Raw genomic sequence first — 72089 nt, 5'->3', positions numbered from 1 at the left:
ATTTTAACTTTTCATTAGTTTGTTCAGTATCACTGGAAGGAAAATGTTGAAATTCTCCCTGAGCATGAATATCTTTGATATGCCTAAGTTTCCTTTCATATCCCGTATTCCTGCTCCTGATCTAGACAGCTTTGTTTGCTGACTCCTTGATAGCAGTCAGCACTGTATATGTCACTGATCAAAAGTGGTGAGAAGAGAAGAATGCAAAACCATACAAAAGCAAAATACCTCTCAGTTTGGTTTGGCAAAGGATTAAAAGTCTTGTATCTGATCAGTCATAACCTCCTCTTTGTCACTAACACGGTTCACTACAATTTACATTTAAATGGTGTTAAATGACAACTTTTATCTTGGCTGCCCACTCCTCTTCCCCTCTTCCCCCCAAGAACATCCTTTCCTGCCACTTTCACCTCATGCTACTTGTACAGAAACACAAGGAGGAATCAAACCTCCCACGCTTGATGGCTCTTTTTAACTCCATGTATAAACCCCCTTCTTTGTAGGCACCATTGTTAATTGATGGGCTGTGCAGGCAAAGCCATGACAGGAACAATAAGAGGAGAAATATCACTACAAGGAATAACACAGATCACTGCAAAGGATTATGCTTTATGGCCAAGAGGCTGAAGCTGTGAAACATTTGTTATACTTGATGGAGAAGAGGCTGAAGTTGAGACATATTTATTAATGTGGAGTTACAAAAAACTAATGCTAACGATAATTCAGAGGTTGCATGATGTTGGATGTAGGATGTGAGATTGCTCAGGAAAGAGATTCCTAGGGCCCAGCCCTGTGTACTGAGCATGTTGTTATCTCTCCCCAGAACATCTCAATTCAAGAGAGATGTTGAGGTGCTGAAACGTGTCCAGAGAAGGGCAACAAAGCTGGTGAAAGGCCTGGAACACAAACCCTATGAGGAGAGGCTGAGGGAGCTGGGGTTGTTTAGCCTGGAGAAGAGGAGGCTCAGGGGTGACCTCATTGCTGTCTACAACTACCTGAAGGGAGGCTGTAGCCAGGTGGGGATTGGTCTCTTCTCCCAGGCAGCTACCAATAGAACAAGGGGGGACAGTCTCAAGTTGTGCTGTGGGAAGTACAGGCTGGATGTTAGGAGGAAGTTCTTCCCAGAGAGAGTGATTTCCCATTGGAATGGGCTGCCCAGGAAGGTGGTGGAGGCACCGTCCCTGGAGGTGTTCAGGAAAAGAGTGGATGAGGCACTTAGTGCCATGGTCTAGTTGACTGGCTAGGGCTGGGTGCTAGGTTAGATTGGATGATCTTGGAGGTCTCTTTCAACCTGGTTGATTCTATGATTCTGTGATTCTATGATCAGCCTGTTTCCATGGATAACTGTGAAGCAAGGTGACAGCTGAATCCCAATGGTATCTGGCCTGGATTCTCTCCATATTCAGAAACTCCACATTTGACCAAAGTCCATCAGCCCATGGTAATGAATGATTTCTACAAATTATGTATACGAACTAGAAGGGGTGAGTATCTCTTGGAGGGGGGGGGGGATTTTGGTGTGAAAATTAAGTCCTAACTATTAAATTATTTTTCCCTTGCCTAAATATGCACCCATACCCAGGAAAAACTGAACTTATATATCTGTTTAAGTTAAATGACTCTCCAGGAAACTGGAGATATGAAAATTAGTGAGGTTCACCCTTTGTGATAGAGATTTTTGTCCCCTTTGAGATATTCAGTAATTTCTCAGACTTAGGGGATGTGATCCTTGTGCAGAGTGCTCAGATACACCTTGCATTTTGCTTTTGTGGGGTTTGTCAACTAGGTATGTTACAGAATACTTAGGTATTTCAACAAAAACTACCTTTGGTGATACAGCTCCTTGTTATCATGATATCAAATTACCCTTAACTTGTGAAGATTTAGATTACTGTACTCATTGGAAGATAGGAGAAAGCACTATCCACCCTGCATGGATGGCAAACTGAAGCATGTGCCAGATGAAATGATTCAGCCAAAGGAAGAAAAACTCTGACTGCTCTCCAAGCAACTGAATGCAGGTTTTCCTAGTCCCAGTGTGGGATCCCTCTTCCCAGACAATCTTTCTCTTGTCAATTGTTCCAACACTAGATCTGTCATTAGACAGCAAGACTCACTGTGCTAATGATGCCTTATTAACACAGACATGAGTATCACACAGTGCAGCACTTCTGAATAAAAGCCTGATCTGCAAAACCTTGAGTAAAGGAGCAAGGCAAAAGTAAAATCAAGGCTGGACTTAGCACACTTTGATTTCAGCTTGAGTCAGGATGTAGCTGTAGAAAATATCACACAATATTATTTTGAGCAGAGGTTGTTAATGAGACAACATGTAAACTGGGAAAGACAGAGCACAGATATAATTACCCAGAGAATTACTATTCTCTTCACCATAAATGGAACCCTGAAATACAAAATTAACCCCATTTTGTGTCCAATCAGAGCCTGATTCACAAGAATTTTGGTGTAGGTGGGTAGCTGTGAAATATATCTAGGTACTAGTGCCTAGAAGAGTTTGAAATCTCGCAAGAAACCAACAACTGCAGTAAGGGTAAACAAAATAAAAGAGAATAAAAAAAAAAACCCAAATGAAAACTCCTGACAATCAAACACCAATAACTCAGGTAAGAAAACAGGCAGAGCTTTTTTGTCCAGGAATATTGTAAAGATTCTCAGGAGTTTTGAATGTGCTTGTCAGGTTGATTGGTTAGATGAGATTGGAAATATGAGACGGTGAGGTAAATGAAAATACCGATTAAGAGTGCTGAAACAATGCTAAAGGCTTGCAAAAGCCAGGTGCAGCAACCAGCATGCTGCTTTCTGAGGACACAGAGAACACAAGACTTGTTGACAACTTTCACTTGCACATCTACTGCATCACCTGAGCCTGAGAGTCAGGCAGGAAAAACAAGATTAAATGAGTTATAAATGCGAAACAGTAAATCAAAATGTTCTTGGCTTGAATTCAACAAGAGCTGCTCTGGCTAGAAAAAGCTACGGATAGTGTGTGAGCAGCAAATGTAACTGTTCTCTGAACTCTTGTGGTACTGTGGGGTGCTGTTATTGCATGCACCCCACGTGTGGAGGCAGTGTTTCAAGGGCTGTAGTGGCTGTTCTAACATGAAGTGTCAGTTTTGCAACACACTTGTTTTTTCTACAATATCCATTTAAATCTTAGCAGAGGCTGTTCAGTTTCCTCAGCAGTATCAGCGCATGAATGAACTCTTTACAAAATTGTGCTAGTTTGAAGCTAGCTAGAATGTTTTGGTGAGAAGAACTAGAGTACAGGCTGTGAAAGGGATACTATGGTGATGTCTACTTCACTCATAGGCCTGCTGAGAGGTGTAAGACCCTCTAATCCATGAGGAAGCAGTAAGGGACCTGCTGCGTCATTTGGATCCTCACAAGTCCATGGGACCGGATGGGATTCACCCTAGGGTGCTGAGAGAGCTGGCAGCTGAGCTGGCCAAGCCACTCTCCATCATTTATCAGCAGTCCTGGCTCACTGGAGAGGTCCCTGAAGACTGGAAGCTGGCCAATGTGATACCCATTCACAAGAAGGGTCGTAAGGAGGAACCAGAAAACTACAGACCTGTGAGCCTGACCTCAGTGCCAGGCAAGGTCATGGAACAGGTAATCTTGGGTGCCATCACAAAGCACCTACAAGATGGCCAAGGGATCAGGCCCAGCCAGCATGGGTTTAGGAAGGGCAGGTCCTGTCTCACCAACCTGATCTCCTTTTATGATCAGGTTGCCTGCCTGGTGAATGTGGGGCAGGCTGTAGATGTAGTCTACCTGGACTTCAGCAAAGCCTTTGACACTGTCTGCCACAAGAAGCTCCTAGCCAAGCTGGCAGCTCATGGCTTGGACAGATTCACTCTGTGCTGGATCAAGAACTGGCTGGATGGCAGAGCCCAGAGAGTGGTGGTGAATGGTGCCACATCCAGCTGGCAGCCAGTCACAAGTGGTGTTCCCCAAGGATCAGTGCTGGGCCCAGTCCTGTTCAATGTCTTTATTGATGACCTGGATGAGGGGATTGAGTCCAGCATCAGTAAGTTTGCAGATGACACCACACTAGGAGCAGGTGTTGATCTGTTGGAAGGTAGGAGAGCCCTGCAGAGGGACCTGGACAGGCTGAATGGGTGGGCAGACGCCAATGGGATGAGATTTAACAAGGCCAAGGGCAGGGTTCTGCACTTTGGCCACAACAACCCCAAGCAGCGCTATAGGCTGGGGACAGAGTGGCTGGAGAGCAGCCCGGAGGAAAGGGACCTGGGGGTACTGATAGATAGTAGGCTGAAGATGAGCCAGCAGTGTGCCCAGGTGGCCAAGAGAGCCAATGGCATCCTGGCCTGCATCAGGAACAGTGTGGCCAGTAGGACAAGGGAGGTTATTCTGCCCCTGTACTCAGCATTGGTCAGACCACACCTTGAGTACTGTGTCCAGTTCTGGGACCCTCAATTCAAGAAAGATGTTGAGGTGCTGGAACATGTCCAGAGAAGGGCAACAAGGCTGGTGAGGGGCCTGGAGCACAAATCCTATGAGGAGAGGTTGAGGGAGCTGGGCCTGTTTAGCCTGGAGAAGAGGAGGTTCAGGGGTGACCTCATTGCTGTCTACAACTACCTGAAGGGAGGTTGTAGCCAGGTGGGGGGTGGCCTCTTCTCCCAGGCAACCAGCAAGAGAACAAGGGGACACAGTCTCAAGTTGTGCCAGGGTAGGTATAGGCTGGATGTTAGGAAGAAGTTCTTCACAGAGAGAGTGATTTGACATTGGAATGGGCTGCCCAGGGAGGTGGTGGAGGCACCGTCCCTGGAGGTGTTCAAGAAAAGACTGCATGAGGCACTTGGTGCCATGGTCTAGTTGATTGGATAGGGCTGTGTGCTAGGTTGGACAGGATGACCTTGGAGGTCTCTTCCAACCTGGTTGATTCTATGATTCTATGATTTCCATATCCGAACATAGATAAGGGAGCCACTCTCTGTCTGGTCTGTGGGCTGCATTTCTCTCTCTCTAACCTAACCTGTCATCTCTCTGATTAATCCACCTGCTTCCTACCCCCCTGGCCGACCCTCCAATCTTCCTTGGGCACAAGGCAACATCTGGGATAAGGTAGAGAGGGGTGGGAGAAGGTGGAAGGGAGGTTGGGAGCCCCTTCTGGGGACTCAGGTTGTTGTGCTTTTGTATTACCTTTCAACTTGCGTATTTCTATATATAACTGTATATACTGTAAATATCTGCTTGTATATTGTGCTAAGCTGTAAATAATAAGCTCCATTCAATTTCCAGGGCCAGCTGAGTCTAGTCTGGGTGATTTCCAAAGTGTGTGTGTGTGGGGGGGGGGGGGGGGAGGTAATACCCAAACCATCACAGAAATACTTGCAGATTTTAGCCCATTACTGCAGAGGTCTTTGCTTGTTTCTGTGTGAGGAAAAGCATAAATAATCTGTAGTATGAATCAAAGCACAAATAACCTTTAGTACCAAAATAATATCTCCAAACCATTGTCACAGAATTGGTCACTTCTATGAAATCACAAGAAAGCTGGTGATTTTTGGCACTTTCAAAACAAAAAAGTAATTTGAATGGGTGGAAAAGCCTAACTTTGTTTAAAAATAACTGCCAATATGCTTTAACCCACATTGTACATTTGTCATTCAAAACTGTGACACCATTTCATTAAATAAAGGTGAGGCCAAAACTGTCTATGCACTACAACCAGGACATGTAAAGCATGCAAACTTCTAAAACCTCAAAGGAGAAACCTCAAACGAGCAACCCATAACACCCTCCCACATCACCGTTCCTCCCACAGCTGCCAAAAGATTGTGCTACCCTGCAACGATAACAACCGCGCCGAGGTCTACAGGCAGAATTTCTCATCAGGTCATCTCTGCTCTTTGGCTGCTTGCCACCTGGCAGCACAGGCCTGCACTTCTCTTGATGATTTTTCTTTTTTTGACATGTTTGTCCCAGTCTGAGGCCACCAGCTACCCAAGGCTGGAGCACTCCTTTTGAAGAGTAAGAATGAAGATACCGCACGCTGTTCGGAAGTTTAAAGACAGATTCTATTTACTAGTGCAGTCATGCAAAAGGCAGTCAGGCACAATGGATACATCTACAAGCTAAGCCAAGACTTTTGGACTAAAACCGTCTAGAATCCTCCACCCCTTCCACTCCCAGCAGGCCTGAGAGTAGGCCAAAATTCCCTGCCAGCTAGAAGTCATCTCCCCCATGCGAACTGTGAGATAAGAAGGGATGCACACTCTTCCTGGAGAGAGATGTGAAGGGAGGAGAGGAGAAAGGAAGAGAAGAGAGTGGTATCAGCCAGGCACTGGTTTAGAAACTGTGACACCAGAAAGCAGAATAGAATAACAATATGGCAACATTCTGGGACAACCAGGTCTATCTCCTGGGGTGGGTCGTGGTCTGTGTAGCTTTCTTAAGGGAACCTGAGACTCCCTCAAACTACCACAATGTTGAGCAGGACAAGCCAGTGAGTACCACCTTTGGACCTGAACGTATGTTGGGTATATCAGGAAACTGTATTTCTGGCCCTCCTTTCACTGAAGGAAAAAGAGCTTTCTTTAGTGGTTCTAAACCTATGACTCACATGGTGACACTGAGCCCCGTGAAAACAGCTGTTACTTGCAGTCCTGGGGGATGCAGGAGTTGTCTTCTATACCATATATGTTCTTGTTGAGATTTTGACACCTGTGTATTAGATAACTGACTTAGACTTTGTCATTTAAAGAAAGCTCCTACTTGGAACAAAAGATTTAGTGCCCCCAGAAGAATTGTCAGGCAGCTCAGTGCACCAATGTGTTCCGCTGGCTTTATTTCTCCTTTCCTGTTCTTTGTATGCATTTGCTTGCCTTTCTGTGCAGCAATGCACATCAGTGCAGGAGAAATGGGAGGTGGTGGAGAGGGAGGAGCAAGAAGTGGGAATGATCTCTGGGGATACAGGCAGCTTCGCTGTCTCTGCAGCAGAGCCACATGGAATGATCTAATACAGCTTCAACATGTGCAATACACATTGTCTGTATTTTTAAGCATGCTTTATTTAGGTCTAGGCAGCTAGAAAAGGGAAATGAGTTTTGACAAACAATAGGAAAACACAGACATCTGAATGCAGATTACTTCCTGCTCCTGGGTTGTACTGTGTCACTCCATGTTCCAGCAAAAGCTGAATATATTCATAGGAAGACAAAATCGTGGATGCAGCATTGCTAGTGCTTGTGACCCACCTGTCTTCCCTTTGACACCACCACATTTCGATGACTCTTCAGAAATGAGCACAAGCACTCATGTTTGCTCATGTTTGGATGTGCAGCTTCCCTGATGAGGCTGGGAGCCCACACTACCTTGCACTCTAAGGGACGTGGTCCACCCATGCATCTGAGCCCATGATGGAGAGGAATGCCATGAGGCTCCATGACAGCTTTTCAGGTCAGCAATGGTCTGACTTTTGGCCAATTATTTCACTCTTTTGGCATAAATGAAAAATTTCCTGTGAAGTGTTCATTGATTGAGGTTTTTTTTGCATGTGTGTGTGTGTGCTTTTTCTACAAAAGAAACCCAATAAAAATAGTGCTCCAAGCAGCACTTCCACCATTAAAAAGTTTAGGTCCCTCCTTAAATACAAGCCCTGGTGCAAGACAAACAACTGAGTCCATCTCATGGTTTTAGCAAAGACTACCTTTTCTTTTTTCTTTTTTTTTCCCCAGCCTTTAAAGCAAAGATGCTCTGCTCAGAATCTAGCTAGAAGCCAGCAAGGATGGGCTTGGCAAGGGGAAAGGAGGGGTTGTGGGAGAAGGAAGCACTATGCTATGATAGGTATTTGACCATGTAGCTTTGTATCTGGAAGAGTCAGTTGGCTTAAGTGAGACCTTTAACCTCAGTTTCTAAGTCTTTCTCTATGTGAAGGGAGATCTAGTCCTGGAATGTTGCACTTAAATGGCTACTGCTATCTTCTCCAGTCAATCCCTTAAGAACTTTCAGCAAGAAGATTTAGGAAACTTGAGGCTTTATATGAAAACAACAACAACAATTAAAAAAAAAAAAGAAGCAGGGCAGTTCTAGAGTTCTCTCTATTTTGGATACCTCACCTCTTGAATTTGTATTACAAAGAATAGGAAAGGCCTCTGAGAATAGAACCTTGTCATAATAAATCTTTCTTTAGGAAGTGCTTTGGCTACTCTGCACCATCTTGATCTGAGGGAAGTCCAGTAATGGCATCGAGTCTGCTTTTCTCTGTGGGTAATGAAGCTGCCTGCCCATTTCCTCTGCTTGAAAGAGGCCTAAAGGATTACATGAGCATTCGTGTTGCAAAACAGTTCTGTCTTATTACTAATCCCACCAAAAAGGCACAGAGAGATTTACAGAGAAATGGTTTTTTGGCTCATGCAGGTCTGCTTGTGCCTGCTTCTCATTTCTGAGTAAGTGAATGGAGGGATCATTTGCCTTTTACTCATGCTAGAGCCTACTGCAGCGGTTCTGCATCCCATAGAAAGAAGGGGCCCAGTGTGCAAGCCTGAGTGGCTGATAAATTAAAATCTATGCAGAACACCACACCAGTGATCCAGGGAAAGGGCCACTGTTGAGAGAGATTTCAGGTCTTGCTGGTTTGCTCTCATCTGGGCCCCTCAATTCAAGAAGGATGTTGAGGTGCTGGAACATGTTCAGAGAAGGGCAACAAAGCTGGTGAGGGGCCTGGAACACAAATCCTATGAGGAGAGGTTGAGGGAGCTGGGCCTGTTTAGCCTGGAGAAGAGGAGGTTCAGGGGTGATCTTATTACTGTCTACAACTACCTGAAGGGAGGTTGTAGCCAGGTGGGGGGTGGCCTCTTCTCCCAGACAACCAGCAATAGAACAAGGGGACACGGTCTCAAGTTGTGCCAGGGTAGGTATAGGCTGGATGTTAGGAGGAAGTTCTTCCCAGAGAGAGTGATTTGCCATTGGAATGGGCTGCCCAGGGAGGTGGTGGAGGCACCGTCCCTGGGGGTCTTCAGGAAAAGACTGGATGAGGCACTTAGTGCCATGGTCTAGTTGATTGGATAGGGCTGGGTGCTAGGTTGGACTGGATGATCGTGGAGGTCTCTTCCAACCTGGTTGATTCTATGATTCTATGATCTTGCTGTTTGCCAGTGAGACGACAGGAGCTGCCAGGTTTCTGCTCAGTAGCTCTGATAATAATTTTCTGTAAGTTCAGTGGGGCTGATGTTAGAGCTATCACATGTGCCCAACAGACCTGTATGAGCATTGAAAGCTCTTGGAGAACCCTGGGGTTTTTAATTCAAGAAAACGGCAAACTTAGAACATCCGTATTTTGAATTGCTATGTGGGAGTTAGAATAGCTCCCTGTCCTCTGCAAAGCAAGCTGCTTGTGGCTTTGTACCTTCACTAGACACAGAAAACTCATTGTCAGAAGTGTCATCTCCCTGTCCTCTGCAAAGCAAGCTGCTTGTGGCTTTATACCTTCACTAGACACAGAAAACTCATTGTCAGAAGTGTCATCTCCCTGTCCTCTGCAAAGCAAGCTGCTTGTGTCTTTATACCTTCACTAGACACAGAAAACTCATTGTCAGAAGTGTCATCTCCCTGTCCTCTGCAAAGCAAGCTGCTTGTGGCTTTATACCTTCACTAGACACAGAAAACTCATTGTCAGAAGTGTCATCTGTGAACTTGAAAAGATAAGTGATGGACCATGGTAGAGGGCACCTGCATTTTAGACTTTCATACTGGGTACTGAATCAATGGATTTTGGGCAGTGCTACCACAAGAAGCTCCTTGGTTTCTTTTCCTATAAGCCCTGGATGCTTCTGACCCTTCATTCCCTATCAAAGCTCAGTGCTTGTTAATAGGCAAGTGTTAAAGGCACCCAGAGTAGCTATGTAAAGAGCGTAGCATGCTCCAGCAGGGGCCCCTCACTGGTGATTATTAGCTTGAGGAGAGGCCATACCCTCTCTGCCTCTTCTCTTCAATCCCAGTCCTTGCTGCCAACTACTCCTTTCATATAATAAGAGCTTTGTGGTTGCCAAGGAGAGCCCACCCCCACAGAGAGGAGGAGAACGTGTGAAGAAGTAGCAAAGACCATTATCATCATATATACAGCAATGGGAGACTGGCAGCCAAGTAGTGCTGGCAGTAAAGCTTTCAGCTGCTCTGGGAAGATTGAGAGTGTTCTCATAATGATTCCCAGACATCTGCTTCACAGCAGTTTCTCAGACTCATTCCTTCTTTGGGTTGCTTCTATGCTCTTCTCAAGGGAAGAGACTAGCAAAGTGTGAAGAAGGTGGACATCCAAAAGCAGAGGTCTAAGTGGGCCATGATGCCCCAGGCACATAGTCTCTGGTGGAAATAGGAAAGGCACTGACCCCCTGGCCTATCTCTAGCCCTCATGTTGGGAACTTGGGTCATACATTCACCCTTCCCTTGGCTTTTCTGTCTGTCTGCCAGGGATGACTCCTGGTCTCTTCATGTCCCAGGCAGTGCAAGCAGGAGAGGCATCAGAGTGGCTGCACTGCACTGTAGGAGAGCTGATGCCTTTTGTGAAGAAACTTTCACACTCTGTTTACTCATTGTAGTGTTGACAACATAGGCACCCCCAGCCCCCACCACCCCTCCCCACCCCAGGAAGGATGCAGCAGCCTATTGCACTGGAGAGCAGTGATGGGGACCAATTCACAGCCACAGCTAGATAGCTTCCCTCACTAGAGTTTTTTGTTTGTTTGTTTCAGAGAACTGGGGTAAAGTTGAGAAGGCTCCTTCCCCCCACTACCATAAATCTACAACTGGAAAACAAACAGGCATCTCCATCCAAAAATGTGCAGCTCAGACTCATCTCTAGCTGAGACAGGGGGGATGTGAGATTCCCCAAGCTGCAGCAGGCTGGAGAGAGCAGATGGAGTCCAATTTTAATGAAGGCAAAGAGAAGGAGGTGGGGGTGGGGTGTGTGTAGAGCCCTTAGTGTACAATGTAAAGGGCTTTGGAGGAAACTTTATGGCTAAGGACTCTAAGCAGACTATTTTTTTATTTAACTTTTTTTCCCCTGATGCATAATAGCTTAGATGCAATTTGGCTGAAAGCTAAGATATTCTAAGGGTTTTTACTTTCTGTCAGCCACCTGGAAAGTGACATTAATTCCTTTGTCTCTTGTATTCCTGGATGGGAATGCAAAGCCTGAAGCTTCTCTGTGGTATGAACACAAGTCCAGGAGTTCAAATGCAAATTCCCAGTTATGCAGGAACAGACTCCTGTACTTGAGTCCAGTTGCTCTGGCTTTTCGCCAGCACCACCAGCAGCAGAGTTTGACCCAGTGTCACCTTTCCACTACAAGACATTAAATGGCTGCCAGTGCTTTGGCCAGGGTGAGATCCCCAGGGATAACTCAGCTGCTGCACAGGGTAGCCTGCAGCACGAGTGGCAGGCTGCAGCTCCAACCAACATGCAGGGAGGGGATACAGGAGCATCCTGTAAGGGATGCTGCCTCATGGGTGGCTTTGTGCCCCTCTGAGGCCCTGACCTTGCAAGGAGGGCTGTCAGCCTGAGGCTAGTCAGCACCAGGTGGAAGGATGGTCATGGGAACCAGCCTAGGGGCACTGGCTGCTTCAGTGTACAATGCCAGTCCATCTTCAGGGGTAGGGACAGGGCAGCCAGGATCAGGGGTCAATGAGCGCTCTACCTCTGTCTGATCTGACAGCCAGATGTTCTTGACTGGAGATGGCAGTGGGGTGACTGCCAAAAGCTCCACGGAGGAGGGAATGTCATTTGGGAAATAGTCTTCCTTCCAGCTGACACATTTGGGCTGGCAGTCAAGAATGTCAGTTGTCCCTAGGGCTCTTTTTAGCAGCTACTGTAGCCAACAGAGGTGTGAAGACAGAGATGTGTAGTCCCAATACATCAGTTAGACCCAGTCAGCTCCAATTAGACCAGTCAGATGACATTAGAGATAAAGTAAAATAGTAAAAGGCCTACCAATGTATCAGCTCTGTGACAGGGGACACACAGTGCTGGCACAGAGAAGAGGCTAGAACATCCTGTGGGGCACTTTAATGGGGTCAAAGCCCATGGAGAGGAATTAGTCTCTAAGTCATCTGATGTTTTGAGATATGTCATGCAAAAAAAAGAAAAGAAATTACACTTCAGCCAGCCAAAACCTAATATTGAATTGTTTGTACTGCAATTACTCTGCCTTTTTACTGGAGGCATAGATTGCCACAGGGCTCTGCAGGTATATAGACCATCTGTGAGTCTTCTAGGAAGTATTTTGCTTTATACAAATGTAGTTATATGAAGATATTGAATTATCTAGTGCAAAATCACAGCCCTGTAAGAGAGGTCTTGACTTCTCCTTCAATGAGATTCAGGATATTTTTATCTGAAGATGTTTCTGCAGCTCTTTCTAAATTACTGCCAAATAGTTTATAGAATCATAGAATCATAGAATCAACCAGGTTGGAAGAGACCTCCAAGATCATCCAGTCCAACCTAGCACCCAGCCCTATCCAGTCAACTAGACCATGGCACTAAGTGCCTCATCCAGTCTTTTCTTGAACACCTCCAGGGACGGTGACTCCACCACCTCCCTGGGCAGCCCATTCCAATGCCAATCACTCTCTCTGTGAAGAACTTCCTCCTAACATCCAGCCTATACCTACCCTGGCACAACTTGAGACTGTGTCCCCTTGTTCTGTTGCTGGTTGCCTGGGAGAAGAGGCCTCCCCCCACCTGGCTACAACCTCCCTTCAGGTAGTTGTAGACAGCAGTGAGGTCACTCCTGAGCCTCCTCTTCTCCAGGCTAAACAACCCCAGCTCCCTCAGCCTCTCCTCATGTACTCAGTTTTAGAGAGTATGGACAAGACAGTGCTGTAGAGAAAAGTTCATGCGGTACAGCTCCTCATTTTTTTTACAACAGTTAGCAGCCCCCAGTGCTTTTGGGAAACATATTCTCCAAAGCAGGAGATAATGAAAGTATCTACTCTCAAGAAAGTCTTTTGCACATCCTATTAAAGATTAGCCTCTCTCAACCATGAAATCAGAGGTTTTAATAACTCTTTAAACCAAATTTATCATTTATTATTTACAACTTTGGATGTGTTGGTTATCTATAGAGAAATTCATTTTTTTTAAGGATCTTGCCTTTTTTTTCCTTCTTTTATTTTTGTCTAACAATATTATAGGGAATTAGCTTTGCAGCTTGAAAAATGTTCCCTCTGATTAATTTTAAATTTCCCCCTTTTTCCTTTCTTTACTTTTATCTTGTGGATTACCCTTTTATTCAAAAGCCTTTCAAAATTATTTCATAAACAACATCTGCTCTCCCCCAGGGATCTGCAGGACAAGATGACAGGCCTTAGTAAAACCCATCTTCTTCACAAAGTGTACTGTGAAACTTTACAACTGAAGGACCAGATAGGACCTGAGTTTTACAGGGTGAAGAGTGTCTGGGCACTCTCCAGGCAGGAAAACAAGCTGTTCTATCCTCACTGCCCTAGAAGACTGGATGTTTAAGTTAACTTAAAAGAAATTAAACCCAGTGACTGAAAGAACATTGGGGAAAAATAACATCCTGAGAGAGCAGGTAGCTGAGTTTATTTTCTGTAAAACATTGTGCAGCTTAAATAATACCAACATAACCTAAAGCACTAATATGAAACTAATCTAGAATTGTAATATAATAAAAAAGCTGATATGAATCAGAACAAGAGCTAAAAAGAAACTCTGACACTACTGAAAACAAGTTTCTGTTTAAACTGACATGTTTTCACAACCCCTCCATCACTCATTCTTTTCCTTCCATCCTTCCTTTCTTCGAACCAACTAGAAACCCTAAAGGTTTCCAGCCAGCTCAAAATACTCTCTAGAGAACCAAAACCTTAGAGTGATGGCCAGCTTCACTTACTAACAAGAGCCAGGTAGCCTGTCTTCATGTACATCTGCTGGCCCTAGGTCCTGCAATGAGTCAATATTCCCTGATCTAGGTAGAGTTCCTGGGCCATTTCTGACCTGGCAAAAAGCAGAGTATGGAAGTGATTACTGTGGTATGAAATAACACGGGGATAACATGGCATATAGTCATTTAGGCAGCTGAAACTATGCTCTGAATAGGTTTGGCAGCCTCTCTGTCCCCATTAACATGAGACAAAGGTTTTCCCCTTTCTCAAAATCCTTGTGCTTATTTAATTTAAACCATGTGCATTCCCATTCATAACCAGTTGTCACCCCAGACTGCACCATCTCTTGGAGGTGTTATTTCTAGTTGAAGAAAATTACTTAAGGCCTGGTCTCTATTATCTTTTTCTGGTGGTGTTGAAAACTGTTATCAAAACCTGTATTATGATCCTCTCCTCCCTCCTCCTGTCATTGCCACCTCAGATAAAGTGCTGCTCTAGGACCCATTCCTGAAAGCCTGCCAGCAATTCTTCAAGAGTGAGGGTATCATGGTCCACAAAGAAATCTTCTTCTTCCTCTGTCTGAGAAAGGGCTTGTTTGCTACATCACCCAGAACTAGAGATGCCTCACTTAGGTGGCAGCCATAGCAAGACCAACAAAATGCTTTTGTTAGGCTACACATGGCTGCTTTTCTCAGTATTTTTTTCCCCTGCAAGGTAGCCAGGGGGAAAGCAAGCAGCCTCAAGTTCACAGAACACTGAAGTCAGCCCTTTGGTCCCCATGCCAGATTGGCAGAGCAGGACTGCAGAGCTGAGTCTGGCCCATAAGAAGTGGCAGGCAAATGACAGTCCTGAAATGAAAATGGCCTCCTGCAGAAGGAGGTTACATTTGCTTGATTTGGTCCATCTCCCTGCCTCCAGGCAGTGTGAGGTATTTTTAGGTAAAGTATCTTTTGACAAATGTTCCTCTAATCTCTTGAGGCTCGTTGGCTAAGGAGATCTCTTCATTGCACACTAAAGCACATTACAAACCTATAACTTCCAGCTGCCAATAGGGTCTCGCTGACCCATGAAGTGCTGACAGAGGGGCACAAAGAGGCCAGGCTGGGGACCCTAATCAGAAATGCTCATTACCGACGCCACTGCAAAAGGGTTTTCTTATTGTTTCTGGCACAGAGTGGCAGGGCAGGCTGGGGCCATGCAAAGCCCTTGGGCACTGGGAGATTTCTTACCAATACCAGTGGCAAAGGTATGGGAATCAGGAGTCAGACACAAGCCTTTGTCTCTTACCTGCCCCAGAGGGTCAAGTTTCCTTCCACTTTATAAGTATTTATTGTTTCAGATGAAGGATGGTAGGGGGTCACAGGGGAGGGGAAACAGTGAGATAATAAAGGATAATATTGCTTCCAAAAGTGTGTCTGGTTTTTCCAACAGTATTAGCTACTTTAATAAAAGATGTTATCTCTCCCTACAAACCTTGACTGGCCCATATCCTTTCTTCACAGCCCCAGCAATGTTACTGATGCAGTAAAAATACTTCTAGGCAAACAAGCCTCTCGTTCTTTAGTGATGGGTTATATCAGCAACTGGAAGGGAAACCTCCACAGGGAAATGTTCTTCCACATCCTTTTCAGGGAGCCCTAGTCCCAAAGGAAACACAGCCAATCTGCCATGTACTGTATTAAGAAAGCAATACCGACCTGGTAGGTCATTGCACTTCTTGTGTTGGCATAAGAATGAAGATGAAGCTGAGGGGCAGAGGAGAACTGGGTTGTTGCTTTCAGCACTAGCCCCAACTTCTGCCAACAGGGGGCCACTACCTATGCAAGTATCTAACTACGTGGGCTCTCAGAGGAGGAATAAATGAGGTTCCCAAGGAATTTGACTCCCCTTTGGGAAGGGGAGATACTCAGTGCTTTCCTGCTGAGCACCCTGCAAGATTGCCCTTCCCTCACTCAGAAGTGGCTGTTGAAGATGTGTTGTTTCCTGCAAACTTGTAGCAGTGCAAACTTGGAGCTCAAAAGACCTCTAATCATTCTTGGCATATTTACCATGGTGGAGATTGTGTGGCATGAGCTAAAGGGCAAATAGAAAATGTACATCTGAAATTAAAGCTATCCAGTTACTTCTGGAATTTTCTTTCTATTGGCACCAGACCTCTTTATTTTCTAGTTTAAAGTTTGAGAGGGGCTCAGGCTAGAATTCTCCCCTGTCTGTGAGGCAGGTTTGTGTTCATCTCTCCTCTGGAAAAGGAAGCAATGAGAAAATACGAACAGCATAAATAAACTCAACATCAAGTGGACTCTGAGTGGCTCAAAGGCTCAGTTTAACCATAGCTTCCTCAAAAATGTGCTGGAGAAAGCACTGCCAGTGGCAGAACTGTAGTGGGTTTTGGCTTAAAATAATGAACAGAGAAGATTTCAAATATTTGTCTTTCATTTTTCACAGGAGTATGTTTTCATACTAAGGCAAACCTGGGACTGCAGAGACTGTTGTCTCGTTCTTTTAAAGAAAGAAAAGTACAATAAATCCTTGCTTCTGGACAGAAAATGTGTAGTATGACTGGGGGGTGGCACATTTCTGAAAAGAAGGCCTATTTTTCATTTTGGGATGACCCCAGATCTTTCTTTTAGCAGCTGTGACAGAAAGTCAGATGCTCACCCATCTTCTCTTCCTTCTTTGCCTTCAATTCCAAGTACTGCTCCAGTGGTAAGAGCAAATGTCACTCCAATAAAAGACAAGAAACATTTAATGTGTGCTCACCATCCTGGGTGCTTGAAGGCAAAGTGCCAGTCAGACACACCAGGTCTGAACAGGGAGTCAGAGATCAATACACCAACTTTGGAGGACAAAATCCTTTCCCACAAGAGTACAGTGACAAGAATTAAAGTCATAACACAGCTGCTACCATTCCAACTTAATAGATGTCCTTACACAGACCACTTGAATTAAGATTTGTGTCCCAGTAGAGATGTTTCACCCCTTGGATATAAGGCCATTGACCAACCTTTCCCAGTCAGGAAGCTCCAGTCATCTGTTTGCAGATATCTAATGATAGAGAGGAAGGGCACATCTTAATTAGAGCATTTGAACTTGATTTGAACTACACAAAGACTGGTGAGGATCAAGATGCCGGCTCAGGTGCTATTCAGTTTACAGAGTAAATGCCAAAAGGAAGTGAGAGAGAAAAGGAGAGGGAGAGAAAGATCCTAATAAGGGCTGTGTAGACATACGTTTGACTCCATTTAAGGCACCCTGGTGGGCGATCATAGCTTTGGGTGACTTATCTCTTCCTGACACATGCTGGAAGCTGCTCACATTCTAGATTTATTTTTAAAATTGAATCATCCTTAAAAATTAAATAGATCTTAGTGCTTGGTGGGGGCCTGGAAAGGGACTGGAAGATGAAAACAGTTTATGAATGGGTTTGTGTTCCAAGTTTCTCCAAACTTCACAATGAATGTTCCTGCACATTTCCCCCCCCCCAGAAAAAAAATGAAAGAATCAGCCTCAAATTTAGGGGTTGCTAGAGTCAGCAAGGCAGTAGCCTTCTAAACCATTTTGTTGCTGTTAGGCTTGGAAGTGGAGAAATTGACCATGGCAGATCAGAATATGTCAATGTAAAAGTACTTCATGTTTTGCTGATGGGACTTCTCTTACAACACAATGCTGATTTACACCCAGAAAACAGTTATGTGGGTCCTTCCTAATAGCAGTCAGGAGACTTGACAGGAATGCTCAGCCCTAAACCCTTAAAATCTCAGTGGAAATGAATGGAGCAATGGTAGGGGAAAACCAGTGTCAGTGCAAGAAAATTCAGGCCTGGAGTTATGCAACAGTCCTCATTTTGCAAAGTACCACTGGGACTGAGTCGGTGTCCTCCCCACTTACCACAGCTTGAATCTGCAGGTCTGTCTGTAACAGATTATTAAGCTATTTCATTTGGACCCAGAGGGGAAACCTTTTTCACTTGCTTGACAGTGGATTAGACAAGGAATTTATTACTTCAGACATGCAATTAGTCAAGTAAAGGACTTCCTAATGAAATGTCCATTCTCTGTACCATATTGCATTGGACTCCTGATGCAATATTTAAAAGGGAATTTAAGCAGGGATATCCCTCCTCCTCCTCCTCTATTCTACAGAAACACCTTATAGGTTCACAGAAGCACTCCAAATTTATGCTATTTGAAGTGAGTAGAGAATCAGGATCACAGAATTAATTTGAAATGTTGGGGTTTTTTTTTGCCACTATCAATGTGTAGGATACCTTGTGCACAGCTCCATGACACTTTCACACCAGCTTAGAACCTGCCATCACTCCCCTGGTGGCAATGGAAATTCATTCAGTTTAATCAGTTGTGCTAGTTTGAAGCAGGCTAGAATGTTTTGGTGAGAAGAACTAGATTACAGGCTGTGGAAAGAAAACAATGGTGATGTCTACTTCACTCACAGGCTTGCTGAGATGTACAGGAACAAGAAATAAAAACATAGATAACCACTCTCACTGGGGCTGCTGGCTGAGCTGCATCTCTCTAACCTCACCCTTCATTTTGGACTAATCCACTTTGCTTCCTAACCCCCCTGGCTGAACCTCCATTCTTCCTTGGGACTGGGGCAAGGTTGAGAGGAGTAGAAGGAAGGTGAAGGGGGGTAGAGAGCCCTTCCTGGGGACTCAGGTCTCTGGGAGGGGAGTTGTGTTTCTGTATTACCTTTTTACCTTGTATATTCTGTATATAACTGTATATACTGTAAATATCTGCTTGTATATTGTGCCAGCTGCAAATATAAGCTTCATTCATATTTCCAGAGCCATCTGAGTCTAGTCTAAAGTGGGGGGGGGAGGGGGAGGGGCGGGGAGGGGGGGGAACATCCAAACCATTACATCAGTAGAAACCCTGCAAAAACCATCACTGTGCCCAGAACACTGCCTGGCTATTTTCATTCTGTGAATGAAACAAGGCTTAGCAGGGAAACCAGCCTAAGGTGTTCATATATGTCCAAGGTGCTGACTGTCAAAGCTGTATTATTTTACTGAACTGCATCTGCTGTGCATGAGGTCTACCTGGATTTTCTCTGGGGTGTTCACTTAGGGCCACTCCATAACTTTTATCAGTCAAATAACCCATGCTGCCAAATGAAATCGACTTATCTAAGCTGCCACCAAAAACTGCCCTCTTGCAATGGCAGGTCGGTTAGGGCAGATCTGCCAGAGGAAGGAGCTTCTCATATCTGTTTTGCCACTAGGTATAGTATAAACACCTCACTCTCAACGAGCACAACGTGGGAAGTCTCTGCAGTCATCCTCAGAAGAGACTCCAACCTGCTACTGGTTATCCCCTGGACGACAGTGGTGGTATGCTATCTTGTTGGGTGATATAGTGCAATCCAGTTACACAGTGGAGGCTTACCGATGTTAAAATGGCTTGTCATCAAATGGCCAAGTCAAGCTGGTTAGGATTGCATTCTGTTTTGCCTGTCGTTGTGTTTCTGGTCTTAGGGATAGATCATATCCCTCATCTCGGAGGTGTAATTTAGAACTACTGAACTGAAGGTGGAGATAACTATAAATTTAGCTGTAGAAGAGCTGGATTTACAGCAGTGTAAATGAACTCCAAACCTGTCCCACTGCAATGTCTGAGAGACATTGTTGGGTCCATAGTTGGGTCTGCATGTGCAGGAACATCCTGAGATTATTTCACCTAAAAGACAGCAAACTGCTATGATCTACTGCCTGAAGTCTAGAAAGTGTCAGTGACAGCTTTTATGCATGGTGACAATCTCTTGCAGTCATATCTGCCCTCCTTCTGTGACCAGCCTTACGAGCTCCTCTCCAGCTCTGAGCTTCAGATTGATATTGACAGAATATTACCTCCTGCCTAAACTTCATGAGCTATATAGAGCAGACAATAGCCTTTGGTCATGTAGGATTTTTTGGTTTGTTTATTAAAGAAGTTTATCAAGAGAAGTACCAGTACAAAATCTGGATCGTGCTGAAGTCAGTGATTAAACAGCAGATGACTTAACAGGGCCAAGCTGCAGTTTGCAGGCCTCCTCAGCTGTACCAGTAATGGATACCAGACACTGACTCTGAAGTCACTCTGCACAACGGTGATATAAAATCCCAGAAACCACTGTCATTAGCAAGTAAAAGACTTCAAATACCTGAGGAAGGTTTTGTGGTCATTAATCAAAGGCTTTCTTACGTCCACATCAGAATGGAGATATATTGAACCCATGAGCTAATCTGGTATTGAAGTTAATTAATTACACATCCCTATAAATTTTGGTGGATACAGGCCCATTGCCAACATCCTGGGGAAAGCAGGAATACAGTTGCATTACTTTTCCCCCTCTTTTGTTGAAAGAAAACAACAGATCTTAAAATTAGATGTCAGATATTTGTTAGATATATTGTATAGTTTCCTTTTCTCCCTCTACCTCCTCTTACCTAATGCTTCCAGAAGTTTAGAATTTCATCCAAGACACATATATCCTGAAAGCAATAAAAAAAATGTAATGACTAAATCAAATACCTGAGAGCTGTGGGACACGTTACACTTTTGTTATGCTGGGGCAATCCCAATAAGCCAGGGGGCAGAACTTGGCCATGTATCTGAAATCAAGTAGTTCAATCTGCAGTATTAGAAGCTGGCTCAGTGTGAACATGTTTTTTAAAGCAATTATAGATATGCCAAAGGAAATGTGCAAGGCTAGCCAAGATAATCAGCAAAGTTCCTTGAGTCAACATCCCATATTCTCCTGAGATAAACTTAAACAACATTTCTATTTATTGTTTCCCGAGTCTCTTGATAGTCTCTATCAAAAGACAAGAAGAATTAGAGGAAAGGACTAGAAAACAACTGTATGACAGTTACAGGGGCAGCATTTTGAAACTGGATTCTTCAGTACAGTCTGTACTGGTCTGAAGTGGAGATTTTTTGAAATAAATCAGAGAAAAATTCACCAAGAAGCATCAAATGGGCTTTAGAAGCATCAAGTAGGCTTTAGGCATCAGGGCAGAACTTTCTAAAGACTCTACATGTGCAATTGCAAAGACCTAATGAAGAGTGGAAACTGTCACTTTTCCTATGCAGCCATGCACAGAAAGTTTAGCAGAACAGATGTTTCTGCTGAATGGAAGCCAGTGCTTCCAGTTCCATCCGAGCTGAATAATAGGTACAGGAGAAGTGCAGAGAAGGACTTGTTCCTGTTCTGCAGGGATACACAGTTTGCTTTTTCTCTGTGTCCACCTTGGTCCTCTGCTGTAGATGAAGAATACTGCAAAATGCATACAAAGTACATGTGTAATCAAGCAGCACAGAAGCACAGACCTGCCAACATGTGTGAACATGCTGGTATATGATGGAACACAAAATGTCTTCCCCTTGCTATCTAAAAGAAAGCTGCCTCTCTAGAATACTGTAGACAATGATGTGAGTGGCACACCCCCAGTTGTGCCAAAGCTGCTGTCTTCCAGATGGGCTGTTCAATCACTTGCAGTTATTAAAATACCATGGCAACTTCTGCAAGTGCAGAAATGCTTGGCATAGCACCATGGCCAGCTTCCAAGGTAGCGATGCTTTGCCCTGCCTGCTCCTCTGCTCTCCTGTGCTTAACAGCACTGCTCCTCTTCAGCTGTATTCCTGAGGGCGCAGCTTGTGCACCAGCAGCACCTTGGAGTCTGCAGACCTCACAAGGTCAGGCCTTCCCAGAGCGTGGATAGTCACTGCAGCCCACTGGAAGGCTTAATACATTCCCTTTCCCTTTGCAGGTGCACAAGTGCAGTGAGCCCAAGTGCCCGTTATAAATAAGGCATTTCAAGAGAAGCAGATGCATTTCGACATGGAAGCATCCAATGCCAGATGGGTCTTCCTTAAGGTGTTTCTCAGCCCTGAGAGCATGGAAGGAAAGAAGCATGCTCTTGCTGGCCAGAGCCAGATGTAACATGTGAAACAGTAGAATAGAAACAGCAGAGTTATGCATGTAAAGACTGAGAGCAGAGCTGTTCCAGGTGGGTCCACTGTTCGCTCCCTGGCTGGCCATCACTGTGCTGATGTGCTGCTCCCCTCCCAGTATGCTGTGTCCCCAGTGTAAACCAAACAATTTCACCATATGTTAGGTTTGCTTAGCCTATTCCACTGCAAAGGCAAGAATGATTTTGTGCACATTGTGTGAACTTTTCTCTTGGGTGGTATCTGAACTAACACTGAGATGCCATGTGCTATACAAGTGTCTATAGCGCTTGTACAGAGTGTCTATAAATGTTTATATTTCCTCTTGTTTCTGAGTCAAACAGACATAGTTATTCAGCAGCAACCCTGCTTACTTATAAGTGTAGAATTCCCACTCCAGCCTTACTGCCAGCTGTGGCTTAATGCCTTTGGCTTCAGCTGCCTATGGCAGACCCAAGGGACAGGATTGGCTGCCTGACAGAAAATAGCTGCACTGCCTCTAGCTCTTCTGGGGATGCTGTAATCCTCCCTGTAGTCTTTCAGGAGCTCCAAGAACTCATCTGATTGTCTCTCTCATTCTTTTTTTCCTGGTTCTTTCTGTCCCCATGCTGTATTTACACTGAGGCTATGGTGCCATAAGGAAGCATTACCACAGAACCTCCAAGAGCAACTTTGGAAGTGAAGTATCTGTATAGGAATTTGATGTCTTAGCACCAGAAGCAAAATATTGATTCACTGAAAACCTAGTTCATAGCCAAGTAACAACAAAACCAGGACTGATGCCCTCTGCACATTGTCTCCAGCCAAGGGAAATGTTATGATTGTTACACTCAATACTCTGATCATTCCTGAAACCTGATTTCATTCTTGTATCTGCTGAAACTGCTAAGCTGGAGATGAAAAATTCATTTCTCCTGGTGTTTTGACTAGAGGCAGATGTTGGGCACCACAGAAGGTGTGTATTCTGCACAGACCCACAGGACTGCAGAAATTCAGTGGAAGTGGATTTGTCCCCAAAAGATGTCAACACTATCAATCCTCTGCATGCCTAAATCAGCATACTCTGACGAGTATGTACTTTGATAATGAAAACCAAGACCTTACAGGTCTGCTGGGGTGGTCAGTGCCAGCCATAGCTCAGGTGTTCCTCCCTGATGAGAACTTCTCCTCATTGTTAGAGTTGAAATTATTTACTTCCATGCCTTACATGTTGCAGTCTCCAAGTGATGCTGTTACACATTAAATTGGGCCCCAAAGGCATTTTGAGCCTTTACTGACTAGTAAATTATAAAATACAGTAAGCTGGCCCAGGGTATGTTTATCCCCTCTCCAAATTAAATAACTCAGAAAACAGCACTCCTCAAGCACACCACACACACAAACCTGTTGGCTTTCCTGTTGCTGTTGTTGTTGTTGATGGCTTTATTTTCTGCCTATTAAGTGGTTTTGACCAATATAAATACCTGGACTCCTGCCAGCAGTTATGTTGGTCAGACTGCAGCAGGCTTTTAACAGGTATAGGTCAGTAAAACCCACAGCTTGTTCTTCTTAAAGAATTAGTACAGCTTTCTATGGTAACATTAGTCTGTTTCCTGACTTTGATCAAGAATGCTTTTCCTTAGAGGAATAATAGGAATAATGAAACAGAACACTCTCACACATGCACATTTCTAGGCGACAGTGGGATGGCTCAGCACCACAGGACTAAGAGTGAATGTGAAGCACTGTGCCATGAACAGAAATATGTATTAGAAAACACGTAACACAGTATCACAGTATCATCAGGGTTGGAAGAGACCTCACAGATCATCAAGTCCAACCCTTTACCACAGAGCTCAAGGCTAGACCATGGCACCAAGTGCCACATCCAATCTTGCCTTGAACAGCCCCAGGGACGACGACTCCACCACCTCCCCAGGCAGCCCATTCCAGTGTCCAATGACTCTCTCAGTGAAGAACTTTCTCCTCACCTCGAACCTAAATTTCCCCTGGAGCTTGAGGCTGTGTCCTCTTGTTCTGGTGCTGGCCACCTGAGAGAAGAGAGCAACCTCCTCCTGGCCACAACCACCCTTCAGGTAGTTGTAGACAGCAATAAGGTCACCCCTGAGCCTCCTCTTCTCCAGGCTAAACAATCCCAGCTCCCTCAGCCTCTCCTCATAGGGCTGTGCTTAAGGCCTCTCACCAGCCTCGTTGTCCTTCTCTGGACACGCTCAAGCATCTCAATGTCCCTCCTAAACTGGGGGGCCCAGAACTCAACACGGTACTCGAGGTGAGGTCTAACCAGTGCAGAGTACAGGGGCAGAATGACCTCCCTGCTCCTGCTGACCACACCATTCCTGATGCAGGCCAGGATGCCACTGGCTCTCTTGGCCACCTGGGCACACTGCTGGCTCATGTTCAGGCAGGTATCAATCAGCACCCCCAGATCACTCTCTGTTTGGCTGCTCTCCAGCCACTCCGACCCCAGCTTGTATCTCTGCATGGGGTTGTTGTGGCCAAAGTGCAGCACCCTGAGCCTTAACAGAACCAAGGCAAGTGGCACTGTGTTCTGGTATCCTACTTCTGCCAAAAAAACAACCAAATAATGAAAACAAACCAAAACAAACAAAAAAAACCCAACAAAACTTTGCCTTACAATGAGATGGAAACTAGAAAGTGCTGAATGTCTTTATGTAAGTTGTCCAAGGCAGAGTGGCAGAGTAGGGTATGTGTAATGCTGAGTCTGATCAAATGTGAGGAACTGAAAAAATGTCCAAATGGAATATGCAGTTTTATCAAAACTAGAAGCTTTCTGAAGTGATCAAATGTTAGGAAAGTTTAAATTTTCAGATGAAAACTGAGAAGAGAGTCTACAAGCTGGAAAACCAGTTTAGTGATCATTTTTTACTGAGACATACACCTTTCTGGCCCCGTGTACAGGATTTGAGCTTTATATGGAGCTAAGATTTAGAGCATGCAGGGTTTCACTTTCCCTCCTCAACTCCTCACTATCACTTTCTTCCCTCCTTCTCCATCCCTCACTTTCACTCTCTTTCCTTTCTTCTCCACCACCAAAGGAGGTTGAAGAGTACAAAGAGGTGAAGAGGGAAAGAAACATCCTGTGTAAATACATCAAATGTTTCCTAATAAGGAAGGCTCAGAAAATGGGGAGACATCTGGCAAAAGAATATTAATAGACAGAGAACATGGAGACCTAAGCAAACAGAAATGATACTGAAAGACTGGAAGGCCCCTAAAACTACAGAAGAGAGAATTTAATGACTGCTCTGGTCCCAAAACTGCCTAAATAAATTAATGCAGCAGACTTTTTGATTAAATAGACCTACACTACATTTACTTTCAGACTATATTCTAAAGTGAAAAGCAAGTTTGCCTTTGTGCAAGAAAATCAAGTTTGAAGGATGAAGTATTTGTAGAGGGGATTTTTACTCAGGATGTTAATAGAGTAGCAGTAATGGAATAAAGACAGAGGCTTTCAGCCTGGTTCTGGTCCTCTCATTTGGGAAGCAAGGTTTGGGGGTGGCCCTGGATTGGAGGCACACATCCTCTCTGCAGTGCTGTGGGAAGTTTCCAGCTGGGGCAAGGTATCAGCCCCTCCTTGGTAAAAGCATCTGAGCCAGCTTTGCTAATCCACTGCTTCCCTTAACTTGCCACCCAGAGCAGAGGCTCTGGCACACTACCAGCTGGGGCTGGCACATGCACGAGGTGCAGTATTTACAGATTTCACTAAAAGAATGGTTTAGGTTGGAAGGGACCTCAAGGATCATCCAGTTCCAACCTCCTACCATAGGCAGGGACAACACCTCCCACTAGAAGAGGTCACTCAAGGCCTCATCCCACCTGGCCTTGAACAGCTCCAGGAAGGGAGCATCCACAACCTCCTTGGGCAACCTATTCCAGTGTCTCACCACCCTCACTGTAAAGAACTCTTTCCTGACATCGAGTTTGAATCTCCCCTCTGCCATTTTAACCCCATTTCCTTCATTCTAAACATGACACCAAGGATACTCAAAAAAGCAATGTTTGTGTCTGGAACGCACTGTGTAAATGTGGAGGGAATCTAGGAGTGTTTCTGTGTCTGGAAACAGATGGCACAGCATGTTAGAGAACAGATTAGACAATAAAATCCTAAACAGAAGAACTCATTTTCCACCAAATCTGACTGAACCTTGGAAGAGATGTCTCAGTGAACACAGTCCCCTTTTGGGCCCTCACAGTACCATGAGGTCAGAGCTGCAGGGATGGATCATTTCACATCATTTGCTCAGTCAGTCACTGGGTGACTATAAACAACTCCCATACTGTGTGTCCTGACATGATTAGGAATAGTAGATTTGGTCTTTCAGGAGGAGTTGATATGCCACTGCTGCAGCTGTGCCCACTCTGATTAGCCATGTCTTTCTCCTAGGATGTGCATCAGCTTGCCTTGAAGGAAGTATGTGTAGAAAAGTAAAATTTCCTGAATTATCCAAGAGATTTAAGAATCTTGTTTCCAGCTGTGACTTAGGATCTTTTGTTCCAGAGAAGGTGAAGTCTCATTAAATCTGGTAAGCTCTGTTTCCTTAAGGACATTACAAACTGCATTAAATCGTAATCATTAGAGCTGCATTATCATGGTTTGGCCCCAAAAAATACTTATAGATTTTTTCAGAGAAGCAAGACATGCTGAAAGAATTAATGTGGATCAACCTGAAACATTTCGATCACCTTGAAGCATTTAAAAAGAGATGCTGAGTCTTTCCAATGCAGGTCATGTTATTAACTAAAACCACACCGTTTCGAAACAAAACAATGAAAAATTAATGCTGTCCAGCAGTATAGCTCATTGTTTTCAAAGTTATGATTGCTTGTTAGTTTTGGATGAAAAATAGAAGCAAGCTGAGTTTTATTTCTGATTCATTAGTGGCTTTAGTTCCTTGGAAATCTATCCAGCAACAAATAAAGTAAATCTGTTGTTTTTAAGCTATTAGATGAGTAGCTCCTCTGTTAAGTAGAATTACCCAAAATATTTTGAGCAGTGTATCCTTCCACCCCCACACTTTCTCTTATCAAAAAAGGGGTCTGTTTCAACATTACAAACATTTTCCATTGAACTGGATCACTTCCAGTGGAATTTTCTGCAGAAGACACAGAATGAAGTGCAGAACGACCGCAGCATTTTGTTCAGAGCTGACACGCTGCCGATGCCTGCAGCGTGCTGTGGGACTCTTGCAAGGATGCGCCTTGCAGTCCTGCCCAGCACCCTCTGACACAGCCCAGCCTGTGCTCCAGGATGAGGGGTGGCAAGGCACAGGCATGAGACCTCACAGGCCTTGGGGCTCTGCAGGGCCTTGTGGGAAAAGGATATGCCAAGACTAAGGTCAAACCCCAAACCAAAGGCAGCTTTTCAACATTTCTAAACCCATGATTTTTTCTTTTAAACAAACTTGATTGAGTTTTATTTCAACTGCTTGTCCCAAATGTTTTTTTGTCCTCGGTGCTGGAATGACATTTTTCCCATGGGAAGGACTTTATATTTTTCTGTGCCCTTTAATGTCAGTCACTCCACTGCCCTAAATTTCATTAAAACACCATAAGCATAACCTTAAATGCCTTTCAAAGCCTCTATTCATAATACTTTTTGTCTCTTTCCTAGCATCTTTACGTTTTCTATGCATCCACTGAATTCCTATCTGCAACACAGCAGTGCAAATCAAAACAAGGTGATCCAGTTTGACAAAAACAAACTGCAGTCACCACAAAAAAAAAAAAAGAAGTGCAGGAAGCAAGAGGAAGTTTAGACATCAAATAATGATAATTTCCTGAGTTTTAAGCCTACTTTTCAGAGCTTTGTGAGCAGTTCTGTTCACTTTGACAATAACAGCTGTTACAATTCAGATTCACATGGCCCTTATTCCATATTATTCCTTGGGGTTTAGGGGTTTTTTCCTTCCATCTTTCCCTGGGCCCTCTAAAGTTCTTTGCCTGGGCTAAGAAGTTCAGGTGGGATTTTGGAGGAAAGCTTTGATTAACTAAATAATTCTTTAGAATGTCTACTTTGCCTGGTGAATTTGTTTCTTTCTGATTCCTCTTGGTAGACTAGAAAGCTGAAACAGCCTATTATTGCTTGTAAAACACTTGCAGTTGTCTTTTCTGGTAAATAGTTATTTCTCACTGAAACTCCAAGTTACTTAATGAAAGATGATCATAAAAACTCTACTAGTTTCTATGTACACCTTTTCTGGAATCAAGAAGATGAACTGAAAGGAGCAGCAGTTATCAGTGCTTCAGAAATTGTGGGGCCTAGAGAATAAATGTTATGAGGAATGACTGAAGGAGGTGGAGGTGTTTGAAAAACAGGCAGCCAAGAGGAGACCTCATCACTGTCTACAGCTACCTGAAAAGGCTTTGTGGAGAGGTTGATGCTGGTCTCTTCTCATAGTAATGAAACAAGAGAGAATGGCCTCAAGCTGTGACTGGGTAGGTTTACACTAGATATATGGGGAAATGTTTTCCCAGCGAGAGTGGTCAGGCATTGGAATGAGCTGTCCAGGGAGGTGGTTGAGTCGCCAACTCTGTATGTGTTTAAAGGTTATCTGGATGTGGTGCTTGGGGATATGATTTAGGGTGAACCTTGCAGAGTGGGGTCATTGATTTGACTTGGTGATCCTGAGTGTCTTTTCCAATCTGAACATTTCTGTAATTCTGTGATTCTGTTTACCACTTGATGTGGGGAGGTAGCAGCCAGTGGCCTGTGCCAGGAAGAGGAGCTAAAGAAGGACTGAGGTCTATGTGGATGTGATGGTTTGGGTGTTCCTCGCCCCCTCACACTTTAGAAATCACCCAGACCAATCTCAGCCAGCTCTGGGAATATAAATGAAGCTATTTATTTACAGCTAGCACAATATGCAAGCAGATATTTACAATATGTACAGTTATACACAGAAATATACAAGGTAAAAGGTAATACAGAAACACAACAGCCCTCCCAGAAACCTGAGTCCCCAGGAGGGGCTCTCAACCACCCCTGCACCTCCCCCCTGCCCCTCTCAACCTTACCCCAGTCCTAAAGAAGAATAGAGGTTCAGCCAAGAGGTTAAGAAGCAAAGGTGAGTGGAAGGTGAGGTTAGGGAGCTGCAGCTCAGCCAGAAGCCCAAAGCAGAGTGCGACAAAAAAACAGCGAGAATGTTATCTAGTGTTTTCCTTTCTTCTTCAGCAAGACTCTGAGGGGAGTAGACATCACCATTGTTTTCCTTTCACAGCCTGTGATCTAGTTCTTCTCACCAAAACATTCTACCCTGCTTCAAACTAGCACAGTGGAGCGGGTTATATGTATACATTGTTCATGGAATCACCCTTTGCCATGATGAAGCATGGTAGACTACCTCAACACTATGTGTCATTCACCTTCACTGACATCCTTGTATGGAGTCAAAGGTGGGAAGATACAGAGGTTGGGCAGTGCCCTCAATTTAACATCCTGAATGGAAAGGGAAAGGCTGGGGAATAAGGATTTCCAAAGACAAACATATTGTTGTTATTTTCAGCCTTCTCAGAAATTTCCACAAAGTGAACAACTTTCAGCTGAGTAAGCATCAGCAGCTCAAGTAGGAGGCCCAGCTCTGCATCAGACTTCTCAAAACGTTCACTTCTTAGGTTATTAAGTTTGGTCTTTGCCCTCTTGAGACCCGTGAAATGAATCAATGTCTCGTGCCAACTACCAAGGGATTTGCTGTCTTCATGCCTCATTGAGACATCAAAAACTAATCAGTGAGGTGAGAGTTTCTCGGTCACGAATTGACAGTACTCCAAACAGTAATGTCCTACGCAGAGAAATAATATCCTGGAGGTAGATCTCTTCACACCGCTGTTGAAACATGTTCTAACCACTATGGCTCTTTAGAATGCCAGTTTACTCTTAAAGGCTAACATATGTAAATGATGTTTTGTCTACAAAATGACATATGCAGGCAGGCAGCTGCATTTTGTCACAAACCATGTGAAAATGCCAACATTCTTAGCTGGTACAGATACTGAACGTAGATTACTGCCATAAGTGTAAGTGTGGGTCCATGGTTAAAAAGGAAACCCCAGGTCTTCTCCTGGGCATTCTTCAAAATCTTTTTCTTTGGAAAATGTTAGTTAGCCCCCACAGGATGAGAACAGTGCAGGAAGAATCAAGTTAATGTCGATATATCTCTTGAAACCTAGTGATGGTGAAGTTCTGCCAGCAATTTCTCTTTTCTGCAATCTGTGAATCTGAATTTCTGTCATGTCTTAAAAAATACACACAGGGCACAAAGCCAGTGTCACCTTTCAAAATCTGTAGCATCTTGCTAGGAGGTGTTCTGAAGAAGTCATTAGATCAGCAAATTAATGATAGAATTGTGATGAATGGAAGATGTAAACAGACCAGAGGTTAGCTGGACATTTCGTCTCCCACATTAAGAGCTGAAAGTTTTGGAGCATATGCTTTAATCCTTTTCATGAGCTTAACAGAGCCAGGCAACCTTTTATGATGAGAGATAGCCTACACACAATTAAACCACTGGACCCTTTCCATTAACTTTAAAAGCTATTGGAAGGCACTCCTTATGGATCTGGTTTTTGTGGCAAGTACGCAGGGATCCCTCATCAGCGCGTGCAGGTCAGATATGTTTTCCTCAGGAAAATTGTTGGCATGAACATCTGGCCTATGAAAATGCCAGAAACTAAATCTAGAAGTCCCTGGGGATTATTAGTAGTCCATAATTTCAGTCTCATATCTCACCCCTATCACTTATTACTTCCTTCAGAACAGAGACTTAATTTTGAACCTGGACTTGCTTCAGGCCAGTTCTGTTTCCTCAGCATAGGAAATGATCCCCAGCACCACCAGAATCTCAGATATTCTTGAGCCTCTAGCCTAATTTACAGCTTCCTACCATGCTGATCAGTGGCTCTACCATGAGATTATGCAGATATCTATCATCATGCTCCTGCAGGTATAGAAATTGCTCCATCTACTCTATGAAGGTGCTTGTCATACAGTTCACAGTGGATTCAGGTAGAGAAGCTCCATTTCTTGTCTGGCTGTTTTCAGGTAGACTTGCCTGCCCACTTGAAATGAGGCAGAAAAACACACGTGTCAGTATCACAGATTAGTATCTAGAGTATCAGCATGGGGACACTAAAAATGAAGACAACAACTTCACAGCACTTTATCTTTCATTGTTTGCAGCTCCCTTCTACAAAAACAGCTGTGGAAAGCCAGGAAGTGGTTAATCTCCTTTTTATTTACCCTGTCATGGCAAAACTACATTTTCCTGTTAATTTTCAGAAAAGCATTTACAATTTCCTGGTTATTGCTTCTTCTCTACTACAGTGTCTGATAAAATCAAGCACTGGATCAGACTCATGAAGCTGCAGCGTATCAGCACATACACAGTGTATCATACACATCCCACAGTGGCATCCAACATCTCAGCAGGCTGTGTGGAAACAGATAGTGGACAATTTGTGATAGTTCCTAAATCTATAGGCAGAAGGCAGCAGGAGAGACTCCTAAGCACAGCCATGGCTGAAAAGTCTCATTCATCTGCCAATGACTTGAGATTGATTCCTAAAGCACCAAGCCCTCCTGTGCTGTGAACAGGCATTGACCTGGGGCTGGCAGCTCCATTAGATGCCTGCAAATACCATCATGCTATTACGATATGAAGCTTTTTGTGGCTGGGTGCCAAAATCTACTGGCTTACCCTCCACTATGGTAAGGATAAGAAAAGCTAACATTTCACTCAACCATCACAAGCATTAATTGACCTTGATAAGTAGGTGAGTGGAATTTTTCCAATCTGGGGTAATTATAGTCACCAACTCCATGATCACTGGTGGTATTGGGAGGTTTAAATAATCAGTCATCATAAAATTCCTAATCTTTGCCTGACAGAAGCTATATACAGTGTGCACAGAGCATTAATATTGCATTCAGTTCTGGACAGCTCAGTAACAGTAGTGAGAACAGATTGGAAGGAATTCAGAGGAGCACAGCATAGTGATGGAGTGGCTAGAGAGACTGATTTATGTGGGGTTATAGCAAAGGAATTGTGTGTGTTCTATTTCAGCCAAAACATAAGAGAGAAAGGATGATTTGCAGAGTGCTAAGGCAGGCATGGATGGGAGACTCTGCAAGAAGAAAGGAAGTTATTTGGAGCTCTCTCACAATGTCCAATTAGAATAACTTGGAGGAATTAAGTAACTGAAAATAGAATATCAAGAAAGTGTAATTTGGCTGTAATCTCCCACATCAGCTGGAAAAAAATTACATCTTCCAAGTGATGATAAGTGATGTGTAAAACATTAAAGGTCAATGATGAGAAATTAGGAGAAATAAAAGGAAATTAGCAATACATCATATCCCAGGGACTTCTGAAACTCCTGTGGAGGACTCAATACATCCTTCTCTGTAGGAAGGGAAGAGAATATCAAGAACCAATAAGGAGGTGCTGAAAACCTATGATTGAGTCAGAAGAGACCCACAAGTTATTTACCAGACACTGACATGGAAAAAGATAGCAAAATTTGTCTAGGACTGGGTTGTATACTCCTTGGGTGTCTTGACTCCAGGTCAAACCTTGCTATTAGACAAGCCTCAACAAAAGATCTGGACTCTAGAGGATAGCCAAAGCGGCATCTTAGGCATCTGCTTATGTCTAGTTTAAGGTGACTGCTCTGCATATTTTGAAGAGAAGAGAAGTGATATATACAAGATAGGGAGTTCTGTGCTCTGTCGATCTCTCTTTCCTGCCAGTGACAGGAGCTTGCAATGCAGCTGTGAAAATCCCCAGTGTCACTCACAGGAGTATCAAGAAGGGATTATGCACTTCTCTTGGGTGAACTTGCTATTTAGAAACATGTATGCAAAGGAACACCCACCAAGGGTCTGTGTTGTGTCCCAGGAGGGAGGGCTGTCTTTGACAGGACAGCAAATTCATCTGGAATGGGATAAATGGAAATCATGTACAAACAAGAGATCAAACAGACCTCTTGCATACTGCCCAGAAGGCAAAGGTCTAGTCACTCCTCTCTTGGAGGAAGATAGGGATAGCCATGACCCCTGCACAGCCACTCTTTCTGATGAAAATGCATACTTGAAGGAGGTCTGTTTGAGCCAGAACTTTGCTTCTCAGGCAGAGGCTGTGATGCACCCCTCTGTATGGAGCTCTCCTCATTGGGGAAGTGAGGTACCCAGTGAAGCTGTGCTGCAGGGGTGGTATCTCATCTTTTTAAGTGTCCTTATTTCTTTTCAAACATAGAAGATTTTAAACTACAGAAACAAAAGGCCTTTTAATAACAAATACTTTGCAAATATAATCTCTATTTTTGTTTCATATTTGGAAGTTCTCAAGGCTCACCATGGATTCAGTTCTACGTATTTAATAAAGGATGTTACCCCTTAACCATCACTGGAGAAAGAGATTGAATTTAACCTCTGAAATAATTTATCCTGAGCACTGACATATTAAGATCTCACTGTACAGGATGATCTTTGGCATAAAGAGCTCAGCATAGCTGTCCCCAGGACAACAATTACTTTTCTTAGGAAAATCAGCTTTTTCTTTCACTAAAAGGGGCTGAGAGTAACTCAGCTTCCTCCCCTTCTCTTTCACACACCAGAACATGCTGTTCTGGACAGTTACTTCTCAAGGGCTCCTTGATATATCCCCAAAAGCAGCAGCACTGTGATCTCCTGCCACTGTAAGCACCAGAGTGATCAGCAAATATTGCTGATGAAAGCAGTCCATGGCCCACACACATTCCTTGTCAGTGACACTCAGGCCAGCTAAACCAGGCACATACTGTACTGAGGAGACCTAAGATGGATCATGACACAATCAGGCACTTTTCTTGCTTCCACTACAAAACTGTAGAGAAAGAAGCACTCTGAACCCTGGGAAAAAATTAAAAAAAGCTATTGTATGGATAGTTCTTCCAGAGTTTGCCCACAAAACCATCTCTGTTGGCTGAGATACACAAATTATCCCCAGCCATAGATCACTCGGTACTTTCATTGGATTTGAGAGTGGGATTGAGACTGTTTTTTTCTCTAAGATTTAAAGTTTGATTTTTACCTGAAGTTAAAAGTCCATTTCCACAAATGATGAAAACAGAAAACCACAGCAGTGCTCCAGTCCCCAAAGGAAATGAACTGGCAGACTCTCTGTTTCTATCCAGGGACATGCTTACCTAGGGCTGGTGGTTGCTGATATTAATGCCAGAACTATGACCTCTTTATTTCGTAACAGTGGCAACTCTACAGCAAGGGTTGCTTACTCTGACGCTCTGCAGTGTCAAGAGATCTATTTTGTGTGTTACACTGACCAGTTTGTTAGTTGGTGCATCTTAGCCAAAACAGTCTTGTCTTCCATCTATATTAAGATGTATGTTAATTATATAAATGCTGTATCTACCAAACTTTTCTTCTTTCAAGACTGATCAGAAGCATTATCATGTGAACAAATGACATAGACCTTGGGGAAAGTCTGGTCAAGCTCAGAATGATTTCATAGAATCATAGAATCAACCAGGTTGGAAGAGACCTCCAAGATCATTCAGTCCAACCCAGCCCTATCCATAAACTAGACCATGGCACTAAGTGCCTCATCCAGTCTTTTCTTGAACATCTCCAGGGATGGCAACTCCGCCATCTCCCTGGGCAGCCCATTCCAATGGCAAATCACTCATTACTCTTTTTATTAGCGGCCTTATTCATTAGAAATCAGCAGAATACCTATGCTGCAATTACACCTCAGCCTCATCTGCTCACCACAGACACAGTAAGGCAGTATGGAGCTCATAATCCACTGATGTGTGTAACGTTACTTCTGGCCTCCCATTTTAAAACCTTTAAAACTCTGCAGCAAGCTTTAAAACAATCACATTTCCTCAGGGCTGCCAGAAGCAAATGTAAATACAGGAGTTCAAAAGAAGAATCCAGTTTTCACAGCTGCATCTTAGTTAAATTAAAAAAAAAAAAAAGAAAGAAAGAAAAAAAAAAAGAAAGAGAGGAAAAAAAGCAAGGAAGAAAAAAAAAAAGAAAGAAGGAAAAGAAGAAAGAAAAACTGACCTGAAAGCTTTGAAAAATACAGGGCAGTGCAGACAAAAGTAATTGTTTTAAAGCAGTTCTGGATGTTTTAGGAACTCTATCATTTCCAGATTTGAAAACTATATTTTTTTTTTCCAATGGAGCATCATTTTAAAATCATATAGAACTCAAAAAGCATCTTGGTTAGAATTAGTATCAGGGCTTCAAGAAGCAATAAAATATGTCACAGTTGGAAAAACATGCCGTTTTGGTCATAGTGTATGACTAATTGGGTTTTTAGCATTGCCTAATTGTGTGACACTGGTTAACCAAACAACAATGCATTTTTTCACAGGCTCTGATATTAGCACAGACCATTCCGTGACCTCCCCTGTTGAGAGACACGTCGTATTTTTGATCATAAATCTAGCAGGGTAAAGGCTGGAAAAGGGATTCCTGCTTTGTTTGTGCATTTTAACTGAGGTTAAAAAATTCTAGCTGTTGTCGTTTATATAGGGAGTAATATATTTTAGTGAGGACTGCTCAGAGAGATGTGGATACCAAAACTGTGCTGCTGAGCTTTCTGTTTATTTAGACACAGCAATGTGTTGGTTTTGAGAGCAGAGTCATGCTTAAGTCACGTCTAAATTAATCTTTGGTGGCTTCACTGAAATGATTCCTCAAATTCATTTGAAAAATGAAAGAAAAAAAAAAAGAGAGAAAAAAAAAGAAACCACTCTGTAAAAGGCATTTTGAATGTCAACACTTTTAAGTGCTCAAAATACTCTCTGTTTCCTGCATATCGTGGATGCTGAGCAAATCACATCATCTCAGGCAAACCAAATTCTGCTCAAAATCATATATTTGTGGTGATGAAATCTGTACATACTTTATTGGGAAAACTAAAAATAATCCAGAGCAGCTTGGTACAATTTACATTGCTTCTGTTTGGCCAGTCAGCTGTGGAACTGATATTCCTAGTTTGATGAGTGAGATGCCGAGTGAGGATTTAAAGCAGTCCTCGCTGGGGATTGTGCACCAAGGAACTAAAGCGCCACTTTGCAAAGCAGTTTTACATTCCACTGTGCAGCTTTGTGCTGATGTTCCACTGAGGAGACCTTGACAAGTTACTGTCTATGGCTAGACTATGAAGGAGGTTTTGGTTTATTCTTGGGTGCTATCTTCTAACAAAATTAATGTCTTATTGTTAATTTGTTAATCTCAATTTGAAATATGTTCTTTGATTTACTCGAGCACATGTAAGCTACCTGGGCACTAGAGCACTACTACAGATATGAGAACTGCTTTACTGAAAGGAAAAGGTATTCTGTTCAGAGAAACATCACTGTTACTGCCTTGTACACAGTTGCCTGAATGAAAACGGTGCTTACACATTCAGTGTCTCCCTCAGAGTCTCTCTCACTGTGCTTAACTCCTCTGATTTGTTTTCGTTTGCTGATAAGGTGACTGCAGAAGTGACCCAAGCAATTAATGAGGTGTGAGCAAATTCCCATCTTACAAGCTGGTGAGTAAATAAAAACCCATCCTCATGACTAGTGGAAAAAAAAATAGAAAAAGAAAAAAAAAAACACCAAAAATGAACAACAACAAAACCAAACCAAACAAACCAGAAAGAAGACCAATGCATTCATCACTGACTCAGTTTGTAACACAATGGCTGTATGCATGTACCAAATGAATTCTCTAAAGGCAGGAGTCCAAACATTTCATAGGTGATTTCTTTGCCATGTGTTCTTCTGCTTTGTTCTATGTTTAGGGATATGTGCATGTGCCTGTGTATGGATCCTCACTATTTGTGATGTCATTAGAATGTGAAGATTAAGGGTGTGTTCTTCAAATGGTTTGTGGGGAAACTGGTTCCTTGTAATGAAAGCTACCTGACTACATCCCATGTAGCCCTGGAAACGTGCCTTAAGGTGTCTTCCTGGCTTTTTCCCAGTTATATCTGCCAGTGATAACAAAGAAGTAAAAGGAAGAGTGATGTGCTGAATGTAAGGTGCATTCATTGCACATCAGCACTGGCTGCAGCATGCATGGCATGAACTTTGCCAGAATGCTATTCAATAGTCTGATCCACCTGGAGAAAGACCATAGAACTCTGTGATTCAAACACTCATAAATATACAACTCTTTCTGATGAAATTGAAACCATATCTTGATTTGCTTCCAGAAAAACAAATCTGAATAGACAGTATGTATTGAAATTATAAAAGTGGTGTTTACACATCAGGTTTATAACTTTGGAAGTAATCTGGGAGTGCTGTGATTTCTAGGGTATAGCTAGAGAAACAAAAACATGCTACCAGAGTTTTGTACTTGACAATTGTATTAACCATTTAAATCATGTATATTGTGGTGAAGCAGCTTGACAGATGAGGCAGCTCAGCAGAATGTTTGGGGTATTTCCTAAGTCTCATCTGAAATTGCTCATACAATTTTAACTGAATTACCATAGAATTGTAGAATGGTCTGGGTTGGAAAAGACCTCCAAAAGATCAGCTAGTCCAACATGCTCTGCAGTCAGCAGGGACATCCTCAACTGAATCAGGTTGCCCAGAGCCTTATCAAGCCTCACCTTGAATATCTCTAGGGATGGAGCCCCAACCACCTCCCAGTGTTCAACTACCCTCATGGTAAAGTTGTTCATAACATCTAAATCTGCTCTTCTCCAGTTTGAAGCCATTATCCCTTGTCCTGTCACTGCAGGCCTTTGTAAACAGTCTCTCTCCAGCATTCTTGTAGACTCCCTTCAGTTACTGGAAGGCAGCTATTAGCCTCTGCTCCAGGCTGAACAGCCCCCGCTCCCTTTGCCTGTCTTCATGGCAGAGGTGTTACAACTCCCTAATCATTTTTGTGGCACTGTTCTGGACCATGAAACTATCAGATGAGTTTTTAGTATTTCCCACAGAGTTAATGTAAGAACAAGCATTGCTCATTTGCTTCCTAGTGTCCATGATAGAACAACCTTGAAGAGCATCTTTTGGTTTTGTTTTAATTAATGAGGCAAAGCCATGAATATGTTTCTTAATTTGTCTGTTGTATTCTTCAGGAGAATAAAACCAGGCACATTCACTTTCACAAGGAGTTAAATTTAAGGAAGATCTAGCAACTGTTTGTGTGTGTATAAAAAAAGTTAAGTTGTCCTCCCCTGCACTGCAAGGAGGGAATGCATTTATATCCATAGACCACATGAAGACCCCATGAGTTTGTGACCTTGAACTGTGTATTTCATTGCCACTGAGTTCCATCTGTTCTGAGAAATGATTATGAGAATGGAACATCTTTCTTGTGAGGAGAGACTGAGGGAAGCTGGTGCTAAGTAGCTTGAAAAAAGGAGTCTGAGTGGTGACTTCATTCATGTTTATAAATATGTAAAGAGTAAGTGCCAAGAGGATGGAACCAGGCTCTGCTTGGTGATGCCCAGTGCCAGGACAAGGGGCAATAGGTGGAAGCTGAGGCATAGGAAGTTCTATGTAAACATGAGGAGGATTTTTTTTTCACTCTGAGGGTAACAAACACTGGAACAGACTGCCCCAGAGGGTTTGTGGCGTCTCTCTCTCTGGAGATACTGAAAACCCACCTGGATGTATTCATGTGTGATCTGGTATACGTGATCCTATTCTACAGGAGGGTTGGAACAGATGGTCCCTTCCAGTCCCTGACATTTTGTGATTCTCTGAAAAAAAACTTGCTATCTTATAAGCTCTCTTATCTTACAGGATCTCTCTATATCTGTCTTACCTCTTTCTATCTTAACGGGATTCTCTGTTGGATCCTGCACAGCTCTGCAATGAGCATTCAACTGCTGCCTGCTTCCTGTTGTCCTACCTATAAAGATGAGCACTAGTGTCTGAAATGGACCCTCTAGTACATATGTGATGCCAGGAGGAGGAGCTAGGATCCAAAATGTTGGAGAATTGCCCAGTTTCACTGATGTACATCTCTCGATGTGGTGTGTTCCATGTATTTCACAGTATAGTATTTTCACAGTATCACCAAGGTTGGAAGAGACTTCATAGATGATCAAGTCCAACCCTTTACCACAGAGCTCAAGGCTAGACCATGGCACCAAGTGCCACGTCCAACCTTGCCTTGAAGTGCCCCAGGGACGGCGACTCCACCACCTCCCCAGGCAGCCCATTCCAGTGTCCAATGACTCTCTCAGTGAAGAACTTTCTCCTCACCTCGAGCCTAAATTTCCCCTGGCGTAGCTTGAGGTTGTGTCCTCTCGTTCTGGTGCTGGCCACCTGAGAGAAGAGAGCAACCTCCTCCTGGCCACAACCACCCCTCAGGTAGTTGTAGACAGCAATAAGGTCACCCCTGAGCCTCCTCTTCTTCAGGCTAACCAATCCCAGCTCCCTCAGTCTCTCCTCGTAGGGCTGTGCTCAAGGCCTCTCACCAGCCTCGTCGCCCTCCTCTGGACACATTCAAGCATCTCAATGTCCCTCCTAAACTGGGGGGCCCAGAACTGAACACAGTACTCAAGGTGTGGTCTAAGCAGTGCAGAGTAGAGGGGCAGAATGACCTCCCTGCTCCTGCTGACCACACCATTCCTGATGTGCCGGCTTGACTGCTCCAGCACAGTCTAGATAAATAGAGGATAGCAAAATAAGAGGAAGACAACTGCACTCTTTTACAAGCTTGCTGAGGTGTCCCATAAAGAATGTGCACAGCTGAAAAATGTTTGCTTTGTCTTGGTTTGATGGCCATAAGTGGAGAAGAATTCTTAAAGCTCTTAAACAAAGCAAGAACTTCTTTGCTTCAAAAAGCAGCGTAGAAGAATGAATGCTGTCCAGTTCACACACACTTGCATTTTGGCTTTTTGTTATTCTTAGTACCAGCCTGCATGGCATTGTTAAGTAATAGGCTCAGTTTCCTAGGGACAGAAAAGAATGATCAGAATATTTGATAGGAAATTTCAAGATTTTGGGTGATGGGATTAAGATAACTGAGAACGTGGTTTCGGAAGAGAAGCATCAGTGGAGAAAAACTAAGGTAGTAAATGGGATAACAGGATACCTTCTGTTATGTGATAAGCATAAAAAGTTCTTTGCATGTAGGAAACTAGCTGCATATGTGGAAGGACTAATAAGATTGTGAGGAACAAGGCTATCTCATCACCTTAAGATAAGTCAAGAACATAATCTTGGATTCATGTATCTGAGTCTTTAACTACAGAAAGAATTTAATTCCTTTAACTGAAAGATGTACAGAAAAGAAGTTGTGGCTCCATCCAGAGACCAATTTAAATGCAAAATACCAGGACAGAAGGTTTGCTTATCTTCTTGGTTCTGCAGTAGCTTTTTGGTACTTTATGGTTAGTAGTGACTAATTATCCGGTCAGAATTCTTCAGCTCATGGTAAAGCTAAGGAGGTTAGTTAAGAACTTCTTTCAGCACTTCTTTCTAGTTATGGATCTAGTATGCTTCAGGTGCTATAGCTCTGTACTAGTCTAATAACAACAGCACCTCTCTGTCTCGATTCCAGAAGTCCCTTATATGTATGCTGCCAAGCAATGATCAGTATTAAACACAGTGTCTCTTTTTAGTAGCACTTTGTTCAGTGAAATAATTACTTAGCACTTTGCTGTTGTACTGTTAGCAGAGTGTCATACACAGTTGGCACCCTGGGTTGGGTGTATTCCAGATGTGCAAGAGGAAGATATTGCTCTAGTTAAATTACTTAGTGCTGTTGCTATTAACTGATGGCAGATGTTAACTAAATTAGTGGTAGTATTTGTCTTTTGGAAAAAAACATTAAGGAGCAATAGGTGCAAAGCTGAAGCTTAGGAGGTTCCACATAAACATGGGACATGGTTTTTTTCACTGTGAGGGTGACAAAGCACTGGAATAGGCTGTCCAGATAGGTTGTGGAGTCTCCTTTTCTGGAGATGCTCAACATCTTCCTGGATATGTTTCTATGTGACCTATTTTGAGTGATCCTGCTTTAGCAGGGCAGTTGGACTAGATGATATTTTGAGGTCCCTTCCAACTCCTAACATTCTGTGATTCTGAGTTATATCCTGAATAACCTTATAGCTTTTCAGAGACAGGAAATCAGCTGCTAGCTTGAAGAGTCAGATGGGAATGTCAAACACAGTGACCCATTCACTGCTTTGTGGTTCAGCAGTGTATTTGTGTTTTCTTGGCATTAACGTCTCCATCACAGCCATTAAGGCCTTCTTGGCACCAGCAGGTGTAAAACATTCTCTTACCTCAAAAGCACATTTTTTTTCTAAACAAAAGAAGAGTTCCCAGGAGTCACTGAAAATATAGGACAAAGCCCTCTAGTAGTACTGGGAGACTTATGGTGGGACAGTGTCAGCAGACAAGCCTGTGCCCTGTAGCATAGACATTTTAAACAAATCAGGGCATGCTTCAGTGCTGTCATAGAAGTGCTTCTGCCTAGGGATGTCAGTTTTTTCTACAGTTTAGTGGTTGGAAAAATCTAATCTTGAGCACTATGCAAAGGATGTGTATGAGAGAGATGATCTGCTGGAACATCTGACTCTCACCAGAACGTGGTTGGTTTTACCACTTGTGTCTATAGACATTTCCTTCAAGAAGCTTTCTCTATTCAAGAAGAAGTTAGGAAACACAAAAGGTACCTTCTAAGTGTCACAGAAACTTCTGGAAAACCGGGCACCAGGTCACAACTGCATCTGCTGTGATTTGTACCTGCATCTGTCAGAGCAGGCACCTTTGTCCAGAGTCATAAAGTATGTGTACAGTATATTAGCATCTCTTTAAATACATAGACTGGGGCTCTTAAACACCTTGCTCTAAGAAAGCACACAAGGTGTGTCACATTATCCAAACCTTATCCACTCTGCTATGATGAGGTGTGACTGCCTACAAATGGAGCAAGAACAAGATCTCCAAGGAGAGATTAGGCATTGTCGTATTTCTGTATTTCAGTAGCACATAAAGGCCCTGAATGAGATCCAGGTCCCTTCCCAGAAAAACTTATCATCTTAGGGAAGACAAAGGGAAACTGAAAAATGAGTAAATGAAGTGACTTACCACAGGTTATAGAGCACTCAGTTCTAGAGGCAGAAAGAGAATTCAGCCTTCAGGATTCCTGTCCCATGCCTTGGTGAGTAGCTGAATTAAACAGGTTGCTAACATTTAAAGCCTACTGCTCTTTTGTGTTTGCTTATTGCTGCTGTATCCTTATTGCAGTCAGATATTTACTTTCAGAACAGTTTATTGTGAGGTAACTTCAAGACCCTTCACAGAATTACAGAATCATGAAATCACAGAATTAACCAGATTGGAAAAGACTTCTAAGATCACAAAGTCCAACCTGTCACCTAACCCTTCTAATTAACTAAAGCATGACACTAAGTGCCTCATCCAGCCTCCTTTTAATCATCTCCAGAGATAGTGACTCCACCACCTCTTTACAGCATCCTTTGTCATTGTATCTTTGCTGCCTAGGATTTTGGATGGTTTCTTCATTTTCTTCAGGTTATTTCCATCAAGAGTCAAAACTTTTAGACAAGTCAAGTCCTCTTGAAGATACTGCTGGCATGGCATATGGCTTACTGCCACACTTGTCCATTCCTTTCACTGAGGAAATGCTGGGAGGAGGTTTTTTTCATAATAATAGGTCTTGCAAGTGTGGCCATTGTGTAAATTTAAGGATGATCACAGCTAAGACCAACCCTTCACGTTCGTTTCACAGAGATTTGTTTGTGTGCCACAACACAGCAGGTGAGCATTCAGAGGCAAAAGCTGTAGGTGAAATGGCAGATCTCTTGTGACCTGTTTACTGATAATTTAAATCGACTTACCTGTGTACTGAGTTTGGCCCAGAATTTAAAGCTTAACAAAAGGCAAAGGCAGGAGGCTTGTAGGTCCTGGTGTACGGTCTTGCACCTGTATGGAGCTACCACATGCAGTGTCAAATTGGATGATCCCATGATGGAAGGAAGGAACATGAGGTATGTTCTTTCTTCCTCCCATGTAGGAAGAAACAGGCTATAACACAGGTCTGCATGTTCTCTCTCCTGTCTGCTTTGCAGCACCATTTTCGTTCTCCCACTCTTGGTCTCTGCAGCAGCAGCGAGTGATTGGATAGTATCAGGGAATTGAGAGAAGAGAGCTAAGGCAGAAGAGGTTGAAGTTGTCTTCATGCCACCATCTTTTTATGTAAATCTGTTCCTGGCTAAAATGGATACAACAAAAGATGCCACAACTGCTAACCACAGGCGTGGAATGCCAATGTGGACAGTCAAGTGTGGGAGTGTCACATTGCCAAACCACTCCTTCAGAGTAGACAAGCGCCTTATCTCTACCTTTGCAAAATGCGTCACAGGGCACTGCTAGAGGCTTCTTTTGCTGTAGACATTCAAAGAGATATATCTTCTGCAGGTCTGACAGTCCTGTTGTAACACAATCTTTTGGCAGCCATCCATTCAAACAGTAGAAAATCTAGTTAATTAGCACTAGGGCATAAAGCTGGTGGTCCATATTCTTAGGCTGTCTGTGCTATACTTTCAGCAGTATCCCCAGTTCATCTGTATATTGGATTCACTGACTGTGTTGCAGTCAAAACTGGAACCGTGGCTCCAGATGTTCATTAAAACCTACATTTCATGCCCTCTAAGCATGAATGGTAGCTCCCCATGTCTGCCTCTCTCAAACAAAGGTAAGAATGGTAACAGCCATACAAAATGGCAATATACTTGAACAGAGGCAACTTTGCCATTAGTCCACCTTGTGCCTGGATGCTGAGATAGCTCTGTGTGTTGATGAGAAGCATGAGTTAGCTAGAACACATCATAAACAATGGATTCAGGTTCTTAAAATGTTTGGCAAACATCTCAGCTCTGATACAGCAATTACTAGCACCAACATCTCTCTTTTAAGCATAATATCTGAATGATCAGCTTTGTACAAGGCAGGCTACATCACTTAGCAACTGATTCAGCAGTCTGGCAATGACACCCTGTAGAAGCTCTATATCCTGTACTGACCATGCATATGTGCAAGGCCAGTCTGCATCCATATGCTTCTATGGCTTACTCCTGAGAACTTCCAACTCATAGGATCAGAGGACATGGTAAGTAACACTAGGATGCCAATGCACTTCTTGCAGCTCTCCTGTGTATTACCATTTCCCCATAAGTGTCCAGCAGTGGGCTGAAACTTAAGCAAAATGCATCATGGACTGAACGGATCATTGCACAGCAAGCTCAGGATACCAGGTCTGCACCACTGGCCTCTCTGCAGCATTCTAGAGCAAGCTCTGGAGATCACCATGGGCCATCAGTGGAAGGATTATCTCCTTTCATGAATTTCCCTTCCTTAAGTGCTCCTGTGGGATCCTTCCAGATATCAATCAAACAGGTTTTAAGGCCTCCACGATGCTGGAAAATGCTTCTATGCTTTGAGCTGACAGGGTCTAAAAATGATGACTTCCAAGGCATGCTACAAAAAAATATTTGGCCAGAAGTTTTTGGAACACAATGGTGCTGTGAATGATCAAAAGATGAGCATTCATGGCTTTCTGGTTAATTTCTTCTTTGGTTCATTTTTTAAATTAAAAAAAGAGGGGGATATTTTTATATTCCAAGGTGCTGACAAATTCTTTTCATGGCTCTGTTTTTTATTAAAAATGTCAGTGGATCAAAATTCCCTGCCCAATTCCAAGATTTGATCCTCAAAGCTTCAACTCTCTTAAACCACAGCAAGCTACCAGAGTCCAAACCTGACTGCTTCCAGTACCACAGCAGTCAATCCCTCCTGCATTTGACCATGGTTATTTTGTAACACACCATGACGTGAACACATTCTTTCCTTATAAAATGATGTACTTCTCTGTACCTCTGATGAGTTTTCATCTTCCCAGCCTGACCCAGTCTGACAAATGCACTGGATCTACTTAAAGCAGCAGGCCCAGGGTAGCTAAAGTAAAACATTACAATTAAGTGGGAGCAGCCTGATTAAAATGTTGTCCTTAATTATGTGTGATGACAAGGAAAACCCACTTTTATGTATTCTCTTTGTGACAGGGCCCAGACTACCTTGCCAAAGCCCTAATGCTAGACAGCAGGAAACTTGGCCCAGAACCAAAACCTCAGCAGACACTTCCTTTAGACAGCGCTTGGTGCAGAGAGCAATCTGTCCTTCCCCCGTGTATATTTTAAGCAGACAGGCTGAAAGTCAACACAAGTTTGAATAAATCCATGGACTGTTGTAGAGACTCATGTTATCTTCAGACAAGCCTAACCCCCAGGTCAGCAGAAGTCTAGAGTATGGGTTCAGAGTGGGACTAATGCTTCTATGTATGGGCCCCATTAAACTTACAGAATTGTTTACATCAATCTGATTCATTCATGAAATGATGATGCTGCCAAAATTCCCTTTCTCTTTAGTGCAAGATGGGCAAGGCAACTTGGGCAATTGTCCAAAGGCCCCTGAAGAACAAATTACTTTTGATAGATTAGAAACAAGATGAATCTCCATGGGACAGTATTAAAGCATCCCTTGCTGTGTGCAAAGCAGCCTTTTAACTTCCCGGGAGACATCCCTGTCTCTCCGTGGTAGTCCAAGCAAAAAGCTTTCAGCATTAATAACACCTGGAGAAGCTTGCTGGTCTGACAGCTCAAGAGCAGCTTGGCAAGGGCTGTCTGGCTTCCTAAAATAACTCATTTGGGTCAAATGCTGTTGTGCTCTGGGCAAAATACCTCCTTCCAAAACTCACAGAAGCTTTGAACACTGAACACTTCACAGGTTTAGAGCCTTCTTTCTGTAACTCGTGATGCATTTGTCTACAGATCAGTCACTTTGTTATGTCTGCCACACTAAGTCTCTCACTATAAATTAATAGCATTTAATTGCTGCAAGGTCATCTCTCGCAATACCAAGGTATAGTCCTAAGCATGCTTCAGCAGAGGAATAATTGTCTTCACGTGCTGGAAATAAACCCATTTTCCTTACTGAGGTGACACTCTCCTCAGAAATATTTAGAGTAGATGGAAAGGCAGGAATGTGACACTATGTTCAAAATGCAAACAATACAAACTGTGGGCAGGGTGGAAAAAAATAACAACAAAAAATATAGCCAGGATAATTACATAAAATCAATTGTACTGCCTTACATGGATACTGTAATGTAGGCAGATGACAGAGAAGTGAACTGCAAATGGAATGTTTTTCCCATCCTGAAATGGAGAAGTGATTTGAGTGCTTATCTTTTATCCTGAAAGGATAGTCTAGAAAAGCCTTCCTTTAGATTTCCCAAAACTACTTTACAGTTATCTGGAAATGCTTCATTTTGATTGCAAACATAAATACGATGTATTTACTATTCAAATAAGCAACTAAAAAAACCAACTTTTTGGAAACAAAGTTTTCCTCATTCTGGTGAAAACACAGCAAATTTCCAATCAGTTCTACTGTACATTCCTGATTATTTGTCTCAAAAACTGTTCTTTATATACAGAGCTTGTAGAATGGTGATGAAAATAATGAAGGAAGCAAAAGAGAAATTGCTAAGAAAAGCTTAGAGTTAAATGTCATTTTTTTCAGGAAGGAGAAAAGATAAATGATGAGCAATAAAAGTGTCATGAAGAAGAGACAGGGAGATTTGCCTCTGCTTGGCTCATAATATGGAAAAAAAACCCAAAACACCCCAATAAAGAAGTAAATAGCAATTCAGTTAAACAAATTCAAGGACAGCAAAAGGGCATGCTTTTAGCTTTGATTTTACTTTTGCATAATGCAATTGGTTGCCTTGCAATGTCACAGAGGTAGAGAGGTCAGGAACAGAATGAACATTCATAGAGGCAGTAGCAATACCTGAATTATAAATAGCTATTCATAACATGCATTTTGAAAGGAACGTTCAGCTTTAAAGAAAGTCAAAAATCAACCACCAAAGAGAGAAGTAGATACTGGCCATTACAAACCTGGAGTGTTAGAGGTCTGAATCAGTTTGGGCTGCAGCCCTCACTTAGATATATAAACAGTATAACAGTTATCAGGCAACAACAAAACACTGCTCTTCTAAATGAATGTGACAGTTCTATACATGGGTACAGACACTGGGATTTTCCACCAGTACTACATCTGAAAATCTCCCAATCTCAGAGAGGGAAGGGAAGCACTGAATATTTTCTTCTGTGATCTATACACTCAGGGAAAAAAACAGTCTTTCTGGGAAAAAAAATAAAATAGAAGATTCTCATATATATTTATTCTTATGTTACTTTTATTACCTTCACATCATTTCTTGAGATACAGCCAGTGCAGTCTTCATGGAGAATCATGTCAAAATATTTTAAACAATGGCTGTTCAGCCAATTTATGAGTTATTTTTTTTTGTTCCAAATGCTAGGTTGTACTAACACTAGTAGGAGACAAAATCCAGAAAAGAGAGGATGTTCCAATCATTGCTGAGCAGCAGCTGCTGTTGTTTATTTTAAAATAAAAGAATCAACTGTAAGAAAAATGGTTCTTATAGCAGGTATTGTGTCTCAGTTCCAGTTTAAATTTTCAGAGACTCAAATAAATGTGATAGAACCAATAACAATTTTTATAGAGTACCCTTCCCTCTTCCCCCTTCTTTCCCAAAAGAAAGGGATTAGATGGAGAGAGAGAAAAGGTAAAAACACCCAAATAAATGAATCTCACTCAATTTGGAAGTAAAAAAGGAAAGTTTAACAATAACTTTAAAAGGTATCTGAGGTAGGGAAGTTACAAAGGGTGTAGGGAAGGGAAAGCAAATACAAAATGTATAAATACAACCCGATTTTGATGGAGATGGCTTTGTCCACCTCGTGGGTGATGGCCACGTGGTAAAACAAAGGAGAAAACAGGAACAGGATGGTGATGGTGCTAGGACCGAGGCAGGGAGTGCAGAGAGAGAAACAGGCAGTCCCCCTGCTTTTGTGGATCTCTAGACAGGAAGGGGGAGTGGGCGAACCATCACCTGGTAGTGTTCAGACCCACCCCCGGGGAGGGGTCAAGACCACCTAGAGTCAGGTTCAAGGTTACTCCCCCTGGAGTGTTAACCCTCTACATATTGTTACATAACTATCACATCCTGTGCTAGCTGTTATGCCATACATCATCTCACTTGATGAGTGCCCTGTGTGCTTGTGTCCACTTCCCTCTTTGCTTCATCTCCCAACACAAATCCTTCTTTTTCATCCCAAGATGTAGCTGCCATAACACTTATACAATATGTTAGGACATGCTAGCTGGAAGACCAAATGATACAGGATTGACTGAATGACACAGGATTGTCAATAAATGACTAAAACTACAGAAAATTAATTGCATGTTTTTTTGTTGTCATTGATAAAAGAGGGCAAAAATTATTGGTGAGAAAAATTGTCACCACTGCAGCTCATTGGAGGGGGTAAAATTTACTCATCATCTCATAAAAGTAATTTCAGCAAAAATGTCCTGTGCAGCTCCAGTTAGGGCTGGTGAAGAGTGAGATCTATTGCAAGACTCGCTTGTAGCTTACATGTAAAAGCCAAAAGTGATTTAATGGAAAGAATTGACTAGAGGCATTCATTTGAGAGCATAAATGCAGTGCAAGTCATGGATTTACAATTCAGGAGATCTAGGCTTTTGCTTAAGAAAGCCTGCAGGAACTGCAACAGCCAATAGATGTTTGAGCAATCACTCCAGTTAATGGCAGGTTATATTTATAGAGTACTCAGTCTGAGGAACTCAGGAGACTACTGGAATAAGTAGAGAACTGATTTGGCTCTTAGCTTTGCCCAAAGATTTCTGCTTGTCTTGAGGAAAGCCTTGCCCGGCCTAACTGGGAAATCCTGGATTCATCTGCTTTTGCAGGAGTGAGAAGGAATGAAGCTTTTTTCTCTACCAGGATAAGATCAGTACTCAGGCAGAAATCAGAGGAAGACTACTACCACAGCAGTGCTGGCTGAATCTCTCAGGTCTAATATACTGCAGGTTAGAGGAGCTCTAGCCTGTAGTTTCTTATAACTCAGCTTGTATTTGGTGTGAATCTTGTGTGTTTTCTCTATACAGATTGGATTCATGCCTGTCTCCAGTTTAAAACCTCAGTAAATGAATTTGATTTTTCTCTCTGTGCCCCCAGGCAGATCCAGGATTACAGGGAGACCAGGTGTTTCAGCTTCATCTCAGCTCCTCTTCTGTAGCTCAGCTGTTAGGACTGAGCTGTGGCCAACTGCTTGCGCTCTAGGGGCTGCACAGTCTCATCTCACCTCCCAGCTGAGCTGTGATGCCTTCCACACCACTCTGTCTCCAGATGTGGCCTGCACATCATAGCCCAGAGAAGGGGGAATGTTCTACATCTGCATCTGTACCTGTTCCCAGGAGTGACCATGTGGTACTCTGTCTGTCAAGGCTGCTTCCCGTAGTCAATTCTTCCGTATTTCCAGCAAGGACCCAGAAGGGAAAATGCCCTGGGACAACTCAGAGCAATGGATAACGGTGCTCAATCTGGCTGCTCTTCTCTAGGCAGAATACATGTTTCCTTTTCATGCCCTAAAAACTTCATCAGTCACTGGATTTCATATTTTTTTTCTCCAGGAACAAGCAGGGCATTTAATAGATCCTGTATCTTCTTCCTTCTCAGCCTAGACTCCAGAAGTTGCTCAGTATTCCCTTCCACTGAATGCTGGAAATTCAACTAGATGTTTAACATCCACTCCCCTACCTCGGTTCTATTCCAATTCTATTCCAGTTTATTCTCAGTTTGCATTTTGTCTCTCAGTTTTATTTGACCTTTGGGTGACGTTTCACTTCTCGAAGCAATTAGGGATATTTACCTCATGTGAACTGGTCTGCAATCAGTTAGGATCAGGTAAATGTTTTCAAACTTCTCTACTTAAGATCCTGTCCTTGCAGTTACAATCTCACTGTCATTCTTGTTTCCATGCTCACAAGAGTTAGATTAGGAACTATAGGAGAAACAGAAAAAGAGAAAGGGATTACAAGATAAACTCTGTCAATTCACAACATTCAAACATGAGAGGTTTGAGACCTCACAGTTTTATCCTCTCTGAAGAACAACTGAGTTTCTGGTTATTCCTGCTCTGTGGTTCAAAACTTATAATTGGCTGGAGTGTATTTTCCAGGACATCATTTGGTTTGGATTTGAAGATATAAAGGGTGGGAGAATTCAAGGCTTTCTTGGTCATTTTCTCTAGTTCTTCATCATTGCTTTTATCAAAAGTCATCAAGTTAGGAAGATAGTAATCTGAGTACTGACTATGCTATCCACAAGGTAAGAGGAAGCTATCAGGTCTGTGTGAGTTCAGCTCTATCTTCACAGAGTATGTCTCAAGGTTACTTATTCTCAACCCCTTGACTTGGATGGTATCTTTCTGCTATCAATCATGCTCACAGATACACAGGCTTTTTGTTTTCCATTAGATCAGATAAGTGTCATTGGCTACACTCTGGCAGACAAATCTCTCCAGAAGAGAGGTTTGAAAAGCCTCATACTGTGCTATCCAAATTATCCTAATTACCTAATTATCCTTATCGCAGCAGCTAATTAGGCTGGCTATAAACCTAAAACCCATAAACAGACCACAGGCTATAAAAGCCTACGGGCAGGAGAGCTGTCAAAGAGTGAGTGTAGGAATGCTTTTATTTGAAGGTTTGGTGGAGGACAAGTGCCTGTAGAAAATAACCAGTAGCCTCTCAGCCTGCTAAGAGCACTGTCGGACTACAAAAGATACAGGAGTGTCAGCAGGAGCATCATCTACAACTGTCCAATTTTAACAGCTTGCAAGAGCCAAAGCATGAAATTTTATGTCTATTTTTACCTGCTACAGTGCCTGAAAAGCAGACACAAAACGAACCACAGCCATCTTCCTGAGAGCCTTCTCTTTCAAAAATCAGAATCAAAGGCTGACTGAGCAGTGTATAAATGGAACATGTTCCTCAAGTGTCAGAGCAAAGATGCAAATAAATGGCCTCTGGACTAGGTCCCCATGTGCATCAACAACTCTCTTTGAAGATTGTTTCACTTCCCACTTACTAATGCAAAGATGTTTTTTCAAGGTGTGAAGTGTCAGAAGGGGTTTCCTCTCCTCTGAGATGAAAGGTTTTGCAATGCAGTGAAAGTCAGAGCTATTATTTATTGCTGACTTCTGGCCCTCAGCAACAGCAGGTTGGCTATCGGGGAGACTATATGTAAACATTTTGGCAGAGCACAATGTTTGTCACTTCTAGCAGCCATCTGGGAAGGGAAAAGGAATCTGGTGTACCCCCTTGCTAAGAGGAATTAGTTCCTTGTAAATAAAAGCATATGCTTTTTCCTGCTGAGGTAGGTCCATATTGTTAGTTATTTGATTTCCTGCAAATGGACTTCCCCTTCTCTTGGAATGCTTAAATAGAAACCAGAAACAGTTCCGAGCAGAGCTGTGTACACAGTTTCATGACAACCCAACTGAATCATCTTTGCTTTCATGAAGCTACAGTTTGGCTTCCCTCTCTCCAAGACCCTGTCTGAGTGAATATAGACATCAGACTGTGTACATTTACTGACATGCATGAATCAGAGCATGTAACCAAACCCAAGCTGAAACTGCAGGCACCACCACAGAGAGCAAACACCTTGCAAGCAAGGGAAACTGAGGGAGAGAAGATCACTCCTCGATGAGTTAACAGCCCCAGCACACTGCCTGGACATTCATCTCAGCACTAGAGATGTTTAGAGACCCCTCATGATCTGTTAGGGAGTATTGCAGTGTTTATTAACTCAGTAGGATGGTTTCTGATGCAGACAGAAATACTGGTTGAAACATCATGCTTGTCCTTAGCAGGATTTATTATGTCTCTTTAATCCTTACAGCAGTGATTTTCCAGGTGTGCAGATTTCGCAGCTGGCACACACATTTTAAACACCAGTCACACATAGCCTTTTTGATAGTTGCAGTTATAGACTCAGAAGTAAGACAACTCTGCTCTTTTAACTGTAATAGCCAAATATCAAGCAATGCTCTAGAGCTTGTAAGGATCAGGGGGAAAAAAAGTATCTGTTGGAAGTAATAAAGTGCACATTACCATGGGCCTCTCAGTCCATGCACCTGCTGGCACAGACACAGTCCGTGAAGGGAAGCTTGTAATAACGTAAAAGTTTGGAATTCAGAGGACTTAATGCTGAGTAAATCAGTGGAAAGGCAGGTTTGCATGGCAGAGAAATGAGCTTAAGAGGCCTAGAAAGCCACAAATGCTGATTGTTTCTGGATTCTGCTGCATTTTATTAACTTAATGTGAATTAGTTGAGGTGACAAGGTTAAGCTCTGCAGTGTTTACCACTTTCTTAACTAAATAAAGGGGAACGCAAGCAGAATGTGTTAGATTTCAGGGCTGCAGCAATATTTCTGTGTCTCTTCTTGGGAGGTACTGGAATCTCAGACTAGCCTGTGGAAGCACAGGCTGCTGAGCACTCTCCAAGCTGCACTCAGCACGGGAGGGGGGGTGAGGAGATGGGATTTCTCCTGAGAGATTTTGGCTATAGCAGACTTGGAGTTTTGACTTGGACCACCATAGGTAGCCAAATGACTACATTTTCTGCTGCTCATGTCAGCTGAATCTCCTGCACTTGCTACAGATGAAGCACATTTTTGTCAGACTCTTGAATATTTTAGCACAGATCAAACTTTTCCAGCTTTCTATTTTTCACCAAAATCAAACAGGTTGAGGGATGCTTAGGGAGGGTGGAATCTTGGCTGGATGTAGCTGATGTAGTAGTTGATCAAAGCATAGCTCTCTTAACATCTTAGAATTACGTATGTTGGGAAATACCTTCAAGATCACTGCTGGGTCCATAAGCATAACACTGCCAAGTCTACCACTAAGCCATGGTCCTATGTGCCACATCTTTTACATACTTCCAGGAATGATGACTCAATAGCTCCCTGGGCATCTGCAGTCTCTGCCAGATTCCAGATGTGTGGGTAATATAGATGTTGGGTTGTATTCCCTGGCTAACTCTAAGTACAGGGTGTCCTAGTTTAAGCTTACCAGAGACCCAAGGCCTTACAGAACAATAATATATATAAGGATGTCTCCCCCTCTCTCCACTTTGGAAAGAGAAAGAATTAGGTAGAGAGAGTGGAAAGGGGTAAAACACGCAAAGAATAGCCTTGCTCTGATTTGGAAGTTAAAAGGAAAACTTTAACAATAAATGAAAGGTATTTCATTTAAGGGGAGGTACAAAAAGGGTATAGAGAAGGGAAATGAGATACAAAATATATACAAAAGCAGACTGATGGCAAGGGATGGAGGTAGATTCAGGAGGTGGTTGGTTAACTATGGGGTTGGCTGGCCATGTGGCAAAGCAGGAGCAGAGAGAGAAACAGGAAGTTCCTCTGCTTTTATAGGGGTCCAAGCCAGGAATTGGGCTAACCATTGCACCTGGGATCAGGTTCAAGACCACCCCCAGGTAGAGTCAGGAGGACCTGGGGTCAAGTTCAGACCACTCTCCAGGAGGAGTTAACCCTTAACATAGGGAAAGGAGAAACATGCTCAGCCCTGCCTGGATTCTTATTGAAGATAAGGTGAGTGCAACAGAAGACTGAAACAGCCTACCCAGGGAGGTTGTGGAGTCTCCTTCTCTGAAGACTTTCAAAACCTGCCTGGATGCATTCCCTGCCATGAGTGATCCTGCTCTGGCAGGGGAGTTGGAGTAGAGGATTTTTCGAGGTCCTGTGGGAATGCAAAGTGAAGAAGGATAATAACAGGCAGATGCTGACCTTGGTTCCCACCAGCTGCTGGCTACCTTATCTCAGAAAGGATAGATAATGGACACCTTGTTAATGAGGAAAACAAGGCATGGTTTATGCTGATTGATGGAGTGGGTTGTCCTTGACTAATTATGCTAATGTGTAGGAGTGTGCCTTATGCCCTGAGGGATATATTGAGAGCCAAAATGATCAATAAAGGTCTCTGGCATAATTCACATTGAATCATCTGGAGTCCCTGTGGTATTGCCTTTGGTCACACTGATCTATGAGGGCCTTGACCATGTTCCCACGGCAATCTAAACAGCACTCTGCAACAAGGTCCCTTCCAATCCCTAACTTTCTGTGATTCTGTGACAAATAGCTGTATGAGTTGTCTTTCCTGAGCTGCCTAGGAAAGACAGGCTTTGCCTTGAAAAACTACGTAGTAGTTGAGGACCTGTAGTACAAACTATTTGGTTGAAACTAGATGATCCTTGTGGTCCCTTCCAACCCTGACTGATTCTATGATTCTGTGCTTCTGTGGTTTGAGCTTACTTCATAGCATAATTTTTTCTTAAACAGACTACTTAGGTCAAAGAAATTTAGTCTTTTTAACTTTTTGTTTTGTTTTGTTTTCTAACATGAAGCTGCAGTTTGAGGACTGCTCTGTCCCTGCAAATGCTTAATCCCATCATCTCCAGTTTCTATAGCCCAGGTCTGCTCCTGGCCCTATCACCTTTGAAGACAATTTCTCCAGCCACAGCATGCCTTGAAAGAAGTCAAATTATTAAAATCAACTTCTTGCCATGAGTTGCTAGGAGCAGACTCCACTTATCTGCACACTATTAGAATCATAGGATCAACCAGGTTGGAAGAGACCTCCAACATAATCCAGTCCAACCTATCACCCAGCCCTAGCCAGTCAACTAGACCATGGCACTAAGTGCCTCATCCAGTCTTTTCTTGAAGACCTCCAGTGACGGTCAGATTATCGATGGCATCCCTGTAGATATTCTCAAGCAACTGAATCTGCTAATTAAACTAAATTAATTTCTGTAGATATAGTTTTGGGGGCAGGTTTTGGGAAAACAAAATAACTCTATATTTGTATAAAATTCCTGACTCTGCCACATTAATTCCCTGCCTCCGCAACAGGCAGGAGCTTCAGGTGCAGAAGCAGGATGCTGTGCAGTCTCAGCACGGTGTCACGCTGGCCATATAGGGCCTGGAACACAAACCCTATGAGGAGAGGCTGAGGGAGCTGGGGTTGTTTAGCCTGGAGAAGAGGAGGCTCAGGGGTGATCTTATTACTGTTTACAACTACCTGAAAGGACATTGTAGCCAGGTGGGGAGTGGCCTCTTCTCCCAGACAACCAGCAACAGAACAAGGGGACACAGTCTCAAGTTGTGCCGGGGTAGGTTAGGCTGGATGTTAGGAGGAAGTTTTTCACAGAGAGAGTGATTGGCATTGGAATGGGCTGCCCAGGGAGGTGGTGGAGGCACCGTCCCTGGAGGTCTTCAAGAGAAGACTGGATGAGGCACTTAGTGCCATGGTCTAGTTGACTGGCTAGGGCTGGGTGATAGGTTGGACTGGATTATGTTGGAGGTCTCTTCCAACCTGGCTGATTCTATGATTCTATGATTCTATGAAGGATACAGCCAATCCCAGCCCGATTCCAGCGTGGGCACTGCACGGTGCCAGAAGGGTCCCTGTTCACCCCCTTCACACCTGCAGGGCAAGGCGGGGGGGGGGAAACAGGTGGCTTTTCCTCTCCCATTCAAGCCACAGAGGGAGAGGAATTTAGGGGTATACAGGACTCCAGGACACTGCCTAAGAACCCCTGGACAGAGCGTCCAGAAGAAGCCAGGAGAACAAGGTCAGAGACTGCATCCTTCCCCCTGAAGCTGGGAGAATTCCAGCCTCGACGTCCATGGGTAGACTCTCCTGAAGATTGGACACTTATATAGGCTGTGACATAGCCCTGGAGGGCGATTGATAACTAATAAGAATTTGTGAGTAAATGCTTTAATGCCTCTGTAATTCTCTATTGCCTTCTACCATAGAGCAGAAAGAGCTTGTGCCCATCTACTGGGCAAGCAGCACATTCACCCCAAGCGCTATTTGCCACGGGGAATTTCATCTCTCTGTTTGTAGTTGGAATGTTTGCTAGTTATTAACAAGTTCTGTTTGATATTATTCCTAGAATGTCTTTCATAACCGTGGAAGAACAAATATTAATATTAAAATTCAGTGGTTGAAGTCAATAAATTATATATTTTTACAGAATATCCTCTCGCACCAATGAATTTCTCCCCTCTGCCACCATTGGCGAAGGTGGCAGAATACCCCTCAGCCACAATGGGAGAAAACAAAACTTTGACAGGAACCTGGATCTTAGAGAACCTTTCAAATGGCACACAAAGAAGCAAACTAAAGATAAATAGTATAATCTTATTTTTGTGTTATATTTAAAATACCTCTGTTTTGCCATGAATAAAAAGTATAGGGGGGAAAAAAAGAGGTTGGTCTTTCATGTCTAGGCCTGAGTCCATTAATCCTTAGCTACATTTACTGTTTTTTTCAGTCCATCAGCTTGTTCCAAGAATGGATTTAAATGTGGTAAAACCATTTAACTCTTTCCTTTTTTTTTTTTTCCCCCTCTGAAAATGTTTCTAAAATACACAGGTGGATTTTAGAGCACTTAAAACCACAAGCAATTAAAGCTTTGCTCTAGGGCCAAACTGCTCCAAGGACACTCCAAGAGAGCAGTTGGAGTGCAATAAGTATGCACAGCACACATTTTTAGCAAGAGGCTGAGGGATGATTCAGGGTCACCAGTCATGGCACAGCATCTGGATCCAGACCTTTCCTCCTTACACCATGTCTGCAAAATCCCTACCTTACAGAGAGAGCATGGCTCTTCTGAACACCTCTCATTCCCTTTTGGGGACTGGTCTATTTTTAAATTTCAGATTTTACCCTGAGCAACTTCGACAGTGCAGCCTTCCCAGATGAGAAACTGAGACTAAAAAGGACATGAAACAAACCATTTTTCATATCACATCATACTTTGAAAGAGTTAGGTGCATATCTCACAGATGTTTTCCAAAAAGTTCCAGTTTTGGAATCAAATTCTTGCTCTCCTTAAGGTATAATGATTACTCAGAATATCTGTAGAAACCTGGAGGTTTTATAGCATTCTGGGGAAAAGAATAAGCATGTCTGTGCATTAACTACAGCACAGTTCCCACCCTCTAATGTAATCTGCATTTGCAGGCTCACCATTTCAGATGTGATGAAGAGAAGGATACTTGAGCATGAGCAGGGAAGATCTGAGTTCAGAAAGTTACACACTGAACTCATCACTTTTCCAGACATGCCTCTGTTTTAACCTGAATCATTGAACCCATTTGTGTGGTGTGAAATCCCATCAGGAAGATGATGAGGCACTATTGGAAATGTCTCTAACCATCAACTTCTTCTCCTTATGGAGTTTCCAACTCTGGCAAAAGGGCAAGGTTAGTTTTCCTGACAGCTGACTCCCCTGCTCTGGTTCTAAGGAAGCAATAAATACTGACGCTAAATAGGGTTGTGCCCAGGCAGAGCTTCTCCTGTGGAAATTCTACCCATCATAATCTTACCTGTCAAGAGCAAAGTGTTTGCAACACTGATATAACAGATTTTCTTTTTACAAAGAATAAATTTTGCAGCCAGCACCAGAGTGGCAAAGAATGCTTTGCAAGGGAATATTTGATAAACTCCACTGGCCAGTTATGCCTGTTTGGTTGACCACAAATCCAGTTTGTATTTTCATGGGATTTAGACCATTTCACACAGTTTTGACCTGTGGGTGACAGATACTGCTGGGCAGGGATATGCATCATGGCTTAAGTGTATTGCAGGAAAATACTTATTAATGTCAAATAGAAATTACTCAGGGTACGGCAGACTTTTACTCTGGAAAGACATAAATGTATTGCAGTGAGTTATTTGGGTTTTTGCCACTATCCTTAGACATACATTGAAAGCTGTATAAATGTGGTGGCTAGGTGAAGCAGTGCTGTATTAGCAGCATAACACCCGCAAGTATTCTGCACCCAGCATTACTCTAATAAGGGTACAAGTCAGAACCTAGGGAACTCAGTTTTAGGTTACCACTTTTCAGAACTTTTGGCCACTATGTTAAAAGGTAACATGCCAAGCAATTACAGAATCACAGAATCAGCCAGGCCAGAAAGGACTTCTGAGATCATCAGGCCCAACTATTTTGCCCACTCCACCCAGTGTGCCACTACACCACATCCCCATGCACCAAGTCTATATGGCTTTCAAACACATCCAGGGATGGCAACTCAGCCACTGTTGCGGAGAGCAGGAATTAATATGTGGCCGAGTCGGGAATTTATCAAAAATAGTTATTTTTATTTTCCCAAAAACCTGCCCCCACAACTATATATGCAAAGATTAATTTAGTTTAATAAGCAGATTCAGTTGCATGAGAATTAACCTACAAGGATACCATCAATAATCTGACTATAATGGAAGTCAGAAGTTGGAAAAGGCTTTAGCTATTAATTAATAGCGGTTTCTTACTAAATGAAGCTAAGCCAAATAACTCACTCAGGCTGACTTGTGCGGTCTGTCTTCCTCTTCTTTTCCAGCGGCTGCAGGTGAATCGTTAAGAGGTTGTTAGGCACACACAGGTGTCAATAGGAAAGCGAATCCTTGGTCTCTCTGCAGTCCAGGCACAGGGGAGTGTGTGAGCTCAGGCAGACACATACGTCCAGGCACAGGTAAACTCCAAAGCGGGAACCCCAAAGGCGAGAAGACCCCCAATATTTATAACCTTCACTAGACAAAGGGCAGAGTTACCACACCTTAGGCGCGAAAGCGCACGGCCAATCCCAGCCTGGCTCCAGCACGGGAACTCATGGGGCAGTCCTCCCCCCCTTCACGGGGTAGTCCTCCCCCCCTTCACGGGGCAGTCCTCTCCCCCTTCATGGGGTAGTCCTCCCCCCCTTCACGGGGTAGTCCTCCCCCCCTTCACGGCTGCAGGACAGGCGAGGGGGGAGGGAAAACAGGCGGCTTTTCGCCTTTCCCCCCCGAAGTCTGGGCAGGAGAGGAATTTAGGGGTACAGGACTCCAGGACAGCCACCTCCCTGGGCAGCTTGTTCCAGCGCCTGACAACCCTTTCCATGATTTTTTTTTCCTTAATATCCAGTCTAAATCTCCCCTGGTGCAACTTAAGATCATTCCCTCTCTCATTCTGTCATCAGTTGCTCGTGAGAAGAGACCAATGCTTACCCTCCACAAGCTCATTTTGTGCAGTTGTAGAGAGCAAGAAGGTCTTCCCTCAGCTTCCTTTCTGATAGATAGCTCCAATTCCCTCAGCCGCTCCTCATGGGACTTGTTCTCCAGGCCCTTCACCAGCTTAGTAGCCCTTCTCCATCCATGTTCTGATGCCTCAATGTCCTTCCTGTACTGTGGTGCCCAGCACTGAACACGTTACTAGAGGTGCAGCCTCACCAAGGCTGAGCACAATATAGGTCAGCAACAACTTACAAACTTCCTTGAACATATTATGGCAGTGAGGTTAGTGGGTCTGCTGCAGTAAGAAGTTTAATTGCATAAAAATGTGAATGTTGAAGGATGAGGCCAGGTTGGACAACCAAAACAAAATGCCTTGGAGATCCTGTGTCTATAAAATGCTCAAAGCCATTTTCCACCTGGAGATATGTAGAGGAAAGTTGATCTATACTGTCTGGAGACCCTGTGATGTTTTATGCTGGACAGACTAATGAAAGTCCAGACAAGAAATAGGTGTCTTGTTTCACATATGTTTTCCTTTAATTATTGCAATACAAGATTTGGCTTTTCAAGGAAATTTCTGGGGTAAAGATGAGGAGATATTGTACATAATAGGACTTATTCCTTGAATAGAATCCAATAGTCCCAAACTAATTTCCAGCCCTTAGAATAAGGTATTTCTCCTGGGGATGGCAATATCTGTGGTTTCAATCTCTCACATCCTACCCAACTGTTTCCTCATTACAGTCTCAGGTTTCTTTGTCACTGCACAGTTTGTACAGGCTCAGATTTAATCAGTAGCAAAACATTAATCAACACGAACCCATGCCTCTTTTTCCCCCCAAAATAATACCTCCAAGCTTGCTAAATATTTGCCACATAAATATTTGCTAGACACAGAGAGTACTACTGCCCACTTCCTTCTCCTTTAGATCTGTTGCAGTGTTTGGATTATTATGGTTATTGGTATTTTATTCCAACATGTAGAAGATATAATAGAAAGTCATAATGCCTCTAGGCAGTAGGTGAACAAGTTGCAGATCTAGCTCAGGTTGTGCAAAGACTTTCTGTGCTTAACCAGCACTCTGTTTCAGTATTAGGCTGTTTAGACTATTTTCTCTTCAAAATGGTAATTAAAGTTCTCACTTGTCAAAATATTTGTCCTGTGCTGTACTTTACCAAAGAGAAAAAAAAAATACTATATGGTTTGCAGCTCCGTGGTAAATGGATACTCCTACTTGATCTCTCACAGTAATTTGTGAACATAAACTAATTAAGACTTACAAGAGTAGTATGAGATAAGGAAATACTACTCTCCCTCTCATGGTACCGAAACCAGGGCACAGCTACTGCCAAGATCACACACACATCTGGTGCCTGTGCTAAAAGCACACGCTCCTCCTCTGCTGTCATCTGTCCAGTTTGCCACTGCAGCTCATTCCAGTGTTGACTCTTCTGTTTGTATTGTTGAGTTGCTTGTAAGTTAGGTGCTTGTTTATCATAGTGATGTTTTCAAACAATCACAGTGATGTCCATTCTGTTTCCTCTCTCCCATCTCTGCTATGATCATCTTAATTTGTTTTCTTTGAGCATTGTTGGTTTTATCAGTGTTGTGCACCCACAACACTTTATGTTTCAGGGTGAAGGAGTGCAGGAGATGATACCCCAAGCTCTCACAGTTCCCATATTAAGTGTAAACACCTGGCACTTGGGGGCAATGTGGAAGATTGAACTGAGTGTTATATACAGAAAACTAGCTGTGGTATCTGTACTGCAAGTTGTGATTACACACTTCAGAGTATTTCCATTGTTTTCATACAGCACAGGTACCCTCTGCTTATGAAAGACTATGTTCAATTAAAGACCTCAGACTGACAAACAAGCTTTGAGAAAGCTCAGTTGAGTGATTACTGCCCAAGGCTGTCTGCCCTGCCTCTTCACTGACATTTACAGACCCTAAACAGTAGCACAGTGTGCTTGTGCCACAGCTGCTCCAGTGGTTGGTGGTGTAAGCCCTCAAGGAAATGGATTTACACTATGGCCAGGAACTGGAAGATCTGAGGATCAAGAGTCATTTTCCTGACTGGAAGACTGTTTCCTCCAGTAAAGGCAAATTGAATCTATCAGACCTCTTATGCTCCTCAGCTTGATAGTCCTTCAGTTTCAAGATTTTAGCTTCTCAACAAAACCTGAATTCCCACAGTCTTACCCACTGGCCACTTAGCTCTCACTAAAACTAGAGGGTTATCTCTTGAACCCCAGGAGAGGAAAAGTATGCTTGGAGAACATGCTTGACATCCAGTTCACACTTCAAATATGAAGTTATGTTTACTTTTCTTTTAGACAAGAAAAGAGGCATCCTCCTTCCTTCCATATGTTTACTCGGGAAGTTAATACAGTGAGAGTGGAGATTCTTGAATTTGAATTCCTCTTCACCCTGAGAAGATTCAAGCCTGTAGCACCCTCTAGCCTGGAGCGTGCTCAGTGCGCCAGGCCACGGGGAGCAATGTGGAAGCAGGAGAGAGGCTGGAGCCGAGCCCTTGCTCCAGAAACAGCATAAAAGTGTGTTTGCTCCAGGTGTTCAGCAGCATAAAAGTGTGTTTGCTCCAGGTGTTCAGCATTAGGGACTCTAACCTGAAACATTCGGTCAGCCTCTGCAGCCAGGTGCAAAGGAGATCTTTGCTGTCATCTGGACAGCAAAGGGTCTCTTGCCCCTTTACATCCACCCAGTATAAGCTCAGCTCTGCTATTTACACCTGCCAGAGCTACAGATTCAGCTGTACACCAACAAAACCATCCGAGGCCTTTCTGAGGCACTCTCCATCTGTCCTGCCCATCACTGCCAGAGGAAGGAGAGCACCACCATCAGCACAGTAGGCTGCTGGGAGGCAGAGCTGCCGGTGCAACCCTGCCAGCTCAGAATAATGGGCAGAACAGAGCAAGGAAAGGAATGGCAAAGCAAGCAGAAGCCAGAAAGGACTACGGCAAGGCTGGCCTGCCCTGGCAGCATTCTTTTCTGTTGTCATGTAGATTGCACTAAAGCAATTCAGTGTTTGGAGTGGGTCCACTTCAGCCACAGCTACACTACTGCTACCAGAGCCAGAATCTGTAACACACCTGGAGTGATTGTGCAAAGGAAATGTCCTTCCACCTTGTGTCCCTGGCAGTAAAAAAGGTACCAGACTCAGCTCAGCTGGTCTTACATCTCTTCTTACAGTTCACTGAAGGCAGTCTGCCTCATTGCCGTTTGAGTCATGAATAAATCCCAGGTGAATGGAGAATCTCGTAGCAGCTGCTTAACAAGCATTCCCCACTGCTAAGCTTGCAGCCTGCCAGTGGCGAACCAGACAGACAGCTGTCCTGGTAGTCTTTGGAGGATGCTAATGATTTTGTAGGACCAAAGAGTTTGACACAAATGAAGGTACCAGAAACTCCACTCACTTGGAGCAAAATCTTTTCTACAAAGAATTGGAAGGTCTCTACTACAGCAAGTGTTTTCTTATTTTAGAAGTTAAATATACACTTAGAGAGACGTTGAAATGTAACAAGGCATAAGTGATGCTGAAACGGCTGCTTTGTGAAATCCTATAATGGGAAATTCTCCTACAAACCCTTTAAAATTGGCAAATGTTACTAATATTCCTCCATGCAACACTTGGGCTATTGTTTAAAATGCGACGTGGTGTGTCCCAGAGAGATTATTCTCCTGAACTGCAAAATATTCCGTAGGACCTGTGAAATATGCAATGCTTTAAGGAGGAAAGAGGGTTATGCAGTTCTGCTTTGTGTGGTTTCTACTGCCTCTAAAGTAGTTCTAGAAGAGAGTCTATTCTGGGATGTAATTCAAACAGTATTATAGATACAGTAAGGAACAGAAAAAACGGAGGCACCTGGAGAAAAACATCATTACTTTTCCCTTTGCTGCCCCAAGCACACAAATATGTTGCTCAGATTCACCTAAATGTTTATATTAAATGCAACTGGACTTATCAAGGAGGTTTGAAGTGAGCTTTAAGTACAAGGACTGGACTGTAGTACTTTGCCTCATGATGCAGAGCAGCCTCAGCACTCGGGATGATGTGGCCAGTGCCAGAACAAGAGGACACAGCCTCAGGCTTCGCCAGGGGAGATTTAGGCTCGAGGTGAGGAGAAAGTTCTTCACTGAGAGAGTCATTGGACACTGGAATGGGCTGCCCGGGGAGGTGGTGGAGTCGTCGTCCCTGGGGCAGTTCAAGGCAAGGTTGGACGTGGCACTTGGTGCCATGGTCTAGCCTTGACCTCTGTGGTAAAGGGTTGGGCTTGATGATCTGTGAGGTCTCTTCCAATCCTGATGATACTGTCATACTGTGAAACAGCTTCAAAGTTGGTGTTCACACATGGAGTCCTGCAGAGGCAAGACTTTTTTCCATCTGCCCTGGGTCTATACAGGAGTGCAGGGACAAGATATAAGTCACCCATCTGTGAAAGGCTCTGAGAGCTTTCTTCATTTACCTAACCTTTTCCTCCAGAACTGAAGTATATTATGTATGATTTCCACAGTGAAATGAAACCTTAATGCAGAGCTTTTCTTGTGGTCAGCTAGGAAGTGTGGGTTATTTTTAAAGGTAGCATTGCAGGTCCTCTTTTGGAGAAACTAGCAGAAATGCCCTAACCCTTCTGCACGCTTCAGAGGATCAACAAAAGTATGGAGGACAGTTTCCCTCATGGCAGAGAGAAGCCTCAGCACAGCACTGTGTGAGAAACTGTGTAAATTGCCATGAGCTTCTTCAGAATAAGTGCATATGCTTAGCCCCACCAAAGGCCTGTCCCTTAGTGGAGAGAGCAGCCTCATTGAGGGAAAAGACATTGTTTGGCTAGGACAAAAGGTTGATAACAAGGTTTAAAGCTTACTGCCTGGGGGAAGTGTAGAGGCAACTCATACTCAGCCTGGCTGAGCTGCCTGGGGGATGGCCCTGCCTCACCATGACATTCTGACACCTCTACCCTGTCTCTGCTTAGCCAGACAGTGGTAAGTCTTGTGTTGGACATCTCTTGTAGGATGCTGATACTCTTGGTTATGTGACACACTTGCTAAACCATTATGCTCAAAGAACAACAATGTTAGAAAAAACCCTCTATGTGTTTTTTCCTGCCACAGTGGCCTGCTTCTAGTGTGATCTGTCAGTAGGAGGAAATCAAATACGCAAGCAGTCTTCTCCTTGTAGAGGATGACCTCCTGCAGTGCAAAGGGGCTGATTAAATTGCTTTCAAGGAGCTCAGTGGATGAATCCAAGAACAAACAGCCAAACGGATAAACATTGTGCAGGTGAGGATTTATCTTCAGCAGAGATCAAGTTTAGAGAGCAGACAGATCCCAGAGGACTGTTAGGTACTGAGACAAGAGCTCAGTAACACAGATCAGGTAATCCAGACTTGAGGGAGAGATTTCAATATAATGATCACAGAGAGTAAATCTACATTCCAGCACGGAAAGCATCTGTGGAGAAAGGGATCTTGGGGGCAAGGGGAGGCAGACAGCCAGCAAGAACAGCAGATCACAATATCCTCAGCCAGTGCTGCAGGCTGAGCTTTCCTCTCCATACTGCAGCTGTAGAACAGGGATGATGCGAAAAACAGCAGACTTACACCAGCACATGAAGCAGCACTAACAAAATTGTATCCAGGATGACTGTTTTCTGCTGGCCACATCCCTGCAACAGCACTGGGAGTACTAGAGAAACACTGATCAGCAAAGCTGCTCTGGTGAATGCATCCGGCTGTGAAAGAAGGGCTACACCTCCTGCCCGAGTGAGGAGGGAATAAATAGAGGGCTCAGTACAGGCAGAAAGGTCAGCCCTCTGAGATACCCCCACAAGGCAGTCACACAAGAAACAGCCTCCAGTCCTTGTGAAAGTCTCACAAGGGTATTCTCCTCCCACTCCCATTCCCTGTCTGCCACCTCCCACCAACACCACTCTGCTGGAGTCTTGCAAAACATGCGTATGTTTTGGGTGCTAGACTGAAAGGTTTCAGGGGGTACTGGGTAGAAAGCAAGAGCCTGTGAGACAGCTTGACTGATGCTAAGTGCCTTCAGGTTCTTGTGTCTCTTCTTACCCCAGGGTAGGGTTTGATGTCCTTTAGTAATGACCAAAGAAAACTTAAGGGGGGGGGGGGGGGGGGGGGGAGGGGGGACACACACACATAAGAAGAGATTCTTATCTACCTGAAATTCTCTATGCATTGGTAAAACTTCTTTTAAGGTGAAGATTTGTAAAAGAAGGATGCCACACAAAATGTGAAGTATTTTGCCACTGTCTTCAATCAATGCCCTGAGTACCACAGTATTGCTGTGTCAGGCAGGGACATTCCCAGGAAACATTTTGTAGCACATCTTGCAGCCAAACCACAGTGGTGGTGCTGAAAGACACAAAAAAATTCTACCCTTCCTCCAACTGGCTAATATGCAAAAAGGAGTGAGATTTGCAAATTGCCAAATTAAGCTCAGCCAGAGTCTGTGGCTGCTGTCATTAAGAAAACCCCTGCAATAAATGTTTACAAAAGCATTTCAGAAATAATGGCTCTCTGTAGAGCTGGGTTGGGAAATTTCCAGCAGAACAGGTTTTAGTACAAAAATGCTGGAACTGCAGGGTTTGTGGAATTGTTTGGGTTTTGACAAACTTTCAATGAACTGCAGCAGCTATTGCCAAACCCAAGGCTGAGAGCCTGGTGGAAGTTCAAGTAGAAGTGAGGCTTGTGTCTGGATCCGGGGTCACAAGTCTGGAAACAGCTATGCTGTGAGCAGATTTTGGTTTTAAGGTCTTTTATGCCAGGGCAAAACCTCTGTGCAGAGTGCCCTAAGGAATGGGATGAGGAGGCTCCAAGGCTTCCCAGCTACTGGAGCTGTAAGCCTTTGGGTGTTCTCAGGTTTGCCAGAAATGTCTGGCCCTTGCTCTCAGAGAATGCACATGGGCATACACCTTGCAGCATTCCTACAACAGAACAAAATATTTTTAATGATTAGTAAATGCAGAAAAGAAAAATAATGACACCTTTGAAGCAATGGAAGTTGTTCTTGGACTTTGCTCTGTATCAGACAATAGGTTTTGAAAGAAACTAAACCTAGGGAAACAAAATATTCAGTCAAATCAGGAAAAAAAGCCAAACAAAACCACCACCAACAAAACACTTCTACTTTCCAGTTTGAGACAGTGGAGGTTTATCTCCTATTGTGCTTTATTGTTGCGGGGTTTCTTTTTGGTGTTGCTGTGTTCTGACTACTTCCCTAAGTAGACTTAAAAATAAAATGCTTGATTTGAGGCTAAAGTAGACATTTTGAGCCAACCTGAAACAAAAAATGGCTTACTGAGAAGACCATTCACCCAAGCTTCTCCCCTTGCTAGGCACTCCTGCACAAACATCCTACAGGGCAGGACATATCAGAGTCCAAACAGTTCTGCTGCTCCTCCAGATCATCCCACTGCTTCACTGGCACTATGCTGGGCTGCTGCTCACCTGAAGGAGACCTACTCAAGCTACTTCTACTCATACTGCTCAGGAAATTAAGTTCGCTTACTATTCCAGGGAAGTAATGAGGATGGACTGATGCTTTAGCTTGCTGGCTGATCAATGCTGTTAGAGTTTCAAAGCCATCAGCTGAAAAGAAATGCTCAGTCTTTAAAGAACTTTTGCTCTTGATTACAACCTTTAATGTTCCCAGAGACACTGGCAGAAATCAGTAAAACATACATCTTCACACTGCAAGTCAGAGAGTTTCTTTACACTGCCATGGAGCCCAGCCTCTCAGGCACAGTTGCTGGTGTATTAGAAAGTATTTATCCAAAAACTAATAACTTTCACATACAGGGGTTATTTTTATCCTGAAGTACAAAAGCTGAGCTGTGATGGAATGAATTGTTGCAGTCTTGCATGTCTTAGTGTGGTAATTAGGCATTTAGTCAATCTGTGGCTATATTAGTTGCCCAGTTCTGGGCCATCCACTTCAAGAAGGACATAGAACTGCTTGAGAGAGTCCACAAAGATGAATAAGGGAATGGAACATCTCTCTTACAAGAAGAGACTGAGGGAGCTGGAGCTCTTTAGCTTGGAGAAGAGGAGACTGAGAGATGATCTCATCAATGTTTATAAATATGTAAAGAGTGAATGCCAGGAGGATGGAGCCAGGCTCTACTCACTGATACCAAATGACAGAACAAGTGGCAATGGGTGGAAGCTGAGGCATAGGAAGTTTCATGTAAGCATGAGGAGGGTTTTTTTCATTGTGAGGGTGACAGAACACTGGAACAGGCTGCCCAAAGGGGTTGTGGAGTCTCCCTCTCTGGAAATATTCAAAACCCACCTGGACATATTTTTGTGTGATCTGATACAGGTGATCCTGCTCTGGCAGGGGCGTTGGACTAGATGACCTTTTGAGGTCCCCTTGAGCCACTGACATTCTGTGATTCTCTGATTCTGTGATCAACAACTGGGAGTCAGTGCATTGACTATTTTGCACTGCTAGCTGGTAAATACCATGCTCGTGTCAAGCAGGAGAAGAGGAAGGGAACGAGGTTACCACAAGAGGTTACCCACAGCTCTGTCGGGTTCATGCAGGAGTCCAGTTCTGGCTCTGATATGTTTTTCTTATTCACTCATTTATTCAGCATCCAAGCCTGTGTTATTTGTTCCTTCGTATGTCTGCAAACAGATGAATGTGGTAGAATCTGTTGGGACCTGTGTGGATCTGAGCCCATAGCATCTGAAGTTCAGTACAGTGCCTCTTTCTCCTGTGTTTTGCCCTTGTGAAATTTCACTCCTTTGCCCCATTTTCTTCCTTCTCTGACCCATTCCTTGGGTTAGAAAAGAAATTATTGCTGTATTTTGTCATATATTCACCAATTCAAATAACACCTTCCTCAAGCCTGTACTCCAGAGTTTCAGGCTGACCTCCAGGAGGTCCTTGTGAATGCCTGCTTTGAATGCCCAACTGAAGACAACCCAGTGACATATATAGGATATTTATGGTGCCATGTCTCTATGTGCCTATATTGTCAGTGCTTTCTAAGGCTGAACTCCTCAGGGACCCTCAGTATCTGAGAAGTACTGCAGCCACAGTCCCCCATAGCCATCAAAGAACTCATTATTCATGCTGTTAATGGGGTGTGCACAACATCAAACTTTACTTTCTCATAAATCCTCCACAGACATAGAGAACCTAAGCACCTAAGGTTCTTTGCTGTGTTTGGTTAGGACAGAGGTATCATAGTACTTTTGCAGTAGTACAAGGAAATAGGGGGTTGAGATTATTCTTGCCTTATTTAAAGGCAACAAAACATACAGTGAGCTTTGTCCAGCTCTACAAGTGCTCTCTTGCAAGCCTATGTGCTGGACTCATCATTGCATTCCTTATTTATAACACTGACCTCAGCAACTCAGGAGCCAGATAGTTAATGCAGAAAACCTTGCATCCAGGAAGCAGCAAGTGTCTTGCAGGCTGCATGGCTGCTCCTGGGGAGTGATCTATGCACCACCATGACCTTTTCCCATCCATGCTGTTGTGCTTTCAAGTTGCCCTAAGAAGGTCCTCTTTGCTGGCCTTTGAAGATGGTGCCATGCTGCCCAGGTGGGATCTGCTCCCTGGCAGTGATGGAACAGCATATCAAGAGACAGATGGCAGATCCTACTGCACAAGGCTCTGCTCTCACTGCACTTCTTGTTAGGCTGTCAGGCTAAAGTGATAGCGAGTCTTAGCAATGAACTAGAGATTTTTAGGTGCATTAACAGCACTTACAAGTGCAGAGCCCAGATGAGAGATACATAATTTGCTCACTGTGGCTAGGGAATGATTCCAAAATCTCTCTAGCAAAATATTTTGCACAACCAGAGAATCTCTTTCATTCTTCCCCTTCTTTCTGAGGGAAGAGATATTTTCTGGCAACATCTGCCTTAACTGTCCTAAAGTTTTCCCTTATTAGAGACTGGGGTTCACTGAAAGCACAGAGCATCTACTCATCTGGGTTTGGACTGGTAATATTATAGGTTGAATTCAGTCATAGTACCCATGAGTGAAATGTTTGCTCTTTGTTTTCCCTCCATGGGAAACTAAGCAATGGGGAGCTCTTTGGGCACTGGTAACTTGTTACACATTTCTAAACACCATCAGCCAACAGAAACATACAAGAATGGAAGCAGGTGGGATAAACTGGGATTCTCTTATTTCATTTCACCAAAATGTATTTGAACAAGGAAGTTTCAGTCAGGACCTATATTTGAACTAGAACTGGACTGTAAATTTCTTCCTGAAAGCTTAAAGATCACAGGAGAAACACCACTACCAGCAGCAAACTGCAAAGACCTGCTGCACATCTCCTTGAATCTAATCCCATCTAAATCCCAGTGCGCAGAAAACAATGGGAGTTTGTCCCTATTAGGGCTTAAATCTCTAGTTGCTGATGTTAAAAGCCAGAAAGAAAGTTTTTTGACATAACCTCTGAACTCTGAAGGGCTAAAGTTCAAATTGAATCAAAGAGGGGTCTCTAAAGAGCTCCATGCTACACAAGGAGGATAAGACAAGGATGCCATGTACAAATTGCATTGCCTTTCAGGAATGCCTTGCTTTCTGTTATAGCTTTTGTCATCAAATAGTAGATCCAGGGTCCCAAAGAAGAATGTTGTATTAAAATACTGACAGAGGCTTTGTCAACTCCAACTTAATGGCCAGTTCAGAAATCCCTTCTGTTTGAGGACAGGCAGGATTTGAAAAGGATTGTAAATGAAGTGGTACCTATAAGAGTGGGAAGTGTCAGAAACCTGTGACTTGTTATAATTAACTTATTTCACAAAGCACACACTGGGAGGACAAAGCCACCAGCTGGGCAAATGGGTATGACAGCTCCAATTGAACTGTTTGTGACAACACCTGAACCTTCTTTGTAACACTTTGACCCCTTAACTCTTCTGGCTTCTTCTTCACCTATGGGAATCCTCCAGCACTCAACTTGTGTGAAAAGCAAGGAGGATGCACTGAACACAAAGTGTAAGATCCTTCCCTCTGATCCAATATCCTGTTCCAAAATGAAAGAGTGGAGATTAGATATTCATTCTTACTGGGCACTTGCTTAAAAAAATGAGAAACTTCTAAGTGGGAAATGAGCTCTAGAAATCTTGATTCCTGTGGGTTAGGGACTGTTAAAGTATTAATATGGTCTTAGCATCATCAAGTAATCCCAGTGGCTGAAGAAGCTCCCCAGTGCACAAGTATCTATACAACTAAGTTTGAGGCTGAAAGGTTGCCACATTTACTTCTTCCTGGAGCTGAATGTTACCTTTGAACCCAGGCCATATTATTATCTTGGAATGCCACAGGCTTGTCATTCCCAGCAAACAGAATACAAAGGTAGATCAAAACAGTCACACTTTATACTGCAGCTTCCATCTTTCTTGAGTATTTGACCAGCCAAAGGTTTCAAGAAATTATGTTCTCAGGACTCACCAAGCCTCTGGAAATGTGCTCCACTAACAAATTACCAAAAGAAGAAGGAGGTTCAGATGCCTGCACAGCAGAAGGATAAAATGTGCATACTCCAGGCTCCTCTGGTGGTCATGATACACTGCCTTCCATGTGGCTTTTCCTGCACAGACCCAGCTGGGGCCCACTGGCACTGATTAGCTCCAGTGCAGGGCCTGGCTCTGTGGGATCCCAGCCGGTTAGTGCTACATTACTGTACTGTGATGAGGTTCTGGAGAAGTTTATTAGCGCTGGGGCTAATCCAGCTGTGCGTACTCCTGCCTCAGCGTCATCAGTACAGGATCTATGCAGTCCTAAAAGTCCCTCCAAAGATATCTGAGAGCTGACTGTGCACACGTAGACAGGTCATACACATTACCTTATTTATACCATAGTCTAAGTAAAATCATGTCAAACAAAGTAGTCTGCTCTGTCATTACTTTAAAAACATGAGTCAGAAAACACAGAAGGCAGATAATATTTGTATTCCTTTGTTAATATGTGTGCTTACCCCACCCAACTCAGGATTCAGCAGTCAGGGTACGGAAACACATGCTTAAATTATCCATAGATGTCATTCAAGAAATGTGCTGGCATTGCCAAATCTTGTCCTCGGGTTGTTATCACCATGACTGGTGGTTCTGCATATCAGAGAGGATTGTAAAAAATCTTTTCAGCACATAAAAATAACACTGTCTTGATGGCAGATGTACCCAGGTAAAGCTACTATATGGGTTTATGTGTCCTTCTTTAAATCAAGCAAGTCTCATTTAACTTAGTTTAAAATTACTGCAAACTGGGAGGTAAATTTCTTTTCAGGAGAGCTATTGCCAAGCATCTGTTTCTCTTACTTTCCCTTGGTGCCTTGTTGCAGAATTGTTCTAGGGACCTGGCTGTTCTTACTACTGCTTTAATTGCTTGAAGAGTGGAGACTCTACTACTCCTAACACTGGCCCTGAACTTTGGTCCAATTGAAAAAAAACAAACCACCAAAACCCTCACCACCAAACAACCAAAACCAAGCAAACAAAAATACACAGCAAAAAACCCACAACAACAACTACCCCATGCATGTCACACCAAAAAGTCAGTACAACTCAGTTTCAAAATGTACAGATGGGCAGAGTCCAATGGGATGGCATTCAATAGCTCCAAGTGCAGGGTGCTGCACTTTGGCCACAACAACCCCATGCAGAGATACAGGCTGGGGTCGGAGTGGCTGGAGAGCAGCCAAACAGAGAGGGATCTGGGGGTGCTGATTGATACCCACCTGAACATGAGCCAGCAGTGTGCCCAGGTGGCCAAGAGAGCCAATGGCATCCTGGCCTGCATCAGGAATGGTGTGGTCAGCAGGAGCAGGGAGGTCATTCTGCCCCTGTACTCTGCACTGGTTAGACCACACCTTGAGTACTGTGTTCAGTTCTGGGCCCCCCAGTTTAGAAGGGACATTGAGATGCTTGAGCGTGTCCAGAGAAGGGCGACGAGGCTGGTGAGAGGCCTCGAGCACAAGCCCTACGAGGAGAGGCTGAGGGAGCTGGGATTGGTTAGCCTGGAGAAGAGGAGGCTCAGGGGTGACCTTATTGCTGTCTACAACTACCTGAGGGGAGGTTGTGGCCAGGAGGAGGTTGCTCTGGCCAGCACCAGAACGAGAGGACACAGCCTCAGGCTGTGCCAGGGGAGATTTAGGCTCGAGGTGAGGAG

The sequence above is a fragment of the Pogoniulus pusillus genome, chromosome 6 (genome assembly GCF_015220805.1).
Source record: "Pogoniulus pusillus isolate bPogPus1 chromosome 6, bPogPus1.pri, whole genome shotgun sequence".
NCBI lineage: Eukaryota > Metazoa > Chordata > Aves > Piciformes > Lybiidae > Pogoniulus > Pogoniulus pusillus.
This window is presented reverse-complemented; position numbering follows the sequence as displayed.